Genomic DNA, 72,089 nt, shown 5'->3' with positions numbered 1-72,089 from the left:
ATGGAAAATGTGTTGAGAGGGTTATCTTGGAAAACATGCCTGGTTTATTTAGATGACATAATCGTCTTGGGGGAGAAATTTGAAGATCATTTGAGGAATTTAGAAAACGTTTTTAATCGACTTAAAGCTGCCCAATTGATGCTAAACCCCAAGAAGTGCCAGCTATTTCAAGGTAAAGTCAATTATCTGGGTCATATAGTCAGTAAAGAAGGAGTGGCCGTGGATAAGGGAAAAATCGATTCCATTAAGGAATGGCCAAAACCATCTGACAAACACCAAGTGAGAAGTTTTCTGGGACTATGTACTTACTACCTGAGGTTTATTAAGAAGTTTGCAGATATCGCTAAGCCATTAACGCGACTTACGGGAGAAAGCAAGAGATTACCGCTGGAATACAGACTGCCAAAATGCCTTTGAGACCTTGAAAAAGCATTCAATAACAGCACCAATTTTAGGGTATCCACTGCCAGAAGGAGAGTTCATCTTAGATACAGATGCAAGTAATGTGGGAATTGGAGGAGTGCTGTCTCAGATTCAAGGAGGACAGGAACGAGTCCTCGGATATTTTAGTAAAGTTCTTTCAAAAACTGAGCGGAATTATTGTGTCACGAGAAGAGAACTTCTAGCAGTAGTGAAATCAGTAGAGCACTTCTATCAATACCTTTATGGTAGGAAGTTTCTAATCCGAACCGACCATGCCGCCCTTAAATGGTTGATGCAGTTTAAGAATCCAGAGGGTCAGATAGCCAGGTGGATCGAACGACTCCAATACGATTTTAAGATTGAGCACCGGGCCGGAGTTAACCACAGAAACACTGATTCTCTTTCCAGAAGGCCATGCCCAGCAGAGTGTTCCCACTGCAACAAAACGGAATCCAAGGAAGCAGCAGTGCTAAGAACGACGATTGTCAACGACGACTAGACGCCTACTAAGATAAGGGAAGAACAAGAGAGAGATCCAGTTATACAGAAAATCCGAAAATGGAAAGAGGAAAACCGTCGACCACCTTGGCAGGAAATATCAAACCTATGCTCAGTAGTTAAGACGTATTGGGCCCAGTGGCACTCATTTATCATCGACGATGGCTTGCTCAAACGAGTCCTGGAAAATGATGATTGTTCAGAAAAGAGAAGACAGTTGGTGATCCCAAAGAGCAGAATAGTCGAAGTTTTTCGTCAGTTACACGACAGTCCATCAGGAGGGCATTTTGGTGTAAAGAAAACCCTCCAGCGAATTCGGGAACGGTTTTATTGGATGAACAGTTCCGACGATGTAAAAGACTGGTGTAAGAAATGTACTATTTGTGCTACGAGTAACGGGCCTTATCGAAAAAGGAGAGCCCCTATGAGACAATATAATGTTGGAAGCCCGTTTGAAAGAATAGCTTTGGACATCGCTGGGCCATTTCCAGAAAGTGAAAATGGAGGCAAGTACATGTTGGTAGTAATGGATTACTTTACTAAGTGGGTCGAGATTTACGCACTTCCAGACCAGAAGGCCGCCACCGTTGCAGATAAGTTGATCCAAGAATATATCAGCCGATTTGGAGTGCCTTTGGAGATACATAGTGACCAAGGCAGGAACTTTGAAAGCGATCTATTCCAAGGAATATGTGATAGACTAGGCATGAAGAAAACAAGAACTACAGCATATCATCCGCAATCTGATGGTATGGTAGAACGGATGAATAGGACAGTTGCCAAGTATTTGACAAAGATGGTGTCCGATCATCAGCGAGACTGGGACCAATATCTTCCGTTCTTCACAATGGCCTACAGATCTGCTGTTAACGAATCAACAGGCCAGATACCAGCCAGAGTCCTATTCGGACGCGAAATGCGACTACCTTGTGATCTAGAGTTTGGGTGTCGACCTGGAGAAGATTATGTGATCGAATTACGAAGAAGAATGGACGATGTACATGAGTTGGTCCGCTCCCACCTTCAGATCGCTAGCGACCGAATGAAGAAACGGTACGATACACAAGCCGAAAAGGGATGCTTTAAGAAGAACGACAAAGTCTAGCTCTATAATCCCAAGAGGCGAAAAGGTTGTTCTCCCAAATTGCAGCAGTTTTGGGAAGGCCCATACTTAATTATGGAGAAGATCAACGATGTCATCTACCGAATAAGCAAGATTCCGAGGGGAAAGCAGATGATAGTACACCATAACCGGCTGGCGTCTTTCGAGAGTGACCACGACGTAGATGAAGAAGTGGATGTAAACCAAGTCCAAGATGTGTCTGAGCTCACGTTTGAGGAATTCATGGGTGCCTATGGAGGTACCGGTAAAGCAAGACATGGTGTTACCACTGAAGAAAAGCAAGATCTACTCGCGCTCCCCGATGACTACTCGCTGGCCCTTACCATCCCGGCCAGTATCAAAGACGCACTAGGGTTGGCATCCGTCTTTCGAAGGGAGTTTGGTCGAGTTGCAGAACTTCAATGCCAAGTGCCAGCTCCCGGTAAAACCTTGAAACTCCAAGATGCATCACGTTACCTTTTCTACCTGGTGACAAAAGACACTGCCCGTGACAGCACGTACTAGAGTCCAACGTGCAAAAGTTAGCCATGCCAAAGTTGGAGTGCCGCCAATTAGATTGGAGGATTATCCGAAATATGGTGGAGATCTTTAAAGACACCGAAGTCCAGGTGTTAGTCTGTTGCAATCTGCATAGTTACTGGTGCGGAAAGAAAACCGTCCCTTGTCATTTTTATACAACTGGAAGTTGTAAAAGAGGGTCCAGTTGCCGATACCAGCATACCGTTCCGGTTCCAGTCCCGACAAGGTTCCAGGAGGAACCATCTTTTAAGAGGGGGGCAATGTTACGATAAACTCTGACCCAAAACTGTAAATATATTATGATAAATTCTTTTCTGTTGTAGTTATTTGAGAGTGCGGCGATCTCTCATCGAAGACCCCAGACTGGTTTTTGTCCTGCTTGGAAGTTTCGAGTAGTGGAGATGACTCATCATAGGCTTTTCGCCGAAATAGCAGTCTATTCGATGGATTTCGAGAAACAGCTGTTTTCGTATATAATAACGGATTTTTCATTGAGAGAGGAGAGTCAAAAGAAGATTCGCGCCGCGTGTAAATTGTATCGTTCGTATAGATAAATTATTCGATGAAACGTCTCAAATTATTAAAGAAGTAGCTAGACAAAACGACGAGAAACTCGAAAATGTTTCTAGAAGATTCGACGAAATATTTAGTCAGAACAATGAGAAATTTGAGAAAGTTTCTAGAACATGTAAATTCTTCTACAGAAAAATGTAAACAACGTAGAAGAGAAGATCAAACAATTAGAGACCATGTAATATGAAAGTGCTACCACCAGTTAATGCAGTAGTTTTAGATCCGGTAGTGAAAGAAGAATCACCTAGAGACGAATCATATCAGATTCAAATTGCCACCATTTGATGGAAAGTCTTCTTGGTCCATATACCTTAGACAATTTGAAGCTATTGCGACAGCCAATAATTGGAAAGAACAAGAAAAGGCTGTTCCCTTGACTGCTGCTTTACGAGGTGATGCTGCGGATAACCCAAGATCGATTCCTAAGGGTCAAGAAAAATGTTATCAGACCTTGTTCACTCGACTAGATAAACGTTACGGAGATGCCCATCTACAAGTCAACAAAGTACAAATAAGAAGTAAAATTCAACGATCAAGTGAGAGTTTGCAAGAATTTGAAGCAGATGTTGCTCGTATAACGCTGTTGGCTTATCCAGAGGCACCAGACAACATATTGGAAGAAATTGCTGTAGATACCTTCATCAATGCGTTCAGAGACAGTGAACCACAGAAAGGTTTACGACTAGCAAGACCGAAAGTTTTAGATGAAGCGCTAGCCTTGGAACATGAGACAGCTATTCGAGCTTCACGGAGCTATCGAGTACGAACCTCTGAAGAGAGCGACGAACAAAACGATAAACGTCTGGAGGAAATCGTACGGAAAATAGTTCGTAACACGATACCAAAGAGACGTGAACCCAGATGTTGGAATGGTGGCGACGTAAGTCACATTCCCGTAAATTTCAGGAAAATAATACAACAGTCAAAAAGGTAGAACACATCGAACACCGGGCTGGAAAAAGTCATTCAAATGCTTATGCTCAGTCAAGACGGTCATGCAGTGCAAATTCTAATCACTGTCTTAAATTAGGAGAACGACTTTGCCCCGTGAGACGAACCACCGTCATTAATGATCAATGGCAGCCTCAACAGCTACAAGACGCTCAAGCAGATGATCCATGTATAAAAAGAGTATTGGATTGGATCTGTCGAATTAAAAGACCTTCTTGGCAAGACATTAGTGCATGTAGTCCAGAAGTCAAGTGTTACTGGAGCCAATGGAATTGCCTAGTGCTAAAAGATGATCTTCTGTATAGAACATTTGAGAACGATGATGATACAGAATCTAAGCTTCAGTTGATTGTACCTAAAAGTAAAGTGTCAGAAGTATTGCGTCAGTTGCATGATGGTGCATTAGGTGGACACTTTGGTATTACGAAGACTCTGCAAAAAGTTCGAGAACGGTTCTATTGGGTGAACTGTAAAGATGATGTAGATGGTGCCGGAAATGTGAACTGTGTGCAACCAGTAATGGTCCAGTTGGTAAAAAGAGGGCACCCATGAAACAGTACAATGTTGGTAGTCCTATGGAAAGAGTAGCAATCGACATTGCAGGTCCACTTCCAGAGACGAATGATGGAAATAAATATATCCTGGTAGCCATGGATTATTGAAGTTATACTTCTATACGCGCGTTCGACGTTGCAAATTTTTACGGGAGTGAATCGGCAAAATCATTACATATGTAAGATATAGATAGACAAAAGATATATTTTCTCTCTCGAGAATGTATGAGAATGTCAATTTTGAAATACATTACTGTTATGTCTAATTGGCAAATTGTTTGCGTGTTTTGTTCATACGCTGGTATATGTAAGTTCGAATCTCAATACGAATTACCTTTTTTACTTTTGAAATATTTAAAAACCCCATGTTAATCTTATTAAATATATGTAATATACGCAAAATGCGAAATTTTAAAATAAAATGAAAATTTTACAACATAATCTGAGTTGTTGGTTTTTTATTTTTATCTTCCACAAACATTTTTTGAAGTTATACTTCTATACGCGCGTTCGACGTTGGAAATTTGTACGGGAGTGAATCGGCAAGATCATTACATATGTAAGATAGAGGCAGAAGATATTTTCTCTCTTTCTCTCTCGAGAATAAAAATGTTCCTGTTGTAAATATTTTTAATATTTATTAATCTTATTATTTTTTTATTAATATTATTATCATGGTAAATTAAACATATGCGTAAGTAAGTTATAAATATTGCATTTTAATTTGTATTGTATTATTATATTGAATTATGTTGCAGTGTATTGTATTTTTATATTATTAACAAAATAAACAATGAATTTTGCTGCAGAGTATGTGTAAAATTTTTTTTGCATTCAACTCCTTTCATACATATATGAAAATAAAAATATACATTTTCATCAAAATATTGACTAAATCCTTCATTTACTACACCCCTATTAGAGGTCGAATGTTGTTTATATACAGCAAACGATGCACCATATATCTATATACCTAATTCTGTTTCTCTTTCTGCTCTCTCTTACCTATAACCGTTTTTTTACGAAATGGACTGAGGCTTATGCGATACCAAATCAAGAAGCTGCTACCGTTGCAGAGGTACTTGTTAAAGATTCTTTAGCCGATTTGGTGTTCCCTTGGAGATCTACTCCGACCAAGGGCAAAACTTCGAGTCAACCCTTTTCCAAAACGTTTGTAAATTCATTGGTGTCAATAAAACCACAACGACACCCATGCATCCTCAATAAGATGGAATGACCGAGAGGATGAACAGAACGACGGGCAAACATCTGTCCAAAGTTGTATCAGAACATCAAAGAGATTGGGACCAGCACATTCATTTATTCTTAATGGCCTACCGCTCGGCCGTGAATGAAACTACAGGCCAGACTCCAACCTGCCTGATGTTAGATCGTGAAGTTCGTTTGACTTGCAACCTAGAGTTTGGCTGTAGACCTTCCGAAGAACATGTTGCAAGCGAATATTATGTCGTAGTTGACATAAATCGTCGTGCATCTTATGCTGGCTCAAATGAAACAGAAGAAGCACGAACCCTTCAACATGAGATCAAAGATGAGCGGCGACCAAGCTTTAATGAATTTATGTTAAATTACGCAGAGAGAAAGAGTGCTAGATTCGGTGTGACCACAGAAGTTCAGCAGGATCTTTTTAGTGTTCCGCATAATGTCTCTCTAGCCCACTGTGTTGCCCAAGATCTTGAGACGACTGAAGGAATCTCATCCGTATTTTATAAGAAGTTTGGTCGTTTGGACGAGTTAAAAAATTAGCAGCCTAAAGTTGGAAGAGTATTGAGATTAGAGGATGGTCCTCGATCTTTGCTGTATGTGGTGATCAGGGAGTCGTATACAGACAGGGCAAGCTACGAGGATATATGGCGTTCTCTAACTAATTTGAAGAAAATCGTGTGCAATTATGACATCAAGAATTTGGCCTTGGAAAATCTGGATTGGAAGATTGTCAGAAGCATGCTTGAAGTGATCTTCCGAGAAACCGGTGTACGAATTACTGTGTGTTACATTAACCCGAAGAGATTGTGTCCTTCAAAGACAGTAGACTGTTATTTCTTTCTGAGCAGTTCATGCAGAGCTGGAGAGTCCTATACATTACGCCATACTGGGCCTTCATGTAAAGTTGCTGATCGGGACGTTCAAATCTAAGAGGGGAGCAGTGTAACGAAATAGCCCATCACCGATGCGGTTACGTGTCACAGTTCTTAGAAGTATGGATCTGGAATATTCGATCGTTGGCATTCTCGATGCGGTTTTAACGTGAAGGATAGAGGTGGACTACTCCAGAATATTCTATTAGATAATAACTATATATATATATATATATATATATATATATATATATATATATATATATATATTGTTATGATGTGTTTTTTTTTTGTTTGAATGATGAGCAATGAGTATTTTTAATAATATAGGGTTTTTATCGCGGTTCTCAAAGAATTAGTTTGTAAGTACTTTTTTAAATTATCTTTATTATAACTATTATGAAACACACATATATATATATATATATATATATATATATATATATATATATATATATATATATCTAACCTAGCCAATGTAAATTTAAAATAAACTATCTTGAAATTGATATTCTTATAAAACTAATTAAATTCTATAGACAATGTAAAATTTAAACAAACTATCTTCAAAATTGAAACTGTTATGACACTAACTAAATTATATTAACAAAATTTTGTACCTTTCTTTCACTGAATGCCTAAATGAACTGTTTTCAACTATATAGATTCTAATCACCACTGAATGTCTTCGTACTTCGGTTATCCTTGTTTTTGTGAAATTACTTTTTTCAATTATCAGCTTCTACCAATTTAAGATATACTTTTCTTCACCAGCATTTATAAACCACCAAGCAAACCAGCAAACAGCATTTATTCTTCTTTTCAATATACCAATATCCAATTATTATAAGTTGATTTATACTAATCTCCAATCATAATATAATTTTAATTCCTTCCAATATCCATCCAATATTCTTCTAATATACTTTTATAATCTTCAATAATTATTTGTGTATAATTATAAATGTGCATTAAAATATATGCATAATTTTTAATCTTCATTTAACTCACTATATTAAACAATTGGACTATTTGTAACTGAATGGACTGGACCTACTTTCTTACTAAAACTTTTCTGACTGCACTATCTTGAAAATTCTGAACAATTGACTTCACTAAATGAGTCTATCTTCTACTAACTTTCATAATAAACTGGCCATCTTGAATCCAAATCACGGGTATTTATATCTTTTCAATCTTCCAGAACCATCTGGTAAGAAGTCATGTTCGATTTAGTTCTATTTCTTCTATATGGATGTTCTCGAAAAAAAATATATGTTGGATCCACAGACATCACCATTATTTCCAGAATGTTCGACCGTCAACAAAGGTCAAATTCTGCATTCTGGAGAATTCTTTAATTTTCTATTGATAATTTTTTTCAGATCAGAATATATAATTAAATTAGTAACTTAACATTCTAATTTAATAAACTACACATTTTAAACAACTATAACCCCACTTATATTCGTAAAAATTTTTAAACGTCACTTCAGAGTATGTATATCTGTCTATCATTCACATGTATAGTTGGTTGTCTAGTCACATGGCTCACTTAAATATATCTACCACATTATAATTACTAAAATACAACTTTTTACAATTATTATATGCTAATTTCTTAAAAATGCCCTCACATAAATAATTTTTATTAAATTCTCTAGTATATAACTTCTTAAAATAACCAAATACTTGTTATATCTAAAATTATCTAGTATATAACTTATAAATTATTTTCTTTAAATATTTTTATTTCTCCCATATCATATCAATATATATATATATATATATATATATATATATATATATATATATTCATATATATATATATATATATATATATATATATATATATATATATATATATATATGTATATATATATAGTTATATTTATATTCCACTATGCATCAACAATTTACCCATTGGTAAATTGTTGATGCATAGTGGAATATAAATATTCCCAGCATCGCTCTGAATGGCTTGATTAAGCTTGGGTATACAATTTACTTTAATTGCCATCGACACATTTAACTTCATATTTCCTCACTAGAGGTCTCTAGTAGCATACTTTGGTAATTGTTTTTCCTATAATTGCCAGAGTAGTCGGTGCGTTTTGATTTAGTTTAAGTTTTCTTACAAACTCTCTCTGATGACGGGTAGACCCAGAAACACGTGTTAGGGAGTGGTAAGAGACTTAAATTAAAAAATTAAATCGAAACGCAACCGTCTTCGTATATATATATATATATACATATATATATATATATATATATATATATATATATATATATATATATATATATATATATATATATATATATCACAAAGAAAACAAATATACCAACAAACATACATTTGGGAAATGTACCGATAGAAAGGCTTGATAAATACAAATACTTAGGAACCTGGATTTCAGACAATAATGATCAAACAACCGAAATAAGAGCAAGGATAGAAATAGCAAGAAATGCGTTTGTAAAAATCAAAACATTTCTCTGCAACAAAGACCTTAGATTAGAACTGAGAGTAAGAGCACTGAGATGCTACGTGTTTTCGATACTGCAATATGGGCTTGAAAGCTGGACATTAAAGCAAGAACACATAAATAAGTTACAGTCCTTTGAAATGTGGTGTTACAGAAGGATGCTTAGAATAGCATGGACACAGAAGAAAACTAACACGGAAGTATTGCGAGAAATGGGCAAAGAATGCGAAATAATAAACACAATAAAAATAAGAAAGTTACAATATCTGAGACACGTAATGAGGGGACATCGATATGAACTGCTAAAGCTGATAATACAGGGAAAGATAAGAGGAGGAAGGAGTATAGGAAGAAGGAGTATAGGAAGAAGGAGAGTGTCATGGTTAAAGAATTTAAGGGACTGGTTTAAATGCAGTTCTATATAACTCTTCAGAGCAGCAGTAGATAGAGTAAAGATAGTGATAATGATATCCAACCTCCGATCGAGAGACGGCACTTAAAGAAGAATAAATATATATATATATATATATATATATATATATATATATATATATATATATATATATATATATATATATATGTATATATATATATATATATATATAAATATATATATATATATATATATATATAAATATATATATATATATATATATAAATATATATATATATATATATATATATATATATATATATATATGTATATATATATATATATAAATATATATATATATATATATATATATATATATAAATATATATATATATATATAAATATATATATATATATATATATATATATATATATATATATATATATATATATATATATATATCTTTAAGGTATATGACCGTTTAATTTAATATAAAAAAATGTGCACTCGTAAGTGAATGGGATGTTATCGGTCTGGAGATAAAAAAGACAAGAGTTGTGCTACTTTATCTATTTATTGAAGACGTTTCGCCTATTGTTCAATAAGCATCATCAGTTCATCTAAAAGAGTGTTATTAGCGATACATCTAATATGAAAAAACAATTAAGTAAATGATCTTACCTTTAAAAGATCTGTAGCATTACAATGTTGTTATTGCAAAGAAACATCAAAAAATTAATATAATAAATATAACAGCAAAAAATATAGAAACACAGAACGCTGGAAGATTCCCAATTTAACTAATTTGTTTTAAATTTCACTTTTGAAAACATTGATTAAATCTATCAAAAAATATAATTGTCAATTTTGAATTGTTATATAAACAACGGCACGGCTAGGGTTCTTGACTGTTATGATCATATCATGAAAATGAAGTATTTGAAAGCTCGACTGTCAGAAATGACAATCAGCTGGTGAGATTGAAGGAAAAGTTTTATAGATGTCAACATAAATGTTATGATATAATAAAAGAAGTTGAAGAAGAAAACAATAATTAAATGTAGAATACGGAAGAATCAATTTTGTAGTATTAGTGCATGGTAAATTTGGCTTAAGTTGCTGATATCAGTTCTCTTATTTAATGCATTAGGTTGTTTCAAAATATGACACATCTCCATAAATTGTCTCTTATTAAGGTTACGTTCTCTACAGAGAATTCTAACATCATCAAAATTAACAGTATGTTTGGTGTTGATTGCATGTTCTGCAAGGGCACAAGTATGTTTAGAAAGTTTAATGTCACTACGATGTGAAGTAAGGCGTCCTTTAAGGGAACGGCCAGTCTGACCAATATAACATGCATCACATTCAGAACAGGGTATGTGATAGACTACATTCACTTGTTCCAAAAAGGAAAGAGGTGTTTTAATTTTAGAAAACAAGTTCCTGACAGTCTTAGCATTATTGATAGCAATCTTAACCGGGATATTGTTCTGTTTGTACAATTTAATAAGCTTTTCAGTAACATATGGGAAATAGGGTAGTGAAGAGTAATGGGTGGTGGAAGTTGCAATGTTAGGAGAAAGTAGAGTACTGTTGTTCATAATATTATTAGAAATTATTCTTAGTTGATCACCATCAGGTAAATCATCAATAGAAGACCCAAAACTTGTTGAAAAAAGGTATTTATTTATGAGAGATGTAGGGTAAGAATTGTCAGATAGTATATTTCTGAGTAACAAAAGAGAATCCCTTTTGTTATCAGGATGGGTTAACCTATGTAGCCTACAGCTGAGTGCTTTTATGAGATTTATTTTGTATTTGAACGGATGGCAAGAATGATAGTTAAGAAACCTATTACTAGCCATAGGTTTCCTGTACCAACTTGTAGTTAGTGTATTGTCACTATTTCTAAAGACACGCATGTCTAAGAAAGGAATACTATTGTTAGAAGGATCCTCAAGTTCATAAGTAAACTGTAAGTGAGGATCAAAACCATTAAAAATCGATAAGGTAGACTCTACTTTGTCAGGGGGTAAGGCTAACAAAAGGTCATCAACGTACCGTTTAACAAAAGGGATATGGAAATCTATAAGACCCAAACATTCAGATATCAAGTCATCAAGGACAAAGTTAACAAGGATGGGAGATATGGATGAACCCATTGGTGTACCAAAAATTTGTAAGTAATATTTATCATTGAAAACCAAAAAATTAGTGTCAAACACCAATTGCAAAAGCTCTGCAAACACGTCCCAGGAAATGGGGGAATTTAGTTGGATAGTGTTCCAATGATTACTTAAAGAAGTGAGAACACTAGAAAAAGGAAGGTTAGTGAAAAGTGATACTACATCAAAGCTCACCAAAATGTAATTAACTGGTAGTTTGAAATTGTTAATAAATGCACTAAATTGAAAAGAATCAAAAATATTATAAGAATTGTGATAATCATAGGATTTAGATAGAATATCAGTTAGAAATTTAGCAATGTGTATATTTGGTGAATTGATAGAAGAAACAATAGGTCTCATACTAAGAGTTGGTTTATGTATTTTAGGTAAACAGTAAAATCTCGGTGAATAACCATCATAGTTATGCAGAGATTTAGCTATGGTTTGGTTTATGACCTTAATATTCTTCAAATGCGTAATAAACTTATTTATTCTATTAGTAAACTTAGAGCAAGGGTTAGAGGGAAGGAGTTGATAATAACGACTATCGTCCAACAAGGACTGGCTGAGAGATATGTATTGATCTCTATCCATGAGAACTGTGGAATTACCCTTGTCGCTAGTGAGGACCAAAAGGTTTGGGTGATTTTTTAAAAAAGTTACTGTTTCCCTATATACATTATCAATGATCGATATGGAATGCTTAGGACGTTTGGTATAATTCAATAAAATGTTATTAGAAGAAGACCTAAGGGATAAAAGGTCTGAGTCATCTGCATATGACAAAATATTTTCAACATCAGCAAGAATCCTATTAACGGAATAATCCCTGAAAGATGGTTGAAGGCCAAATTTTGGTCCCAAAGATAAAAGTTTAAGAATGTCTTGAGGAACATCAACATTGGAAAGATTTTTAATCCATTTAGGATTGAAAGGAATTTTATGAAACTCCGGGGTATCTAAATTATCTAACTTCTTTTGAAGGCGTAAGATTGATTTTTGGTAATAGAAATTGAATTTTCTGTGTAAAGAAATCTCAAAAGTGTCCAATAAAGGGACAGGAAGAACCTGGTCTAAAAACTCAGTGATATTTTTAATTTGATTAGTAATGAATTTAATGTCTGAATGAACCATTGAAATATGAAAATTAAGCAATCGTGCCCTCACCTGCCTGTTAAGTGATTGACTCAGGTGTTGGATAGTGGGACTAATGGTCCCCGTAGTAGAAGAAAGAATTGTAGACGTACAATCAATGATAAATCTGGGAATCTTCCGTGTTCTCCTACATTCTAATAAGAAAGTTCTTCTTGCTTCCGCTGTAGCTAACTTTTCAACTAAATTTGTCCATCTCTTGAGTTTCTTCACTGTAGTTTCTCCATAGATGCGCTTAGTCTTAGCATAGAATCCCTCTGTACATGAAGACATCTTTAAGGTATATGACCGTTTAATTTAATATAAAAAAATGTGCACTCGTAAGTGAATGGGATGTTATCGGTCTGGAGATAAAAAAGACAAGAGTTGTGCTACTTTATCTATTTATTGAAGACGTTTCGCCTATTGTTCAATAAGCATCATCAGTTCATCTAAAAGAGTGTTATTAGCGATACATCTAATATGAAAAAACAATTAAGTAAATGATCTTACCTTTAAAAGATCTATTGATGATTTACCTGATGGTGATCAACTAAGAATAATTTCTAATAATATTATGAACAACAGTACTCTACTTTCTCCTAACATTGCAACTTCCACCACCCATTACTCTTCACTACCCTATTTCCCATATGTTACTGAAAAGTTTATTAAATTGTACAAACAGAACAATATCCCGGTTAAGATTGCTATCAATAATGCTAAGACTGTCAGGAACTTGTTTTCTAAAATTAAAACACCTCTTTCCTTTTTGGAACAAGTGAATGTAGTCTATCACATACCCTGTTCTGAATGTGATGCATGTTATATTGGTCAGACTGGCCGTTCCCTTAAAGGACGCCTTACTTCACATCGTAGTGACATTAAACTTTCTAAACATACTTGTGCCCTTGCAGAACATGCAATCAACACCAAACATACTGTTAATTTTGATGATGTTAGAATTCTCTGTAGAGAACGTAACCTTAATAAGAGACAATTTATGGAGATGTGTCATATTTTGAAACAACCTAATGCATTAAATAAGAGAACTGATATCAGCAACTTAAGCCAAATTTACCATGCACTAATACTACAAAATTGATTCTTCCGTATTCTACTTTTAATTATTGTTTTCTTCTTCAACTTCTTTTATTATATCATAACATTTATGTTGACATCTATAAAACTTTTCCTTCAATCTCACCAGCTGATTGTCATTTCTGACAGTCGAGCTTTCAAATACTTCATTTTCATGATATGATCATAACAGTCAAGAACCCTAGCCGTGCCGTTGTTTATATAACAATTCAAAATTGACAATTATATTTTTTGATAGATTTAATCAATCAATGTTTTCAAAAGTGAAATTTAAAACAAATTAGTTAAATTGGGAATCTTCCAGCGTTCTGTGTTTCTATATTTTTTGCTGTTATATTTATTATATTAATTTTTTGATGTTTCTTTGCAATAACAACATTGTAATGCTACAGATCTTTTAAAGGTAAGATCATTTACTTAATTGTTTTTTCATATTAGATGTATCGCTAATAACACTCTTTTAGATGAACTGATGATGCTTATTGAACAATAGGCGAAACGTCTTCAATAAATAGATAAAGTAGCACAACTCTTGTCTTTTTTATCTCCAGACCGATAACATCCCATTCACTTACGAGTGCACATTTATATATATATATATATATATATATATATATATATATATATATATATATATATATATATATATATATATAGAGAGAGAGAGAGAGAGAGAGTCTCGGTATTGACCAACGTATGCAACAACATAACATAATAAAGTGAGTTATCGTGCACTACTGAATCTAGTAGACGCCGTTAAATGTAAGTAAATTTTCTGTAAAACATTTTATGTTCAATTTACTTCGAAATAAACCAACTTCATGAAAAATTAACAAAAAAATAAAAAAAAACGGCAATTTTAAAATCATATTTATCTTTTCTTATACAAACATGGAAGTAAACTTAAAGTAGGCAATTTATTTTTGTGTTTAACGTTTCTTTCCTTTTTAAAATCTAAAAAGTAAAATAGATTGTGCGATTGATCCTTCCAAGTGTTCTTGAATCCGAAATAGCTAACACCTTTAATGAAGTCTTCGATATTTTCAAATCTGCTTTCAACTTCGGCTATCTTTAACACGCCCCTTAAAAATAAAAACCAAAGGTTTAACAACGAAATATAAATTAAAGAGTGCTTATGTACATTTTATACAGTATATAGAAATGTAGCCATAAGCTCCCCTACTATTAAGAATCAGCAAATTCCGATGTCCGATGTTATAAATAGGAAGAAATCAATATTTTTTTATTATTGTAATTATTATGTTTCAATAGTCAAGTTTAAATCATTAAATGTAGTAGTTTGTAGTATTTCTCAAAATTGTAACTTTTATTTCGAAGTAAAGATTTTTTTTGGGAAACTCAACGTTGAAGAAACATTTCTGGCGCTGCGAACCACAGGATATTTCATACAGAAACATAGTCGTTCCTGGTCTACATTAGTTTGATGCAATCCTGAAGAACCTGGTAAAAGAGAAAAATGTATTGGAAATCAAACACGATCATCCTTGCGTAAGTTTTTCCTTTCTTTACCATTGTTTATGAGCATTTATTATTTTTATTGAATTCTCAAACATTTACATTAAATTTATTATTTATTGTTTATTGAATTTATATTATTTATAACATTTTTACTTCAACGAATTCTTTTATATATATTTGCATTTATATTTTTACATTTTTGCATATATTTTATGAGTACATTGAATGATATTTCCCAAAATAGTATCAAAAATTTAAGTTTACTATTCGATAATTTGAATTTAAAAATAAAAAGAAATCTACAAACCTCTAAATCTAAGCCTGCATCTAAATTACATTCCAAAATGCCGATGACCAATAGCGATATTGCTAGCCTTTGCTCAACTCTGCCCGAATTCTCTTCTAGAGACAACCTATCCACCTTTATTAGAGCAGTAGATAATTTAATAGTTTTCTTAGGCACTCAAGATTTAAATCCGTCCCAAGAATTTATCTTAAATTCCCATATCGTATCTCGAATTAAAGGAGAACCTAGAAATTTCTTAAACTATTCTAATAAAACCAATTGGACAGAAATTCGTCCAGCCTTATTAACTAAATACGGAGACAGACGTTCTGAAGACATATTAGTAACACAATTATCCACCACCGTCCAAAAACATAGTGAATCCTACGACAATTGAAGAGCTTTTTTACAAAACTGCATAAATCCATTTCCGGCTAAAATACATTTTTTGTTGAATTTCGAGAGTTTGATCTGCCTTAGATCTTGTGTATAAGTCTCATGTGTTAAAAGTTAATATTTCCCATTTAAAAGGAGTCTCAAAATCACGTTTCTTCCACAAAACTTAATTAATCCACTCAAAAACCTTTACCCCATGTTCACTCTTTTTTTATACAAAACTTAACATCTCCTTCTTTAGCCAACCATTAAAATTAATTTTTATTTTACAAAACTGCATAAATCCTCCGGCCTGCAGATCTATCCCTCTACTATTTTTGTTTGGATTTAAAAGCATCCTCTAGAATTAGATGTTGATTCGTGAAACAAAATATAATATTCGTTAGTTCTAAAACTACCCACGGGTCGCACTGACAGTGTGTAGCGTAGCCAGGCCATGCCACGCGTGGCCACGCTGTATGAGATTATCAGTACTTTTCCGTTCGATGAGACGGGATGTTGTGAATTCGTTGTATGTCAACGTTGTTTTCTGTGTTTTGCGTGTTATTTTGAGATGGATACTGTTACTAATTTATCGGTGGGATCTAAAAAAAGACGATCCATCAAAACAAGTGAGAGAGGGCGTTCAAAAATTATGAAGTACAACGATAGTGATCCTCATTTAGTGTTTCTAAAACAGAAGACCAGACCATGTGCCCATAATTCGAAAAATCTTCGTTGTGCTACGGTATCCTACGATGATATAAAACTTAATCGACAAGCAGTCTACATGGCAGAGGGTAAAGAGAAACAAGATCTTGTTTTGATGAAATATATCTCTGCTTTCGAGCCCCAAAGAAGAAGGGGAAGTGGTACGCCTGTCTCTGCAACTCACACAAGAACGGTTTCTGTGAAATTTTTTCTCAATAGTCAGAAACAGAAACGCATGATTCCTGTGTGTAAAAAGTTTTTTGCTTTTTCAATGAGTGTACCTGCCTCTCGACTACTGCGGATTGGAAAGGTCGTCAATCAAGGTCTGCTGCCCAAAGAAAATAGAGGTGGTTATCGACGAGAAGCTTTTTTCAGAGCCAAAAAGGAAGCAGTCCATCAATTTCTTGGTAAACTAAATTGTGTCGAATCTCATTATGGAAGAGGAAAAAGTAAAAGAGTTTACCTTTCAGCAGAGTTAAGTGTAAATAAGTTATATAAAATGTTTAAGGATGCTTACACTGCCGATTTTCACGTGAGTTATTCATGTTTTCACCGTATTTTTGTAACCGATTTTAACATTGGATTTTCCTCTCCAGCTACAGACGCATGCGCTACGTGCACTCGTCTTAAATTTCTTATTCAACAAAACGCTCGCGGTTCAGTTGAAAGAATTAGTCCAATGACTGAACTTCGTATTCACAAGCTGAGAGCGGATGCGTTTTACAAACTAATGAAGGAAGTTCCCAGTGATACTTATAGTTTTGTTTTTGATTTGCAACAAGTGCATCCACTCCCTAAAACTCCAATCGGCGATGCCTTTTATCGCCGACAAATTGCATTCTATGCATTTTGCTGTGTGCCTATTGACTCAAAGGCACCAACATTTTATACGTGGAATGAAACGCAGGGAAGCAGAGGAGCAAATGAAATCGGATCTGCACTCATCCATCACTTAAGAAGGCAAGATCTTTCGTCTTTTTCTGCAGTATCGTTGTTTTGTGATGGTTGCGCTGGCCAAAATAAAAATGCGCATATTGTTCATCTTTTGTGCCATTGGCTTAAAAATGAGGCTCCAGAGAATGTACAGAAAATTCATGTCACCTTTCAGACTCGTGGCCACAGTTTTCTTCCAGCTGATCGAGCTTTTGGCCGTGTGGAGAAGCGCTTGAAAAAAACTGATACCATCATCTCGAGCGAAGAGTATGCTTCTATTTACGAGGAGTTTGGTTCTGTACAGAAACTGGGACAAGACTGGGTGATATACGATATCAAAAGCCTTGAAATGATTTATCAAAAAATAAAAGGAATCAGCCAAACCAAACGCCTCATTATTAAGAAAATCAAAACAAGGGACCGGCATACTTCAACCAAAATAAAATGCTGCGCCAACTATAGGTTCGATAGTGGAACAGAACCTTTTAGAAGCATTGTAAAAAAAAATAAAAATGATTTTCTTCAGGCTCTTCCCCAAATCCCATTATCTCATTCCGTGACTGAAGAGAAAAAAAAAAGATGTCCTTCACTTATTGCAAACCCACTTTGGACAAAATTGGAAAGAGATCCCTGATCTTCATTGGTATATTAATGCTCTTCAACACAAAGTTACTAGTGATCCAAATCCAGAAACCCACAACTACCATGATGGCGAGTGTGATTGCTTGGAAGATGAGCCAAAAAATGTTCACATCTAAATTGTTTGTACTCCTCATTTTTTTTTGTTTTAGTGGGTGCCGTTTAATATTTTGTATTTCTAAGATATTGTTAATTTGACAAAAGTTAATATCTCCCATCTTTTTTTACAAAACGCGATATCTCCAACAGACACATGGCTATATTTTGTTAATGCAAATCAATAAAAATAATGTTAATTAACGTTTTATTTCTCTAAGTCTAACCTCAATTTGATTATGTTCTCTGAAATTTCGAAAATTTTAGTACAACAGCTGCAGCACGTTTTTACGTCTCCTGAAAATTTTTGAAAAGTGGATTTATGCAGTTTTGTAAAAAAGCTCCTCAATTATCATCAAAGAATAACTACAAATCTGAATGATTTACTCCAACACATCACCCTAAACGACAATCCCGCAACAGTAACCTTCAAAACCCCATACTTTAAAAACATTGCCCTCAAAACTTTCTGTACCGAAATCAATGAGCCTTATTGCGAATACTTATCGCATTTTGAACTAAATTCCCTAGAAGAAGCACTTCAAAAGTGTATTGCATACGATAACCACAAAAATCAGCAACAATACATGAACTTCCTTAAGAGCCAACAAAACAAAAAGCCCCCAATGAAAAATAAACCCTATCAATCTTCGAATAATCAAAGATCCACAAACTTCCAACCCACACACTCAAACTTCCAACCCATGCATTCAAATTATGTGAGACCTTCTACTCACAACACACCTTTCCACAACACAGAGCCCAACTTTAATTTCACTCCACCACAGAATTACATTTTTCCTCAGAGACAAAATTTCAGTTCTTACGAACAAAACCAATCCTTCCAACGAAACAATGTTCCGAAAAATAACCAACAAATATTAAATAAATATGAAGCTCCTCGACCCCAACCAAATTATGCCACTCCAATGAGCGGTGTTTAAAGCCCATGACAATTACAACTAATAGAAGCCACAATTCAAATGATTTCGAAAATTATGAATCCGAACAAGAGCCCGATTTGCATGATGAAAATCATCCGGATTTTCAAGTCATCCCGTTAGACGATCATCCACCCCCTCTATAAACCTACATAATATCGAAAGTTCCCCTGCGTTACCCTGCTTCGTCACACCCAAAACACATCTACGAGTTTTAATCGATACCGGCGGTTCCCATTCAATTTTAAATCCGCGAGCTCTCAAACTATTTGATAAAAAACATATTTATCGAAAACCTTTTTCGTTAACGTCAATGAAAATTACTTCGAAGCGCGAATTAAATATTAAGACGCCACTATTCCTAGAATATGGAATTCCACAAACATTCGACGTAAAAATCGCCGACTTTAGTCAGCACTTTGATATCCTCCTTGGAAATTACGACTTTACGACTACGCAACTTTTGCGCGAAAGACACTTTCAAGGTATCAAAATTCCCCATTCTATTCACGTTGCAAAAAACGGATTTATAGACACTATCCACTTACCTATGCCTGTGAAATTTAATAAGAGAATTGAAGTTGAGAACTTCTGTAATTATGAGATAGCGGAAATTCCGACGCATTTTAATGAAGATAAAATCCGTACTTCGCACTTAAACAACGAAGAAAAGTATAAAATTATAAATCTTTGCAAGAAATATAAAGATGTATTTTACGATGAAAACAAAAATTTAACTTTCACGTCAGCTGTTAGACACGAAATTAAAACGAAGGATGAAAATCCGATTTATGTAAAGGGATTTCGGCATCGCAAAGCAATGCAAGAAGAAATAAAAAACAAATAAATAATTTATTAGATAATAAGATAATTCGACCGTCAATTTCACCGTACTCAGCTCCAGTTTGGATAGTACCAAAAAAAGCTGATGCCTCAGGTCAGAAAAAAATTAGATTAGTAATTGACTACAGGAAGCTCAATGATCATACTGAAAGTGATCGCTACCCAATTCCTCAGATAGATGAGATACTGGTTAACTTAGAAAAAGCCAGTTATTTCACAACATTAGATTTAGCTCAAGGTTACCATCAGATTGAAGTTCATCCGGATTCTATTCGGAAAACAGCTTTTTCAGTTCCGCATGGTCACTTTGAATTTTTACGTATGCCCTTTGGTTTAAAGAATAGCCCAGCAACATTCGAAAGGTTAATGGACAATATTCTTAGGCCCTTTATTCATAAGTTTTGCTTCGTCTACATGGACGATGTCATTATTTTTTCCAAGTCACTGCAAGAACACTTAGTTCATATTGCTACTATTTTTGACACTTTCAGAAAAAATAATTTAAAAATTCAGTTGGACAAATCCGAGTTTCTCACGAAAGAAGTTTCTTTCTTAGGTCACGTAGTGACAACCGAAGGAATCAAACCTAACCCAGCAAAAATCGAAGCTATACCAAAATATCCTCTACCAAAAACATTAAAAGAAATTAAATCATTTCTTGGTTTAATCGGTTACTACCGAAGATTCATACCCAACTTTGCAAAAATAACATCCCCATTTTCGAGGTGTACTCGAAAAGGAGCAACTATTGACCCTACTAATCCAAATTATTTAGAATGTTTTGCAAAATGCAAACAATTGTTAACTAATTCCCCAGTTTTACAATACCCAGACTTCGAAAAGCCCTTTGTACTGACTACAGACGCCTCTAATATAGCTATAGGATCAGTATTATATCAAAACAATCACCCTATTGCCTACTATTCTCGAACTCTAAATTCCGCAGAACAAAACTACTACACTATCGAAAAAGAACTTTTAGCCATACTAGATTCTTGTAAACACTTCCGTATGTATTTATACAACCAAAAATTCACTGTAGAATCAGATCACAATCCTCTCGTATGGATCTACAAAATTAAAGACCCCACTTCTAGATTAGCCCGATGGAGACTTAAACTAGAAGAGTATGATTTTGAAGTTAAATATAAAAAAGGCAAAGAGAATCAAGTTGCTGATGCTCTTAGCCGAGTCCAAATAAATGCCCTAAGCTCGAGTTCAGAATGTGCTGAACCACCCGACAATTTCGACATTGACGATTTCCTTGCCGACTTTGATAACTTACAAAACAGTACTAACAGACAACATACATCAGTTAAAAACCCTATCACTGGAATAGAGATTTCACCTGAACCAATTAATTTATCCTCAAACCAAATTATTTTCAAACCAGAGTCAAATAATTTTGAAATTAAATACAAAAGAATTTTTAGCAAACACCGTTACACTGTCACTTTGACAAATAATTGGAAAACAGAAATAGCAAATACCTTCCAAAATATCCTTAGACCAAACCAAAAATTTGCAATAACAATCCCTCACGAATTTAGACCTTTTATCTGTAACTACTTTAAAGAAAAAATAAATTCCACAGTCAAAGCAATATTTTGTAATATACTACTTCAGGACATAGAAGAAGAAAACCAACAAATAGAATGCATAAAGAAATATCACGTAGAAAACCACAACGGAATAATTGAAACTTACAAACACAAAATTTTTATTGGCCCTCAATGCAGACAACTATTTCTAATTTTATCAATAAATGCGAAATTTGCCTAAAAAATAAATACGAACGACGTCCTTATAAACTCCCCCAATTAGGACCGTTGTTAGGTCAAAAACCTTTTGATATATTACATATCGATCTATTCCACTGCAATAAAAACCTGTATCTCACAATAATAGATTCTTTTTCCAAATACGGTCAATGCTATAAGCTCACCGACAAAACTTCCATTTCCATACTAAATAAATTAAGACACTACTTTTCGCACCACAATTATCCAAAAAAGATTGTATGCGACAGCGGCACCGAATTCAATTCCGCAGTCATTAAAGAATTCCTAAATATCCACAAAATCGAAATACATTTTACAACAGTAAATAATTCTTCCTCAAACTCTCCAGTAGAGCGCTTTCATTCAACTCTTATTGAAAAACTTAGGACCTTACAAGCCCAAAATACAAATGATTCGTTAGATGACATTCTAACACATGCCATTCTCATTTACAACCAATCAATCCACATTTCCACAGATTATTCCCCTTTCTCAATTCTGTACAGACCCTATGCAGAAGAAATACATTTCGACTTTGATCTTCCGATATACGAAACATATAATCAAAGACATAAAGAAGAACTCCAACCCTTTATTGCAGAACTATATAATAAACAAAAACAAAAAAGACAACAACTTTTAGATAGACAAAACGAAAATGCCAAAGATATTCCGGAAATAGACCTCACAAAATCCCTATATGTTTCTAAGAAAAAACATAAGTCCAAATTACAAGCCCCTTTTTCTACTATTCATCCCGAAACACAAAACAAAACAAAAATTATCGGTAAAACAGATAAACAAAATTTAACAAGCACTCACCTTAAATATGTAAAACGAATACGAAAACATATAGACAAACCTACTCAAGACCCAAATTTTTCACAGGACAATCCTCGCCCTGGTACATCCACTCAGTATTCAGATTCCAAATAAAGGTTCAAATCCAGACGACTTTGATTTAGACTTATTAAAATTTCACATAATCTCTTTAGAAAATAAACAAAACGAAATTATTAAAAAATTTAATAACCAAATATCTTATGGAAACTCTTTTAACACGAGATTCGATAAACTTTTAGAAAAACTAAATTCTGATAATTCAATTCTCATATCTGCACTCAACAAATTATCAGCTGATTTCGACAGCTATATCATTCTACACAATGAGATAATAAATCTCCAAAATATAAACGAATGTCTAATGAAACTTATTAGAACCATTACTTTATCTGAACTTAATATCTCTAATATAGAATTATTCACTCTAAAGGAAATAATAGACCTTAAAGAAAACCTCAAAATTTATCCCAGAAATTCAATCCCCAATAATAATGAATACCCTTATGAACTTATAGAGTCAACAAAAACTTTAGTTTGTGTAACTTCAAATACAATGCTCATAATAATTAAAATCCCTATACTCCATGAAACTCCTTACACTACCTATAAAATCTATCCCATTCCAAACAAAGATCATGTTATGATTCTGTCACCTGCAAGCTACTATAGAAATAATAAATAGTTCGACACTTGTATAGGACAAGGCGATAACATAGTTTGTTCCAACTATGTACAATCCAAATGTAACATACCCAATGTAGATAATTGCACAAAAACATCAATCACAGAGAACTTTTTCCAAGAAACCAGCAAAGTCATATTGCTAGGAATAGTTCACCCGATGAGAATCCAGCAGATAGAAATTAATTCAACCAGCCTCTTGACGACAGATGTACCAATAACGATTGAAGGTATCCAATTTAATAAAAAGACGTCACAAGACATTTCCATTCCAAAAATTGTTCCAATAAAATTAATACCAAACCATGAGATAAAAATCCCAGAAAAATTAATAATCCCAGAGACACATGGACAAATTCAACCACTAGATACCATAGAAGTACTACCCCGATTATCAATAAGACTGAGCACCACTTCTGTTATAATATTTTTAACTATTTTAGCTTTCCTAACAATCTTCCTAATTAGGAAAAGAAAACGAATTTCCAAAATCCTATTTGGAGAAAAATTGCATCCTGCCCAGATCCAGATTTTAGACGAGCTGATAGCCGAAGTAACCAAAACTTCGAGGACGAAGTCCCAACCAATGGAGGGAGGAGAAATGTAGCCACAAGCTCCCCTACTATTAAGAATCAGCAGATTCCGATGTCCGATGTTATAAATAGGAAGAAATCAATATTTTTATTATTATTGTAATTATTATATTTCAATAGTCAAGTTTAAATAATTAAATGTAGTAGTTTGTAGTATTTCTTAAAATTGTAACTTTTATTTCGAAATAAAGATTTTTTTTGGGAAACTCAACGTTGAAGAAACATTTCTATATATTATAAAATATATGTGTAATGTCATCTATAGGATTTCTAAATGTAGTTGCTAATGAAATCAAGCGATGATTTTAAACTGAACTTAATATCAGTTGATTGACTCCATAAAGAATGTAGCAATCGCCTATTAGGAAGAATCAACGCTGTCATTTACAATATTTTGCAATTTACGCTAGAAACCATTGATTGTTGATATTCTTAAAAAACTAAATAGTATCGAGCGGCCACTATATTACTCGCGAATTTGATCGAAGTTCAGCTAGTACGAGAGTGTAGACAGGTACTTCATGCGACTTCGCTTCACCTCGTTCTACTTCCGTTCTGTGTCGGTTTTTCGCATTAAGTCAAAGGATCCGAAGTTCGAATACGAAGTATTCGAACTCGACTTCACGAGTATGTAGAGAGTCACCTCGTGTCGGTTAACTACACTTCGACACTGCGTCCGAAGCACTTCGATCGAGAGTGTAGACGGCGTTTAATAATAGTAAATAATCTTAAAAAAGTGTCGTGTCATGATTGGTATCAAAACCGTTCAGTTGGCGAACAGTACTAAACTAAGAATCATCGCTACTTTCTCTTTTTTTCTCTTGAAGCCTATACTAAAGTTTCAAAATTCTAGGCAGTAGCTTCTCAGAAATGTGAATGCGATGACATCGTTGCCAGTTTGTGATGATAGATATTCTAGCAATTTATAATTCATTGACATCAGCAAAATTATCATAGATTAATGATTGTTTTGTATTTGTTAAGGTATCTTAACAAATATTAAAATAAATTTAATAACATCAATATTTATGTATAATATAGAAAACATCTAAAATGCGATAATATTCTTTGTAAAAGTCATACAAGACAACGTTGTGTACTAGGACCAGTAGAAACGAATAGAAGATCAACGTTGCCATTAGATAGAGCACCCAGTAGCGTATCGTTCACACTGTTGCTATTATATTTATATATTATTTGTAAAATATACCAATTTACATAATTAGGAAAGTCAAAATTCACAATAATTCAGTTTTTGTTTCTGAACTTGCAAATTACATGAATTTAACTTTTACTTAACATATAAACATACATATAATTATATATATATATATATATATATATATATATATAAATATATATATATATATATATATATATATATATAAATATATATATATATATATATATATATATATATATATATATATATATATATATATATACACTCAGGTGCAAAAAAATCGATCCATTCCTTATTTCTTATTTATTTGAAGTTATATAATGTTAGAGACATTAAATTACGTATGTAAATTTAGGTGTACCCTCGTATATAGGTAAATATTATTAAAAATAATATTTTTAATATTACTTTTTATATTTCTTAAAACAAATTGGTATTTCAGGTTTTTTGTCAAAAAGGGTCTGAAGCAAGTAGATATTTATTGAATGTTGTTAATTAATGAATGTTTTTAATTTAACAACCCTACTAGTGTAGTGATTTTATTTTCAAAACGTGTTATATTTTTATTTAATTATCCTTCCTAAATGTCTCTAACTCCAACAGATGCTGCAAGGGCGGTGACTTTAGTTCAAGATGGTCGTAGCCAATATTATGCAGCTGAAATGTTGAGTGTTAGTCGATCTTCGGTTCAAAGAGCAGTTCGGCGTTTTAGCGACACTGGTAACTTCACAAGAAGACCAGGATCAGGTCGTAGAAGGGTAACATCCGAAGGAGATGATCGATTTCTGGTCTCATCATGTTTGAAAAATCGGCACCTAACTTCAGTTGAACTGGCAAATCGTCTGAGCGTAGTGAGAAATGTGGATGTAAGCAGATGGACAGTTTGTCGACGACTTGTAGAAGGTAATTTATTATCCAGAAGGCCAGCCCTATCTCCAATACTATCCATAGAACATTGCAGAGCTCGCCTTGCTTTTGCAAGAGAACATGAAAACTGGAGTGATGCAGATTGGGGCAATGTATTTTCTCAGATGAGTCTAGATTTTATCTAAGGTCACCAGATGGCCGAAAAAGAGTTTGGAGAAGACACGGAGAGCGGTATTTTCAATGTAATATTGCGGAAAGAATAAGTTATCGGGGGGGCTCTGTTATGGTTTGGTCTGGTATCAGTTCAGAAGCCCATACTGATTTAGTTATTGTAGATAGAGGTTCTATGACTGCTGCAAGATACATAACAAGTATTTTAGATCAGCATGTGGTACCTTTTGCTCCTTTCATTGGACCTAATTTTATTTTTATGGACGACAACGCGCGTCCTCACCGTGCTAGAATCGTCAACCAATATATAGAGGAGGTGGGAATTGTCCGTATGAACTGGCCAGCCTGCAGTCCCGATCTTAATCTCATAGAACACCTATGGGATATGATGGGAAGACGTCTTCGAGCACGAGTACCCCGTCCAAACAACTTGGCTGAACTTACAGCGGCTCTTCAAGAAATATGGGACCAATTGGATCAATTTGATATCCAGAGGTTAATTACCTCAATGCCTAGACGTGTACAGGCTGTTATAAGGGCCCAAGGGGGAAACACTAGATATTGATTTATTATCAATGTTTTTCTTAATTTCAGAAAGTTTTGAATACTATTGTATTTTTGAGTTTTGGCGTATGTCTCTATAAATAAATGATTTTTTTGGATAATCTGTAAAAATTATTTTAATCTAACATATACTTTTACATATATACCTGATTTAAAACTAATATCTTCAAACGTTTTCTTTTTTCAGAAATATTACCCATGGATCGATTTTTTTGCACCTGAGTGTATATATATATATATATATATATATATATATATATATATATATATATATATACAGTGATGAGTGCCTTAAGAACCGGCAAAATAACGCAAAAGATAGAAAATATAATACGTTGTGAAATAAAAAGAGATGAAAGAAGTAGATGTGGGAAATAATCGGTAGAAACCTATAATTAACATTATAAATCGATAGTCTCACACCTTTAGACGTTAGCTTCGAGCTAAATCACCTCGGTCATAATTATTATGTGTAACGTATGTGTGACGTATTTCCATTTTTTAATTTCACATAAAGTAAAAACTGATTGACCACAATAAAGCAAAAATGTGAATAAAATAATTTAATGAATAGTAATTATTTAATCTAAAGTTTATTAAATTATTAACCTGGTTAAATTATTAACCAAGAATAATTTCTATTATGATGTGAGGAGTTTCATACACTCTTGTCACGGAATAATCACTATCCTTCGTGGATTAGTGGTAAGAAGTGGACAAAGACGTCGCAGACGATTAGAGTTCACAACCCACATGTGGTTTTTTTTTTTTTTTTTTTTTTTTTAATAATTTGAAATTATGCAGAGATCGTTTTGCTTTGAATGTTGTAGATAAAGTATTGTCCACAACATCCCAATCGAAACAATGACTAATATTTGCTGAGCATATTGTAAGGTCTATTGCCGATTTATTAATACTGCTAGGTCTACGCAGCAAAGTTTCTTCGCCATTATTTAAAAGTACGAGATTACAGTCCTCAATAGCTTCTAACAGATTTTTTCCTATAGTGTCTACAGTACTACAACCCCAAACATAATTGTGGCTATTAAAATCACCACCAATTATAAAAGGCTTCTCCATACTATTAAAAAACTTTTTCCATTCATTTACTGTAATTTTGAGATTTGGTTTTACATAAATAGAATAAATGTTAATCTTTTTACCGTTTTTAATTTTAATCGATATGCTATTACACATTACGTCATTGATTGGATGAAAAGTAGGACTATTATAAAAATTAATTTTTTTTTTCAATAGTATGGCCACACCACCATATCCATCATCCCTATCGTTCCTAAAGATATTATAACCCGTAAAGTTAATAAAGTTACTTTTTTTTAACCATGTTTCTGATATAAGTCCTATATCTATTTTATTGTCATACAAAAATTTTTCTAAATAACCCTTATTTGTTTTAATTGACCGCGCATTCCATTGAAGAAATGATATGTTAGCCATCACGATTTAATAATAATTGTGAAATATTGTTTTTCAGTAATAGCAACGTTTTTTCATCTAAATTGTGATTAATCTGATTTAAAGTTGTTGAAATAAAGTTTACTATAATTTCTCCTATATTACTTTGATTATCGTTTTGTATCTGTGTTTTATTATAATAAATAGGGTTGTTAAAATTATAACAAGGCTGACTTTGTACTTTTGGTGATTGCAAGATTTTTCTGTGCGCTTCCATTATTTCTTTGTCTACATTACTAGAATCAATACTACTTGATCGTTTTCTTTTATAGATTGTATATTTATTGGAAGTACTTTCTTGTTCTTTACTTACTGTTGAATAATATTTTCTATATTTATTATTAGCTTCGTAATATGTTATATTTTCAGTATTCATAATCTTTTTAATATACTCCTGTTTTTCTCTTTCCGTATAATTTGCTCCCTTGTCAGTAGGGCTATGTTTTCCTTTGCACAATACACAAAATAAATTGTTCGGATTGGTACAATTTGATTTATTATGTTCTTCACCGCATCTTTCACACCTATCTTTTCCCCTACATTGAGCACGTATATGCCCAAATCTCAAGCACTTTAAACATTGTAACATTCTGGGTGTGTAATTTTCAACCTCGTATATCATTTTTTCTATTACTACGGTTGTAGGTATAGACTGACCTTTAAACGTTACTATTACAGTTCCAGTTTTTACATAAATGGTAGATCCATTTTCTTGTACCACTTTCCGCATTATTCTTTTTACATGTAAGACTTCAAACCTCATTCCAAACCTAGGTTGAATTAATGATAACAAATCATCCTCTTCTATCTCTTTATCTACAGATTTTATAACTCCTTTCCTTTGTGTAAAAAACGTTGGAATATATGCCTCGTACTGTTTGCTTTTTAAATTTTCAGATTCAATTAGTTTATTAGCACTAGCAAAATTATTGAGTTCTACCTTAATTTTATTCCTACCAACTATCGTAATTTGTGTGATATTATTTTCAATTTCAGGTACTGAACGTAAAATTAATCGGGCCGTGCCTATTCTGTGTAATTTGCCGATATTACCGTTTTTATTTTCTATATGCACTATATATGGTGCATTATCTCCTAATTTATATCTATTATTTAATCTTAAATTTATAACTTTATTTAAATTTGGATTACCTGATCTATCTATTTTATTAAATTGGGTCAAAGTTGCATCGTTATTAAAATCAAATTGGTTACCTACCTCGTTAGTGCTAGTTGTTTGGCTTTTTTCGTTTGTTACCTTATCATTTACCCTAATACTTCTATTCTTTTTTAATTCTTCAAATTCCATCATCCTATCTTCTCCTAATTCTATATAAAATTTCCCTCTATCTGGAGGCTTCGGCGGAATTTCTTCCATGTCGATTTTTTACTGATTTCTCTTCCTACACACGAAATATACACTTTCTTACAGACCACTAGTTTAATGTGTCTTTACCACTACAAGAGATACCGTAAAAGTGAAGAAAAAACCTTTAAAATTGATATTTTTTTGTAAGAGATTCAAATATGCGCCTTTTGATTTGACGTCTATTTGACAGTTGAGAGTTCAAGTCACGATGTTCTCATGCAGGCGCTCAGGGTTCAAATCCCACATGAAGGTTTTACATTTTTAAAAGTTTGAAATTATGCAGACATTATATCGTTTTGCTTTAAACCACTAGACATTTATTTCAGTTTTTATTAGAAGTGTTTATAGTAAAACATGAAAATCTTATTGAAAAAACAATGTCGTACTTTCGAAAATAAAGTAATAATTCTTCAAACATAAAAGAACGTTCTAAATAAATGTACTTCCAAAAATATTTAAATAGGTAGAAATTCTATAAAAATAAAAAAAAATTATTCTAATGAAATGTATTTACAATAAATGTTCGAATAAGCCTCCATTAGCAGCAGAACAATAACCCAATCTATTATAAAAGTTTCGTCTAACATTAGTTAATGTTTCTGGACTAATACCTCTCATTGAATCAGAGATCTTTTCTCTTAATTCTTGGAGAGAATTAGGCCTATCGTCTTCAATTCCATATAGCTTGGACTTGATATATCCCCACATAAAAAAATCACAAGGTGCAAGATCAGGTGATCTTGCAGGCCAAAAAATATCTCCGTGGCCACTAATCAATCGATTAGGAAAAGTCGCACTGAGATATTCACTGACGATGCGAGAATTATGTGCGGGACAACCATCGTGTTGAAACCATATGGAATCGAAAGGTATTGGTAAATTACGAAGGGCTGGGACAATTTGATTTTGCAGAAGTTCTAAGTATTTCCGCCCAGTCAACATACCGTCTATAAAAATGGACCAATGACATGATTCCCTATTATGCCTCCCCAAACATTTACTTTTCGAGGACGCTGGGTACGAGCGACATAAATCTGACGAGGATTTCCTTGAGACCAATACCGAGCATTCATTGAATTGTGACGGCCCTGCAATGAAAACGTACATTCATCGGTGAACAAAACGTTCTCTAAAAAATGTTCATCTTGATGTGACATTTCCATTGCAGTTTGACAAAATTCTAAACGTCTATATTGATCCCCAGGGAATTGTTCGTTGGATTTATGAAGTTTATAGGGACGGTATCCATGTCTTTTCAAAATTGTACCTACTCTAAATCTTGAAATTCCATATTTTTCTCCGAGACGAGATGTTAATTGGGTAGGATTTTGCTCAATACTTACTCAAATCAAAGTGTCCCTTAGTTCCAAATCTGGATTTACCTCCCTTCGTCTACGAACTCCTCTTGGAGTGAACACGGATCCATAAGTAAAAAAATTACGTATAATAGACTGAATTGTTGATCGTGCTGGAGCCGGCCTATTTGGAAACATATTTACAAATTGTTGTCTAATCATGTTGTCTGATAATCCATTCACATGCCAGACAACAATTTGCACTTTTTCCTCGACCGTTAAAACCATTTTCACGAATTGTTTTTTCAATAAAAAGTTTCTGTTTACCGTGCAAAAACACTTCTCGGTATGTTATTATTTTTGATGGCTTGATGATTTGGTTAGCTGTAAAGCAGGCAGCTGTTCGCGCGCATCCATTACAATGTTGTTAATTGTTTTGAAAATCATTACCTGTACAGAGGAATTGATATTAACACTGAGAATTTAGTGATGGATTTGGCATTAAACAGTCTTAACCGGATCATTTTGCAATCACAACTGAAGACTGTAAAACTGAAATTGAATTATTTTGTATTTCTATTTTTTAACATTGGAATAAGAATAAATTGTAAATAATGAGTTTTCCGAAAACTTTTTACCTAATATGTATCATATTTTCTATTATTTTTTGATTGACTAAAACAAAAATTTTATCCTTGGTGTGAATTGAACCTCCAATCTTCTTGTCACTAGACCACGTCTCTAACTATTACGCCAATTCCACACACAATTGTTTTAGGATAAAACATCCCTACCTTTAGTTTAATCAAATATTTCAGTTAAGTTATTTTTATTATTAAATAAACTTAAAAATTAATAATTGAAAATCGCTAATAATTAATGTTTTTTACTATAATATATCTTAATTTATTCAATCATTTATTCTAACATCAGAAATTATTAAAATAAAATATTTTCGAGGTCATCCGTATAATTATCACTGAAGTGAAATAGCCACGTCAAGAACTAGCTTTATCTCATACTATCTCACAACTTAATCTGTCTTCTATCCTTTCCGCTATTTTGCCGGGTGGTAAAAAGGTATATTAGGTCCGCCCTTTATATCGAAAATACATTAGTGGAAATAAGAAATTCAACCGAAGAGAGGAAGTTTAACGTTGCCAAACTTATTGGTTTTGTTTGACCTGTTGTCTTTTTAGCATTTGTACAATGTTCTAAGATAATCAAATTTGGGCGAATTGATTTATATGGCAGCTTACTGTTTTTTATTGAGAATACGCCACAATTTTACTTTACAATAAGTTTAATTTAACATTTTGATTTCCACTTCGGAAATCGTTTTATATAAATAAAATTTATTAATGTTTCGAATTTTAAGTACGATTTCCGAATTGGAAATATAAACATCAAAATAAGTTTATTTTAAAGTCACATTGTGCCTTATTCCCAATAAAAATTATTAACTGCATTATGACGCCACAATAAAAAAGCTTCATACAAAATTATTTTACAACGCCGCGTCTTCAAAGTAACGACACTTTGATTTTAATACTGTGGTAACGAGTAGAACAGAACTAGTTTGGTATGCCATGCCTATTGCATGGGTTCGTGGGTTAGCATTTCATAAAGCATAATAAATAAAGACAGTACTAGTAAAGCATTAGGAAGGACTAGGTGTAATTTATTAAATTTAAACTGGACGAAAAATTACGTCTTTTAATTAAAAATAAGATATTAGTATTTTCCAAATAATATCTTTAAAACCATATTTTCGTTTAGATTTTTTGGAGGTAGTAGGTGTGAAAATAAAAATTAGTTCTATAAAAATGAAGCAAAAAAAATAAAATTAGTATAAAATTTGTTCTATATTGTTGCGATCACTACTATTTACATTGATAATTAATGGTTCAACCGAAATATCCACCCTTGTGTCTAAGTCCCATATTCTATCTTCTTTTATAGTGTGTCTTATACAATTTTTCTAGCTAACAAGCTTTTCACCTCCTCCATTTTAAAACTCAAGTTTTCTCTTTTCACTTGGTTTTTTATTTGAGCCCATATAAGCTCGATAGGAGGGAGGCGATGTACAATGCGGCATAATATGTATCCTCGCGAGGTTTAATAATTGTACTTTCAACATGTCATAGAATGGTATTTTTTTTTGAGAGAGCCAGTTGATGATTCCACCCTTTCGTCAGACAGTCGTTGGTGTTGGCTCCAACCTACCAGTCGACTGTGGTATGACGCATTTTGGTTTGGTAGAATATTTGAAAACCAACCTTCGAATCTTTGAGCGTTCATTTCCTCATGGTAATCGTTGGTTTTCTTGGATTTGAATAGTAACAAGACGTCCAAAAAACCCAAATCGCTGCCTATATGTGTGTTATTATCAGCCTCCGTCTTTTACCCACGAAAGTTTTCAAACCTGTTGAAAACCCTTCAATGAAAGGTTGTCAACGACTTTTTTCAACCGTTTTGAAGATATTTAAACTAAAAATAACTATCCCCCAAATCGTATTTACAACGTGGATGAATCTGGCCTTAGAGTAATATACCACAAAACATCTGTCACAGAGGGAAACGCTAGATAGCTGCACTTACTTATTTACTTACTAAAAAATATGAGTGCTCAGCTAATGAGAGGCTGTCCGCCAGGATCAGGTGGATTCAAATGAATATCTTCAAAGAGTGGTTCAAGCACTTCATTCAACACACCAACCCGACTCCCGAGTCGAAGATTTTACCGATTCTATATGGACACTATAGTAACGCTCGTAACATCGATATAATAGACATCTTTAGGGAAAAAAACGTGGACATCGTTTCTTTACCTCCACATAAAACTCGCAAACGGCAGCTGTTAGACAAGACTTTTATGGGGCCGTTAAAAACATACTACAGTGAGGAAATACGCATGTCGATTAGAAAAAATAATAACAGACCTCTAACTCCATATGATATCGCGGAGCTGTTTGGAAAATCCTATTTGAAAGTACAAACAGGCGAGATTGCAGCCACCTGTTTTAAGGTCACTGCATTATGGCCTTTAAATAAAGATGTGTTCAGTGATGTGGACTTTATTTCTGTGCAAGATAATGCTGTAAGAGACGGTTGTGCAACCAACATCACTGCACTGGAATGAGGAGCTGAACCTGCTCAAACCCTGACACAAATACCTGTATCGAAAACAAGTGCTAATGTACAACCTGAACCTGTATCTTCGACTTCAGGGATTAATCGGAACACTCTACTGCAAAATAAATTAGCTAAGACAAAAAAGAAACAGAAAACTGCGAAGAGAAACAAAAGAATAAAGAAAAATAAGTCTGATTATAAAGAAGAAAACTTTGAGAAACAGGACGTTATCCAGTTTGTTTCAGACAGTGAGCCTGATCAGTTGTTGGGCCAAGAATCTCCTGACACTGCTGATGCTGAATGTATGTTTTGCCAAAGACTTTTTTCTACGGATAACAGTGGAGAAAACTGGATTGAGTGCATGATGGGTTCAGTTTGATTGTGCTGGTCCAGAGTTTGATACATGGATCTGCGACTTCTGTAAGTTAATTAAGCTACTTCTTTAATTTTTCACAATTTTCTTATTTAAATTTATTTGATGTAATATACATTTATGTCTATTTTTGTTATTGATATGTTGGTTTATGCTTGTATTCCATATATGGGTACCTATTCCATTATCATCATCAACCTGTATGCGTCCACTGCTGGACATAGGTCTCCCTCAGCTCTTTCCATCTGTCTCTGTCTTGTGCGGCTTGCATTCAGTTATTGCTAACACGCTTCAGGTCGTCAGACCATCTAGTTAGTGGGCATCCTCTGCTCCGTATTGCTTCTTGCCTTGGTTTCCACTCTAAAATACGTTTGGTCCATCGGTTGTCTGGGGACAAAGAAGTAGGATGCGAAAATATGAAGTTGATTCCAGTTTGCTCCACTTAGCCTCTTCTACTCAAATCCAACTCTCACCTTCACATTGGTGTCCCTTTTAAACCGAGCAACCCAACTGGAGATCCGGTATCCAACCCGGGTGGAAGGTTGGGTCGGCAACTGACAAGAGCGGGTAAACTGGTCCTCCAGGTTGGGGGCTGGGCAGTGGGTTAACACCCCCCTCCTGTAAAAATTCTTCTGTTACGGAAACTTCAAAAATGTCGACGACTTGGCAAACGAAATAAGGTTAATGATATTGGTTTATTTACTTTGAATGTGCGTACGCTGTATAGTGCAGGTAAACTAAGAAGTCTGTCCAATACACTTAATGAATATTCAGCAGACATTGTAGCACTTCAAGAAATCAGGTGGACAGGTAATGCTAGCCTAGAAAAAAAAGACTACACGGTCTACTACAGCGGAAATAAAAATAATCATATTTTTGGTGTGGGATTCATACTGAATAAACGATTGAAATCAGAATTCATAGCTTTCGATCCAATAAGTCCAAGGATATGTAGAATCCGAACTAAAGGTAGGTTCTTTAATTACAGCATTATCAATATCCATGCTCCCACTGAAGATAAAGAAGACGAGGAGAAGGACATATTTACACTTACAGACAATGTCAGAACGACATAAAAATTATTATTGGTGATTTTAATGCTAAAGTCAGCCAAGAGACTATTTACCGACCCACGATCGGTGAGCATAGTCTTCATGCTGTCAGCAACTAAAATGGTTTACGCCTGATTGAACTCGCAGCATCATTGGGAATGGTGGTAGTAAGTACATGTTTTCCTCACAAAAATATCCACAAAGCCATATGGCAATCACCAGACGGTCAAACAAATTGACCATATATTAATTGATAATCGACATTTCTCGGACAAAATAGATGTAAGAGCATCTAGAGGTGCTAATATAGACTCCGACCACTACCTTGTAAGAACAAAACTCAGGGCTCGTATATCAAACGCTAAGAAGGGCCAGAGCACAAAATCTACTAAATATAATACTGATGTGCTAAAATCTGAAGACGCTAGGGATAACTACAGGAAAATTTTAAATGAAGAGCTGACAAGAATCGATGAACATATAAGTACAGAAGAACACTGGACCAAATGCAAGGAAGCTATCCATACAGCGGCTTAAGGCTTTTTAAAACCTAACAAGGTTAAAATAAACGAAGATTGGTCCACGAAGAATGTAGATCCATTAACCAACAGAAAAATGAAGCATATAAGAGACTTCAGCAGCGTAGAACGAATCAAACCTGGAAGACTATGAAAATCTTAGACGAGAAGAAAAAAGGAAGTTTAGAAGGAAAAAGAAAGAGCCATACGAAAACGCTCTAAACGAGATTGTTAACCACCACAATAGAAAAGACTCGCGAAAACAGATAATAAACAGGTGGACGAATCATTTTGAAGAACTGCTTAGCGATAGTCGTGAAGAAGACCAAATAGAAATTACTTTGCCTGAAATGGATGAAAACGCCCAAGAGCCGCCCCCCACCGAAGAAGAAATTAGAGAAGCCATTGCAAAACTGAAAAATAACAAAGCTCCCGGTTTGGACAATCTTCCTGTCGAACTCTTTAAGAATGGTGGTGACACCCTTGCTAAACACTAAACACATGCATAAATTAGTAACCAAAATCTGGCAACGGAAGGAAACGCCCGCGGACTGGAAATTAGGTGTAATGCACCCTCAAAAAGGGAGATATTATGGTGTGTGATAATTATAGGGGCATCACCCTACTTAACGTGGCATATAAAGTATTGTGCAATGTATTGTACAGAAGATTGATCCCCTATGCTGAACAAATAGTCGGGAACTACCAGTGCGGTTTCCGACCCAATAAATCAACAATGGATCAAATCTTCACAGTCAGGCAGATTCTCGAGAAAACGGTTGAATTCGGAGTCGACACCCACCACATATTCGTGGATTTCAAAGCCGCATACGACTCAGTCAACAGACAAAAATTTCTACAGGCTATGGTGGAATTTCAAATGCTGCTTCATCTTGTTCAACTAACGGAACTTACACTTAAAGGCGTAGAGAGTGTAGTCAGAATCCAAAACGACTTTTCCAGACCCTTCCATCGTCGAAATGGACTGAGACAGGGAGATGGACTGTCGTGTCTCTTATTTAACCTTGCACTAGAAAAAGTAATTCGAGAGTGTCATATTAATACGAATGGCACCATTTTAATAAATATGTACAAGTGGTCGGATATGCAGATGACATAGACTTATTGCTAGGTCCACAGAATCTCTGATCGAAGCATTACGATCACTAAGGGCGTCTACACTTAGAATGGGATTAAAAATAAACACACAGAAAACTAAGTATATGTATTGTACTAGATCAGGCAACCAGATACATAGACTATTAAATTAATGATCTGGAACTGGAAGGTGTGGACACCTTCGTCTACTTGGACTCGCTGCTGACCAAAGACAACAATGTCAGCGAAGAAATTAAAAGAAGAATAGTGCTTGCCAATAAGTGCTATTATGGCTTGAGGAAACATATGGCCCCAAAACTACCCAGAAAAATTAAAGTTTCCATATATAAAACACTAATAAGGCCAGTGTTAACATACGGGTCTGAAACGTGGTCACTTACACAGGACGACCAAGAATTGCTTAAACGTTTCAAGAGAAAAATTCTAAGAAAAGTCTATGGAGGAATCCGAGAACAGGGTTTGTGGCGTAGGCGCTACAACTTTGAGTTATATAGAAGTTTTGAGGAACCTGACGTTGTAAAATGTATTAAATTAGCACGCCTTCGATGGATAGGACATATAATTAGGCGAGATGAAGATGCAACGATCAGAAAAATTTTCGACCGAAGAGGACCAGTGAGAAGACCAAAACTTAGGTATCAAGATAACATAGAGGATGATCTAAAATCCATCGGAGTTAAAGCATGAAGAAGAGTTGCCATAGACATTGCTATGCTTTGTGCCCTCCAATTTTTAAAACTGGCAGGACCCTGGTCTTCCTGGCCTTTCGGCTATACGACCGTTAGCGCCTCCACTGCCCCTACGAGTCCGACACCAAAATGAAGGTGCCACGCCACGTACGCCAGGCAATCGGTATCCACTCCCACAGGCGGATAGGTGACGCAGACAGCGCCACTCTTAAATCTCCTGGCGGGTACGTGACGGGACACCAACACCACGCTTGACGCAAGGCCAAGAGAGGTGTGTACGGGCCCAGCCCGTTCAACCTCGCCTGGTTCTCTTGGAATGAGAGTAGAGTGGTCCCACGAGAGTCTCGTCTCGGATACTAGGAGTGTAGACCGGTGACCGGACACCTCAAGTGACGGCTCTCCACCTCACAATTCCTACCCATTAGTCGGCTCTTACGACAGGCAGGGCCTTCTGACATCGGAGCGAGCCAAACGGAGAGTTGCCAGAGACAGGGGCGAATAAAAGATTGTTCTGAAGAAGGTATGTTCATAACGATTAATGCCACTAATGATGATCGGTTGTCTGATAATCTGGCGACGTGTCCTGCCCAATTCCATTTCGACGCGATTTTTTCGATACCGTCTGTTGTTTTTGTTTCTGCTGCATAAGTGAGTACAGGTAACACACATTGATCAAATATTTTCCTTTTGAGGTATATGGGTAGATCCGATTTATATTGTATGTAGACCTATTCCATATTTGGTTACTAATTTGTGATTTTGCTTTTGTGTTCGATTTTATTTTATTAATTAAGATATTTGATAGAAGGCTGTTAATTACTACATAAAAATGTATGACTGAATTGTAATACCATTAAACTGTTTTAATTTTTATAAAGTTATTTTTTTGTGTCCCCAAAACAAAATGGTAGTCCATAATTGGCGACTTTCCTCTACTATTCTGGAGTTAGTGTCAATGAAAGGATGAAGGAAGAAGTTGGATTGATACTGACAAAGGAAATAGATCGTAGGGAGACTATAAATGAACCGATATTTTCAAGAATAATACATATAAGAATAGAGCTAGAAAATATAAAGTTAGATATAATCCAGATAATACGCACCTATAGATGGAACAGAACAAAGAAAAATCGAAGAGTTCTATGATCTATTACAAAATACAACCGACAAGATAAGAGAAACAAAAACGAACGTAGGAAGATATATAAACAGAGATGCTGGCTGTATACGAGGAGATGGAGAGGATATAATGAACAGAACTGGGGAAAGAAAATAATGAATTAAGAAAACTTAACACCGACGCCTCTCAGGGGGCATAAGGTCCCACCTGCTGCAAGAAGAAAAGAAGACAAATCAAGCATAACGGTTTTCCATTAAACTAGATAAAAAAATATAAATATGTTCATTTTCTTCTACAATATTCTGTTTTTTGAAGCCATGTTTAGCTTGTTGTAAAAAAACTCGGTATAACGTCGAGTACTATTCCCGGCCCCACAATATTTATAATTTAATTCCGAAGGATAGGAGAGAAGGATATACGTAAGAACGATAAAAGCAACCGATAGATAAATAGTAATAAATACAAATTCAAAGGGTGTAGCAAATAAACATTCAACCTTGCTCGGGCCATACCTATAGCGGTCTGTAGGCCACTAGTTGACGACTCCTGATTTATAGGACAATAAGAACAACATTTCATGTATTAATTTGCTCAAAGATTTGGAATTGCAATTTTCAGTAGAAATATAGGCCGCCATTTCGAATTGGTCATCCCTTCAGGCATCCCCCGAACACCAAGGTATTACACCTCGGGATTAGGGAAGTAATTGCAGAACAAATGTGGCTATATGTGTGAAAAATATAATATTTCTCAAAATATAAATATAAGATTCACACACATACACACACACATATATATATATATATATATATATATATATATATATATATATATATATATATAAGAAAAAAAAAAGAAGTACTTGTGACTCGTTTGGAAAAAATATATAAATGTTTTGACTCCAACCCATCCAAAACATTTATATATATATATATATATATATATATATATATATATATATATATATATATATATATATATATATATATATATATATATATATATATATATATATATATATATATATATATATGAAAATTACTGAGTTCTCGGGAAGAACCGCGTTGAGAATTTAAAACTCGACGTTTCGGCACCCATTTTGGAGCCATTATCAAGAGGGATACGGTTCGGTTCGAGTTCGGGGTCTCAATCTGCCTACTCCCCTCACTCGAGACGTACCAGTATCGTGTTCTATATTGCAAGAACTGTCTCTCGGCAATGAGGTCTCAATCTGCCTACTCCCCAGTGTCGAGTGACAACCGGTCTTACCCTGTGTGGCTGCTTTTATACTCGCTGTATGCGCGGGAACGGTATGCGCTGACGTGGTCTGAACTGACGTGGCCTGAGCGGTGTGGGCGGGAGGTCGCTGAAGAAGGGGTCGCCATGTTGCCGGCAATCGTTTCGCGTCATCGCGCGTGTTCAAGCTGTGAGGCCGTTTTTCGATTTCGATAGCTTCACGAATGATTCTCGCTTTTAATGAGCGGATGGGAGCGATGGTTTTTGCTTTTTCGAAATCTATTTTGTGGCCTGTCTGAATATGATGTTGGGCTAGGGCTGAAGTGGTATCGGAATGTTTGACTGATAGAGAATGTTCGTAAATACGGTTATGGATTCGTCGGTTTGTCTGTCCTACGTATGTACGTGGGCAACTGGAACAAGGTATCTCGTAGACACCATGGTCTTCATTGGGGATTTGGTCTTTTACGGATCTAACGAGATTGGACAATTTGGAGTGAGTGGTGAAGATGGTTTTGATATTAAGAGGGATAAGAGTTCTACTGATCTTGTCAGTGACACCTTTAATAAAAGGTAGAAAGATTTTGGGTTGATCCGGCGGCAAGGTTTCTTTTTTGGATGGAATGGGGTTTAGAAGTTTTTGAATGCTTCTATTGATTTGGGTTTTGTGGTAGCCGTTTTGTAGGAGTGTTTGTCTTATTGAATTGATTTCGGATGACCTGTGATTGTTGTCGCTAAGTCTTATGGAACGGGAAATAAGAGTGTTGATGACTGAATTAAGTTGGGCGGGGTGATGATGTGACTGGGCATTGAGATAGCGGTTTGTATGAGTGGGTTTCCGGTACACGGAATAGGAAAAACTGTGAGGTGGATTTTTCTGAATAAGAACATCAAGGAATGGCAAAGACGCTTCAGACTCAACTTCCATCGTGAATTGAATGCTGGGATGTATTCCATTCAGGTGGGAGAGAAAGAGATCTAATGTGTCTTTACCATGGGGCCAAATGACAAAGGTGTCATCAACGTACCGTAACCAGCAGGTGGGTTTGAGATTTGACGAGGACAAGGCTACTGCTTCGAAATGCTCCATGTATATATCTGCTATTACGGGAGAGAGGGGCGATCCCATTGGGGCACCTTTGATTTGACGATAGAAACGATTTTGGAACGTGAAATATGTATTAGACATGCAGTGTTTTATAAGAGATAATGTGTCTTGGGGAATTTGATGTTTAGAGTCCAAGATGGAAATGGTTTCATCGATGGGAATGTTGGTGAATAAAGAAACAATGTCAAAACTGACTAGTATGTCTGAGGGCGAAATAGAAAAGTTTTTCAGAAGATCAATGAAATGAAAAGAGTTTTTGACAAAGGACGAGGCGTTTTCGGCTAATGGTTGTAAGGATGAAGCGAGATGTTTTGCCAATTTCTGAGTGGGACAGTTGTATGCACTGACGATGGGTCTTAGGGGAACATTGGGCTTATGGATTTTTGGAAGGCCGTATATCTTTGGAATTCGGGATGATTTTTCTCTGGGTATAAGAGATTTTTTGAGGTCTGGAGATAGAGTAGACTTATTTATAATGGATTTGGTCGTTTTTTCTAGATATGTGGTTGGATCATTTGGGACATGTTTGTATTCTGTGGAATTCAGAAGTTCGGACATTTTGTCGAAATAGTTAGAAGAGTTGAGAATGACGGTGGCATTACCTTTGTCGGCCGGAAGGATGACGATGTCAGGGTTGTTGTAAAGTTCTTTGAGGGCACGTCTTTCTGAAAGACTGATATTTGAAGGTGGGGGTTTGGAAGTACGGAGAATTCTGGCGACATCTTGTCTGGCAACTTCGGCTTGGTCGGAAGGAAGATGGGAAATAGCTTCTTCAGTTTGACAAATAATTTTCTCAGTTGGAATGGAAAGAGGAGTGACAGAGAAATTGAAGCCTTTTGACAGAGCTTTGGTAGCTGAATCGGATATGTGAATATCTGAGAAATTATGGACAACAGTAGAAGGTTGTTGATTTGAAACGGACGGTGGATTTTGCTGAGAGATACCTTGTTCCAGTTGCCCACGTACATACGTAGGACAGACAAACCGACGAATCCATAACCGTATTTACGAACATTCTCTATCAGTCAAACATTCCGATACCACTTCAGCCCTAGCCCAACATCATATTCAGACAGGCCACAAAATAGATTTCGAAAAAGCAAAAACCATCGCTCCCATCCGCTCATTAAAAGCGAGAATCATTCGTGAAGCTATCGAAATCGAAAAACGGCCTCACAGCTTGAACACGCGCGATGACGCGAAACGATTGCCGGCAACATGGCGACCCCTTCTTCAGCGACCTCCCGCCCACACCGCTCAGGCCACGTCAGTTCAGACCACGTCAGCGCATACCGTTCCCGCGCATACAGCGAGTATAAAAGCAGCCACACAGGGTAAGACCGGTTGTCACTCGACACTGGGGAGTAGGCAGATTGAGACCTCATTGCCGAGAGACAGTTCTTGCAATATAGAACACGATACTGGTACGTCTCGAGTGAGGGGAGTAGGCAGATTGAGACCCCGAACTCGAACCGAACCGTATCCCTCTTGATAATGGCTCCAAAATGGGTGCCGAAACGTCGAGTTTTAAATTCTCAACGCGGTTCTTCCCGAGAACTCAGTAATTTTCATTTATCTGACCGCGGAAACTTATCCGAACATATATATATATATATATATATATATATATATATATATATATATATATATATATATATATATATATACATACATATATATATATATACATATATATATATATATATATATATATATATATATATATATACGTAGCATATTTGATAAAAAATATTAATGGATAAATAATTTTGTACATCAGAGGATATTTCCAATTGTTAATGGATTTATTCGAAAAAAGAAAGCGCTATTGTATTTTTACTTATTTAGCGGTAGTTGAAAAGATAAATGGAAATAATAACTATGAGTTTACAAACATAAATTTGATTGAGAAGGAGATTAGAAATTTGTGTTTCATAGAAGGTTAGTGAATAAAATAAAAATGGGAATTTTGGTGTGGCATAAAATTCAAAGACATTGAGATGCAGTTAATGACAATGTAAATTAAATTATAATTGGACCAGAAGGGGAATGCAGAAGGAAATGTAAGTTCAGTTTAGTTTAGAAATTGGCGGAGATAAAATAAGAGCAGTTGATCCTGAGTCTTTGAAGAGGGAGGCTGTCCACTATTACTACAGAAAAGTGATTTGGAGTGTTTTCAAAAGAAGTTACTAGTAAAAGTTAATAGGCATAAAATAACAAAATTTAAGAGTGATGATAATGAGTACTCAGCAGAGATTATTCCCGTTAAGAATAGTTTGCAACATTTGAGAGTACAAAGAAATTGGTTCTTGATAACACATCGTAAGAAACGTCGACAAGGGATTGGTCCAAATACTTGACAAATATATTAAAAGATTATAATTGTAATAGTTGAAACGAATCATAAAATATAGTTGAAATTGTAAAAAAAGGAAATGATCAAAATGCTGATTTTAATTTTCAGATGCTGGAATGTAAATACAAGTGGCACTGATTGACATTAAATATGTCTGTTGACGGTTCCGATTGATGCCCCAAACAGGCAGCAAATTAGGTTTGTTATGTTATTCTAAAACTTATATTATGTATGTGATTTTAATATTCCATGAACAATTTCCTTACCCTACTTTTAACACTCTATTTGCTTCTGTCAAATAATCACGTAAATTTGTACCCATAAGTGAGAGACAGTAGACAGCAACATCTACTGAATTATTTTCAAGTGGTACATTTGCCATATCACAGGCTACTACTGACTCATCGACAGCCACAAGGTCAAAAGAGTGAACTTTTTGAATTACCGACTTTGACAGCCGGGCATCTCCACATCCAAAATCTGCTACAACATGTGTTCTTGGCCTGTAAGATAATATTGAATTATATATATATATATATATATATATATATATATATATATATATATATATATATATATATATATATATACAGATAACGACATTGTTTTGTTGACCATAGGAATTAAGATTTATTGCAATCCCATCTCTAGAGTATATTTATTATAATGCTCTAAAACTAATTTTTTGGTTATTTTTTAGCCGTAATAGCAATACAAATAAATAAGTAAGTAAATAAGTAATATGCTTTATTGTCATTGAAAATGGTACAAATTTTATGGACAAAGCTGATAACAATAAAACAAGAAAGAAGAAAAAAAATCAGAATAAGTACCGTTTGTACTTTTAAATAACAAAAAAACAACAAAATTCTTCCAACTTAAACATAAAAAATGCTACCTAATTAAGAACCTACAAACTTCGTAAAATGTACCTAACAAAAAATAAAAATTAGGAAAGCAGATCAATGAATTAAGTGCTCAAATATTCCACCTCCTTGTGCTAAACAGTAACCAAATCTGTCATACAGATTTCTCCTCATATTTTGCAGTAGGGCTGGTGTAATGCTTGCAGAGAGATGAAGTATTTTTGCCCTTAATTCGACTAGGTTTGTGGCCTTTTCAAACTGATGCCTATAAATGTTTCCTTTGAGAAAACCCCAAAAAAAGAAATCGTTAGGCGGTAAATCACAGGATCTAGCGGGCCATTTAAATGTACCACGTGTACTTATCAGTCGATCAGGAAACGTTTGATTGAGGAAGTCAATAGTTGCTCTAGAGTTGTGAGCTGAACATCCATCCTGTTGGAAATATACCTGAAAATTAACGGGAAAGCGTCGAACTGCCGGAATGATCTCATTCTGTAAAAATTGTAAATATTTGGGTCCGTTTAGGTTTCCATCGGTAAAAAATGGACCGACAATATGGTCGCCTAACATCCCAGTCCAAACATTTAACTTTTGCGGATGCTGCGGTCGCACTGCAACACTGACGTGCTTTTTCCGAGAATAATACCTTGCAACGGATGGATTGTGTTTTTTATGTAATGAAAATGAAGATTTGTCAGAAAATAAAATATTTTTTAAAAAGTGTACATTTTCATTCTGTTTATCTTCCGGAAACAGTTCTTGTGTTGGTTGCATCTTAAAACAGTGATGCTCATTCCTTTTGAGAACTCGCTGGACAGTTCGAGCATTCACGTTAACTTCACTAGCAATTTTTACACTATTGCAAGGTTCACTAGCTTCCACAAAAGCACAAATATCAATATCCCTGTTTTGACGCTCCTCATCGACAGGTCTAACACGGGGTTCATTACCTTTATGACACTTTTTGCAACTGTTTACACATCCCGAAGTTTGAAAACGGTTAATGTTATTTTTAACTGTTGTAACACTTGGCGAGGGGCGAGGGTCTATTTTCGAAGGCAACAATAAATAAATCAATTACTTCGCGTATCGAATGACCCTGAAAGTACCATGTTACAAGTTGCATTTTTTCTTGGATGGTATACAATGTAATAGGCATTTTATTAATTATTTGTTTATTCTTTCAGAACTTCGTTTGAAAATTTTTAATCTCAATGTGACAATTACGAAAATTCGTACTTACTGTGAAATAAATATAGAGGTGGAAACGTGTAACATGTCACAGCGATTGCCATTGTGTTGTATGGTCAATAAAACAATGTCGTGATCTGTATATGTACAGTATACTCCCTCTATAACGAACACGGTTATTACGAGGTTTCGCTTATAACGAGATACATTAGATGTCCCGTGAAATTTCTATTGAACTATAACCGTCTATAGCGAGGCAAATTTGGTTATAACGAGAGATATATTATAAATAAGATCCAAAAACGTGTTTTTTACGTTTTTAGTCCGGTCGTGGCTATAAATAAATACCTTTTCAAACAGCCCCTCAATAAACTTAACTGCAGCCCGCAATAAACTTCTTTACAATGAATAAATACAACTGTTTCACATCTTTAGAAAATATATGATAGAATAATACTGGACCATTTAAAGCAGTTAAAAATAACAGAGTTCTTAAAATTGCAGAAGCAATAGTTTATGTTATCCTTGAAAATACGATTTATACATTATGTAGTTGGAAAAAAATTTAAGTACAGCTTTTTTGTTCTAACGTATATCATTGATAATAAAAGTAAACAACTCTTTTATGTTTTAATATATTTCATTGACAATAAAAGTAAATTTTCAAAAACGCCATTCAAACAATATTTATTAGCATCTTATATTGCTCCGAATGGCTTCACTATAGGAGGTTAATGGTTTAGAAAACTACAGATTCATATGTATGCACAGTATTATGATTGTCTGATATAACGAGATCGGCTTATAACGAGGTAATTAGTCTGTCATTTTAGTTCTCGTTATAGAGGGAGTCTACTGTATTTATATAATTTGTCTTTTATGGACTATCAGTAACAAGATAAAAAAATTGTTAGAAATATTTTGCATGGAAAGTGATTGCAATTGAATGTGATGTGGCTACTGTTATGACTGGTAGCAACGGAACTATTTTTCACACCGAGATACATATTACTAAGGTGTATACACACCTATGACAGATACCTAGATATATTATTTGTCAATTAAGTACAATGAACTCCATTATGTAATGTGTTTGAGCAGATGCAGAGAGAATCTAGGACGACTCTAAAATCCATATGTTGCTCATATAATTGCCGCACCAGCTCAATTTGATACACCAAACCTAATTAATGTTTTAGGAATAAAAATAAAAACAGTAAGGTTTAAATAAAAGGTAACCACAGAAACGTAAAAACTAATTTACAAATCTACTAACTAAATCAGTAGACGGCAAATTCGCAAAATGCCATCTTCAATCAGTTAGAAATGGGGCGATATAAAAGCGCTGCAATCTCTGTCAACACATAGGATATACAGTATGCTGAAAACCAACACATACTAACAAATAGCTACATGTTGATTCATATCAATATTTACACAATTACATTCAGTGGTTAAAACCCTGATTAAACGATCTGAAAGAGTAAAAGATGAAGAACATCAAAGTGAAGAAATGAATAATGTGAAAACAGACAGACTAATCAAAGAATCCATGAGAAGAGAACATCGAAATGCCATCAAAAGAAGAGAAAAAATATTATTCTTGCACAACATGTCTCAAATACATGATATAAAACCAAACGACGATACTAGCTAACATTGAAATTAAAAGAAAACATAAAATCAGAGAATCAATAGAAATAGGAACAAATTGCAATAGACTAAACCAAAGAGATGATGCTCAAAGGCTCCAATAACATGGAAAACCTTATTTAATAAGAAGACAAAAATAAATCAGGCAATAAGACTCATATGTACGACCCCTCCTACCTATACATGTACAGGGCCAATCACAAAAACTGTCCCAAGAGAAACACGCAAAGATTCTCTGTATAAGTAACTGCTTCAACCAGGAGAGTCATTTTACTCCAAGCACCAGCAAGACGCATTACTACCACACTTAACAATGGCAAGAATGACCTTGCCATAACGTCAAATCAGCAAATATATTATATATATATATATATATATATATATATATATATATATATATATATATATATATAGATATATATATATGTATATATATATATATATATATATATGTATATATATATATATATATATATATATATATATATATATATATATATGGCAAAAGTATATAGAAAGTTCCGGTGAAGTTAGCTACCAATGAATGAAAGTTTTGTATTTGGCAGTGTTGCCATGTCATTTTAATATATCGCAAAAGAGCATGCGATATAATGTTAATTAATTTTATTAAAAATTCTTTTTAGTTTTTAAATTAAGTTTAATTTAAGCAACAACAGAGGAAGAAATTACAAGATTAGGACAAACAAGAACAGCAATCCCACAACTTAACTCAGCATGGTGGGACATACACATAAAATATGAAGACAAAAACACAGATTTATAAAACATTAGTGCGAAGTATTATGACATATGGGGCTGAAAATTGGATCATAAACAACAAAAACAGCAGTAAGATAGTAGCAACAGAGATGGAATGCCTGCGAAGATGCTACAGAGTAACAAGAATGGATAGGAGAAGTAATGACGAATTAAAGCAAAGAACATCAATAGAAACAGACATACTAACATATATAGAACAAAAAAGACTAAAGTGGTATGGGCATCTAAGAAGAACTAGCGACAGCAGATGGATAAAGAAAATAACCGAATGGAGCCCCATAGGAAGGAGGAAAAGAGGATGACCCCGAAAATCCTGGAGGAACGAAGTAGACGACGCCATGAGTAAGAGAGGCCAAAACGATGGAGAATGAGACAACAGAGAGAGATGGAAACGGTTGAGCGAGGGAAGGCAGTGAATACTGTAGAATCCCTGAATATATCTCTACATATAATTCTCTACAAGCATAAAACGCAACAATACACCACAACTGAAAGAATGCTCAGAAGATCTGTAGAAACCTATGCGACTATAAGAAGGTAAAAATTGTGAAATCTACAACAATGAACCAGTAGTGCTACAAGTTTATTGTTGTCTTGTTATCTCTGTAAAGATATTTACCAGTTAAAAATTAATTACTTTTAAACAAACTCTGTCATAATCTTAGTAACACATATTATTTTACTTACATTTTCTTTATAGTGTTGACAATAATGTCTAAAGGATTTAGTGGCCATGTTTTAACTTGTTTTCTGTATCCATCATGGTATGCATTAAATGCTTGAGGATCACTTTGAAATATTTGCTGTGCTTCTTTACTGTCTGCTGTATATATCTGTTCATTTATAAAACGAAATCTAGCTGCTTTCAATTTCTCCATCATTTTTTGTCTGAGAGTAGGTACTGGTCTTTTTAACTTTTTGTTGCCTGATGCTAATACAGCCTCCTTCAATTTTGCAAGTTTTTGTATGTTTTTGTTTTCTATAGATCCATGTGTTTTTGATACACTATTTTCAAAAGTTTCTTGCACCTCAGCACAATTGTCTGGATGTTTATTATCCTTGTTTGTGGATTTTGATTTATTTTTTAAATTTTCTGCTACACAATTATTATGCTTGCTTTTGTATATTTTTTCTTTCTGATATTTTTTATTCTCCTTAGGTCTCTGTTTAATTGTATTATTTTCTGTACTTACTGTATTATTTGATATGTTAAGACTACTATTTGATTTCTGTAATGTTTTAAGTTTTTTATTTTTGGTTGGTGTGTCCACTAAAGTAACTAAATCATCTGATTTGAAATTCATTTTGTTTAAGTTTTTCATATTTTTTTGAATCTTTTTCAATTTTTGTTTATTGTTTTTAATGGTGTTTGCAATTTTGCCTTCTTTATACCTAGATTTCTTATCTTCATTTACTTTTTTGTGTAGATTATTACCTTTGATTTTCTTGTTCTTCTCTTGTTTGGTAGTATCTGCAAGATCTTTACTTTTTTCATGTTTTTTCTTTTTGCTTTTACCAAAGGCTTGCTGAGGTAAACAAGCATCAACTAAATTTACATGATCATAGTTTACGATTTTATTTTTGTTCACATTGTTTAAAACTTTGTTTTTGATTTTAGACTGAATTTTTTTCTTTGTAGATTTCATAATATTAACCGCCTTAAGTTTAGTTTTCTTCTTATTCTAAAAGAAAGCATAGGTATATTAAAAAATATTTTACATTAGGGTATTATTATACATTATTACACTATTATACCAAAGAATATAGACGCATATGCGTCTATATTCTTTGATAATACACATGTAGTTGATTATATGTACTTTAAATAGTTCTTGAGATATATTGTTTTCTGCGTCCGCGTCCCATTTTGCACTTTCAAATACCTTCATCCTGATTTACAATTTTTAACAATTATATAAACTATACAATGTACACGGGAATGGTAGCTTTGTAAATATATGTCTTTAATATGACAAAATATACTGGCCGTCTATATTCGTTGAGCACAATATCATTACAAATATATGTAATAAAATTCATAGAAATTTATAATCACAATACATTATTTACTGTGTTCATAATTTTGGTTAATGGTTAGGTTATGGTTTGTGGTTATATTAGGTTATGGTACGCGAGAAGCACAGAACACAAACAATCTATGCAAACCTCCCATTCTATCATATTCTACATAAAGTTCATCCCAAACCCTTCTTTCAGTGCGTCATAGTTGATCGAATTCTCTCTAACCCATTAAGCTAGAAGTGACAGAAAAAAACGTGAGTCTGTGATTATTATACATAGAACTTAGAAAATGATTTATGGTAAAGCTAATTCTACTTACGGATGTATAATTGGTTGGAGTTTAGAATACGCTAAATAGATATCCAATCAACGATGCGCATAAATATAATTTGTCTCTATCGTGACAGTACTTTCACAATGTCAACTGATAAAATGATAATTGTCATTCCAGGTTAGTATTATTAGAGATTTTACAGTGAAAATTTTGCATTTATTGTCATAAAAATATTTTAAATATACCGAAATATATCGAGAAAGAACAAAGACTAATATTAAAATTATTAATCAATTAGAAAAAGAGAGGTTACGATCCTACAACTGTCAAATTTAACTAAAATGTCATGCAATAATTCTCGACATTCTTAAAATCCTATATGACGTCAAAATTAGTGACGCACTGAAAGAAGGGTTTGGGACAGACTTTAATATCACAGTTTAACCACCAACTTCTTCTTTTTTATACTATGGTAATATGGGTCCTGATTCTATTTCATTTCGATGTCGAAATTTAAAAGCGACTACGCCATGACAGTCGCAATCGCTAGCGATTCTCATTCATTTCGATTGTAGTTAAAACTGGGGATATTTACTTTATCATTTTGACACTGCTGAAAATTTGGGTTGGCCCTGTTGTTTATTGGCTGCACGTTGCAGTACGCTTGTTGAATGTTTGTTTTGTTTACGTTACGTGACGTCTTTTTTTTTGTTTGAGTTGTTAAATCATAAATAGTGGCCATTCTCAATTATATTTTGAATTGAAAGAAAAGATGGCAAGAAAAAAAAGGCGATGTGGAAGATTCTTAAGTTATAACCACTAAGATTTGATTTAGTGGTTATATTCTAATATATTTTTAAATTTACTGCAGCTTAGTAATACTAACTCTAAACATTTTGGGTATCCTAGAGGCATAAACACCTTCTTCCAAATATGGTTCTAATACTCTTATTAAATAATTTGTAGCTTGTTTATTAAGCCGGAATTGCTGCCTAAATTGAGCATCACTTAGTGAAAAAGAATTTTGAGTATCCCGTAACATTCTTCTTATCCTCTGTTGTGAGCATCGGATATCTATCCTCTCTAATTCCTCCAAAACTAGCAAATGTCCGTAAAACATAGCCATATTAATACTTTGTGCCTCAGTTTTCCTTGCAAGGATCAAAACACAACACCGCCTACCTAAACTGAACCTAAGTTCATTTCTCCGTTCTCCCAGTCCAGCCAGTCATGTCAGATTAATTTCGACTCGAAATGAAATTTCAACCACTTTCTTGAAGTTGAAATTAATTTCGATAAATCGAAAATTGGTGACGTCGTTTGGTTAGTTCAACTGAAATCCACAAGGTTCGCAAAGTCGCATTTCGACGTCGCCATATTAATTTCGACATGTTTTGAGTCGAAATCTCAATTAGAATCAGGGCCATGTTGTCATACTGTGAAACAAATATGGCAGTGTTCGGATATCACCTATGGCAGAGTATATACCCCCAGAGTCTCTGATACCCCCTAGTAAGGTAAGTGCCGGAGAAAAAGTGGGGAGACAGTTTCTAGCGCCAAATAAGTTCGGAATCGGGAACTAAAATATTTAGCGGCAAATTCAAAATGTAGGTTCTGAATTTAAGGCGGGAAATTCAAAAAGGATATACTGAATTTTAGGCGGGAAATTCAAAATATTCCGAATTTTATATGGAAAATAAATATAGTCATAAAATAATAAATAAAAACTTATTCTATGCCAAAATATATTCTCTGTCCAAAAATGTAGTATACACTAATGCAATTTTATATACCATAAAACATCAACATAAAAAACAGTAATTCTTAAAAATTTATTTATTTCTATAATTTATAAAATTTGAGGAATCACAGAGGTATAATATATAATATATAGATCTAAGTCATCACTGCCATAGTGGTGGTCTTCACCTATATCCCTGTATTGGAATCTGTGTCTACGAAACTAGGTTCCATTCTGAACTTAACCATCTATTCACTGCAAACTACAAAATGATATATGGAATTACACACAAGCAAGCAACCAAAATAAGTAAGCCCTACCTGCGGAGACTTGCATACCCATATGGACATTCAGGCATACAATTCATTGAGGTGAGAAGGAGTGGTCCTAGTAAATTAGGGACCACTCCTTCGGGCCCCAATGCTCCCCAGTGTATATGTTCTAGCTTTATTATTTATCTAATGTATTTTATACACAAAGATATATAAATAAAAAATAAACTATTTTTATGTGTAAAATAAAAGTAAAATATGTAACTATGTACAATAAAAGGAAAATATGTGACTATGTATAATTAAAGTGAAATATGTAACTATTTAAATAAAAGTAAAACAATGGAATAACAAGGGTATAAACATCATTTCTATAAACTTAACAGCACAAGGTAAATACAGATGGAAGCAATTGTGAGAGAGGAGCAGATGGAAAATGTTTGATGATGAAGATATACCCAAAACAATCAAAAGAATTTTAAAGATTCCATATGAGTCCAGTAAATAGAAAACACAATTTTATTTGTTTACAACAAAATGGAAATATGAGACTGTAAACAGAAATTATTTACAAAAAAAAGCAGACACATTTTTTGTAAAACATGTATACAATATAAAAAGCATAGGATATTATATTATTAATGAAGAAGCTTTTCAAAATAGATTGAAGAGAACTATAACATACAAATTGTAGTTTTATACATAGCACACTACCACCTAGCATTGAAACTTCCGTGTTAACGAATAAAACAATGATTGGCGCATCACCTAGTGACCGGGAGCGTAACTATATATAAATACATCCCGCTAAATTCAAAAGTTTAGTAATATTACCTACGATTGTGAACTCATTTTAAAGTAAAAGAAAATCGATATAATCCTAAAATAACAAGAAAAATCCTTATCATATACCATAATAAATATTTTTTGTACACTTTTTGGGTTTTCTTGTTATGTTGAGACTATATTTATTTTCCATTACATTAAAATGTCAAAGTGATTAAAAAAATTAAAGAGTAAAATATAAAATAAAACCTTTATTTATAAAAATGTTACAAGAAATATTATATGTGTTTACAAGAAATATTAATAATACAAGCCAAGTGTAGTATAATTTAGTTTTCTTACAGCCGGTTTCCGAAAGGCTGATCATTATCAAAATTAGGTAATCTACTGTTAACAGTCGATTAAATGCATTTTGAGTTGCAGAAACATCGATCAAACTTCAATCACATAACACACATTAACTAATCTAACAAGCAAATAATCGATGATTAACAGCCTGTCAGAAGTATTTTGGGTTTCCGAAACGCTAATTATCGTTTTATCTATGTCAAACTTCTGTCATACTAGCTTGTCAGGTAATCTGAGATTTTTGGACGATTAATCTCATAATCTTTGGTTATGTACCAATGGTTGTAAGTAAATAAAATAAAATCTTTGGTTACGTTGTAAGATACATAAACCTAAGGTGTTTTATAAAAAGCTGTTGTTTAGAAAGAACCCAAAAATATTGTTACAAACGTTCATTTTAAGAATTAAAGATGATAAATGACAAATTGGTAAACATTAACGAACGACACAAAATTCTTAGTTAGTTAGGTTATGTTTGTTTGTTGATTTTCAGAATGCAGATTACACATAAACAGGAATGATGGTAAAGTGAAACAGCAACATTACTTTCTTAATTTAGAGCAAGATAAAGAACAATTCGTACAGAAATAATAAACGATTACAATCGATTCTACTGTTTCCATGTAAAATCGTATGTCAAATAATCTATAATCGGTGATCACGTAATTTTACCATCATTTTCGTTTCGGAAACCTGTCGCTTGTTAACATTTGATCAAATTTGATACTTGATTACATGATTGGAGATTTGAATAACGTTTCGGAAACCGGCCGTTAATATTGTGACAACAACTGGTCAGTATTTAAATAATTGTTTTGTCATTCTTATGTCAAGTTTTATGTGAATAAAAATTGGTATAAATACTTTCCGTTGCAGCATTCTCGAATTTAGGGCTCTTAACAGCACCCACCTATTTATCAACCATATCCATATAATTTCGTGGACTTGGAAAACGGTAATGCTTGCTAGTAGTATCGATGCAATCTTGAACACAACATCTTCTTTGTTCATTTCTTCGTTTTTCCATTGGTATTACATATAATGTGTTCGATGCCATAATAAAAAATTGTCTAAAATTGTACCTTTTTGCACGACTTATATAAAATTTTTTAAATTATAAAAAATAAAACAAATACAAATATGGCGCCGTATTTGTCTAAACTCAACCACAGTATAGATAACAACCAGTATTCTCACTCTACCGCGGTACCTTTGATCTTTTTAGACAAAATTCGGTGACCTTGACGCCATATTTTCTGGACGAAAACCGTGGACTGGCCCTGCACATATGGACGCGACAGAGACGGCTTTGATTTATTTAACAAAATTGATTTTAATTTCAACCAATTTCAAAACTCTTCTTGCTACTCTTTCATTCTTCGAGAAATTAAAAAAAAAAAAAAACCTAAAATTGTTTTGCGTTGTATTTATGATTTTGTTTTCTAAAGTTTCACAACTATTTGTTACAGAACTGTCTTATACACTATCAAAAAAAAATCAAATGGAGAGTTATGCAACAGTTTTTAATAAATATGCTAGTTTTAAAGCTGTATGGTTATAAAGTAGAATAAAATGCAAAGTTTCATTTCAAAATTCAAATACAGAGTTTGAAATCAGTTAATATATTTTAATTATATCTCACTAAAAACACAAGAGGATGTGAACAAAACTCCTAAATATGTATATTGATTAGTGATTGATCTTACCTGTTCATTGTAATAGACTATTTTGACTTGTTATTTCGATATAAACGATTAAATAATGTGATGATGTTGATGTTTCCAAATAATCATTTTATTATTTTTTCTTTTAGTTTTGTTTTCATATTTTTGAGTAGGGAAATTTCTGTTATTGAATTTTAATAAATAGTACAAACGTACACGGCTAAATAAAGTTGTACAATATTTGAGTGGACTTTGTTTAAAAGGTGACTAAAAGTTATGGTACTAAGTCGAGAAACATGTTTTAATAATATTCGGCTTTACAGCTAATATGTCAAAATTCTTTTGAAAGAGAATGTCAAGTATACCTACTTATAAAGTCAGCAGAATCACCAGTAGGGATTTTTAGATTACCAAATGTGTCACCGGTTCTATTTTTATATACATTAACATATTGATATACAGTTTTAGCCGACAAATTAGTTACACTTTTTGAGTAGCTGTCTGGTATATTATTTTTAAATAATATATTAGGGCTGGGTAAACAAAATTTGCTACACAAAACATTTTTGTAAAACTTTTGGCCCCTTGAAGTACATTAAGAGACATCCTGTTTAAACTGATTACTGAATCTTCTACCTCTTGCCTTTTTTCTAGACTGTAAAATTTGAAAATTTATGAAATTAGCTAAATTTAACGAAGGACAAAATTTAGATGTAAGTGCCATGTAGTCTTCAATTGTCACATTATCGACACATTTCTTTTCTGTAGAATGTACAGAATGTTTTCTGAATTTTTTATTTAAATAATGGTTTTCCTTCCATAATTTTATAACTGTACTTCATAGCACAATTTTTCTTTGAGTTTTTTCTTACAATCCTTGTTGATGTACATTAGACGTCTAACGGAATTGTACAAAGTGCTAAAAGTAGCGTCATCCTGTTAATGGTAAGAATGTATTTGTGGAAATAAAAAATAAATTTTTAAATGAACTTCATTTATTATTACATGTTGCATTAGATATTACATTTATTTGTTTATTTAATAATAACAAAGGTGACAGACCCACTGTCAAAATTAGACAAAAATACATTGTAGATAAATACAATTACAGATAAAAATCAAATATACATGTATAAAACAAGTACACATTAAGTTTACAAAGTATCATTTTGTAGTTTAAAATTTCAGAAGTTAAACAAATTATATCTCATGAGCACTGGTTTGCATGTATGAGAAGTCAGATCATACCTATATTTGAACCATAATTAGTTCTGCGATGAGATATATGGAAATGTAAATTCTGAAGAAGTGGATTATTCTATAATTAATTGCTTTTGTTCAAATGTGATTTTGAATGATATTTTACATTTTTGTTTACTTGATCTTGATTAATGTCAATATAATTAATTATTAATTAATTAGAAGAAACACTCTAATACATTTTTATGGAATATGATCAGATATTTTAGTTATATCTCACTAAAAACATAAGATAATGTGAAGAAAACCCCTAAATGGGTATATTAATTATTGATTGATATTATCTGTTCATTGTAATAAAAAAGAGTATTTTGACTTATTATATTGTTATAAACAAGTAAATAATGTTTTATTGATGTTTCCAAATAATCAATTTATTATTTTTTCTTTTGGTTATATTTTCATGTTTTTCAGTCTTGAAATTTCTCTTCATGAATTGTAATGAATATTATAAACATACACAGCTAAATAAAGTTATACAATATTTTATTTTAATAATATTCGGCTTTGCAATTAATATGCCAAAGGAATATGAAAAGAAATTAGCTAAAGGAATTTAGGAGTATGGATTATTCTATAAACAATTGCTTTTGTTCAAATGTGATTTTGAATGATATTTTACATTGTTGTTTACTTGATCTTGATTAATGTCAATATAATTAATTAATACTCAATACATTTTTATGGAATATGATCAGATATTTTAGTTACATCTCACTAAAAACATAAGATAATGTGAAGAAAACCCCTAAATAGGTATATTAATTATTAATCGATATTATCTGATCACTGTAATAAAAAAAGAGTATTTTGACTTTTTATATTGTTATAAATAAGTAAATAATGCTTTATTGATGTTTCCAAATAATCAATTTATTATTTTTTCTTTTGGTTATATTTTCATGTTTTTCAGTTTCAAATTTCTCTTCATGAATTTTAATGAATAGTACAAACATACACAGCTAAATAAAGTTCTACAATATTTTAGTGGAAATTGTTCACAAGGGTGGCTAAAATTTATTGTACTAAATAGAGAAACATATGTTTTAATAATATTCGGCTGTACAGCTAATATGTCAAAATTCTTGTGAAAGAGACAGTCAAGTATACTAATAAAGTTAATAAAATCACCAGTAGGCATTTTTAGATTACCATATGTCTCACCAGTTCTATTTTCATATCCGTTAAATATGAATATACAATAGTATCTCACAAATTGGTTACACTTTTTGAGTATATGCCACATATTTCACAACTATGGAATTCTTAAACATTTTTTTATTAAATATCCACACAAATAGGTTATAAAATTTCAATTTTTCAATTGTCAATATACTTCTTTTCTGTAGACTGTAACTTCTGAAGTTTATTTTTTAAATAATGGTTTTTCTTCCTTAATTGTATAACTGTACTTCATAATACATTTTTTCGGGGAGTATTTATTGATAATTGTTGTGACACTTGAGTTGAACTTGGTGTTACTGGAAGTGTAGTTACATGTTCAGGTTCTCCATGGAATATGTTGTTTTTACCAGGAGTAATAGTAATATCCTGAAGTACAGTTATAGTGGATGGTTTATGTTTAATACTAACATTTTTCTCTATATCCATAGCTGAACTTTTCACTACTTCTAAAAGAAAAAGAGAAAGCTTACATATGTGTTACATCTTAATTATTTATTTTATTTACCTTCATTAATAGGACATCTTGGAAGACATGTTTTGGACTACTGCAGAATAAGTATGATCAAAAGTTGATGAGCCCTCTGTTAAAGGAAAGTTTGTGAGAACTGCAGAAGGTTGTAATCGATTTCTCATATCATTCAGAAACATCTTATTGTCGAAATGAGTACCATAAAGACGATGACTTCTATGTAAACGTTCTGCCTTATTCAATAAATCTTCTCGTCCACATGCCATTAACCAAATTTTTGCCTAAATACAAACATTTTTTTAATACACGATGAAACGTTAATAAATAATATAACATCTTAACATCTGTAATACACAATTTTAATCCTAATTTAACACTCACCTATTAACATCTTTTGGAAAGAAAACAATACTTTTCCTAGAATTATTACAACACTTTGTAGCTGCACAAGTGTGGCAAGGCTTTTTGTTTTTATTTTTGTACATATCGACGTACTTATACAACGTAATTGCGAAATAAAAAATGTATAAAGTTTATTTGTATCTATAAATACACAAAAAGTAAACAAATACAATGGCCTCTATATTATTAGATTCTAACTCGATGATATTATCAAAGAATATAGACGCTTATAGAAGAATCATTCACTGTTATTTTTGAAAGTGAGCAAAAAGTGGGATATAGATAAGGAAAAGTGGGACGAGTGGAACGCACGTGTTGCACGTGGTACCACTAAGGAGCGGTCATGTCAGCTGCGGCTCTACCATTGCTTCTAAAATATGAAAGAGTGGGGCAATAAATGCAACTTTAGATATTTTTATATGTAGATGCCGCGTGGTCGTAGAATAGGATTAAATTTTTGCGTTTTATAAAATTTTTTAAAGAAAATAATATTATTTTACCTTTTATTAATAATTTAATCTTTTTAGAAAAATTATTATGATTCAAAGTTTTAATTGAAATATGTACAAATCTTAAGTATAAATCAGTTTAAGACTATTTTGTAATAATTTCACCAATATTCATTCATTGTGAAAATTATGTTTTAGATACTACTAGTTGTTATTTTAAAACAAGATTAAATAGTACCCATACAGCGTAAAAACTTTCACATATAGGTACTATTCATTAAAATGTACTGTTAAAGTTTATTTTGTTATTTCAAAAATAAATCAGGAATGCTTTTTGTTGTTATTGAAAAATTATGGATGAAATGGAAGTTTGGAAGTTTTGGCGAAATGGAAAATTTCATAATTTAGTAAAAAGTTTCATTGAATACTTTTTTTTTTAAATTGAAATTTTTTAAAAATGTTTCGTTAATTTCTGGGCAGAAAAACAGTATAATAAAAAGTTATGTGACGGTTTTTCGTTGTGTTGGAACAAACCAATTTTTAATTCAAAGTTATACAATTAAAAAAATAAATACTTTGAATATTGTAAACATCATACATTTTTAAGTTTTAAAATTAAAAATTTAAATTGACAATAAATATTTTATTGTGAAAAAACAAAAAAAAGACAACAAAAAAAAAGTTTGCAAATCAATGACATCGAAATTTGTTTCGGCGTAGATGCAAAGTTACCCGTTCGCACTCCTTTCCCACTTCCCCCTAACTACATATTTCATTATGAAATTTTCATGATAGATTTAAGCCGACGGCCACGGCACCACGCTGTGAGTTTATGCAGCCACCCTCTTAAACCGTAACCAAATCGCCCATTTGAACTGCGCTTCTATAAGCGTCTATATTCTTTGATATTATTTATCTATGACAAATGACAATGGCCAATGACCAATGAGAGCCGTCAAATTTTTCGGAGTCCAGAGAAAATGGCGTCGCTGTCTGCGCGAGTAAAATGCGCGAACTTTCGCGCCAAAGCGCAGTGGGAATACTGGTTGTTGTCTATACTGTGACTCAACTTTGAATTGACCACAGCACACTCCCTCCGCGCAGGAACGAGACTAGCAGCGCCACCAAACAAATGGGAGCGAAATCCGAACGTGATTTGATCTTGGCTATCCCTGTTACCAATCTAGGTGTAATTTTATTTATGGTTTTATACTGGAAATAATTTAATTACATTTATCACCTGTACTTACAAAAAATTGTTTTCTCTTACTTTCATATTTTCTATGAGCAACACTATTTTCTATTTACACTTTTACACCACATAATATACAAACATGGTACAATGAACAAGTCCTATAAATTTACCTATTTCCCTCTTACTACACTATCATAAAACCCTTTTATTTTGTTCCATATGTTTAAAACTTTTTTTACAATTCAAGATGATTACAAAAAGACAAAACAAAATTAAATTTGTAATGGCGTACCAACTACTACCAACACCATTATTCATTCATTTTTCATTAGAGAGTTTTTGTGCAAGCAAATACGTATACGTAACGTATCTTTTTGACATATAAGCATGCGCATTAATGGTTGAACTAACGTATCTAGATACGTATTACCTAACGTAACGGGCTGGTACGTTACGTTCATACGCATCCCTATCGAGCCGAAGGTAACCGAATGCACAAGGGAATCTTACACGATTACCAAAATTTCAACATCCACATTTCATAAGCACACTGGTATGTGTATTTTTACATTTGTGGTTACGTATATTTGTTTTGATTTTTATAAATAATGGAAAGCAGTAGAAAACGACTTCACTTAATTCAAAAGCGAAAAATATTTTTAATGGTATCAAAATTAAAGCGGCAGTATAGTCGTGCAAGATGTGGAGAAGAAGGGCATCTTCTATGTCTTCGTCTTCTTCATCATCAATAAAGGCACCTACATTTAATATCGCGTCCATATTAAAAATTAAAAATTCAAGTTTTTATAGAAAACAACACCAAAATTTCAACACAAAAATATAAAGTAAACTGAGATATTTAAGAAACGATAAATAATAAAGCAAATAATAAACTGAAAGATCATTACCACGAACAAACTGTGATAATAAATGGGTTTTGTATTCTTGTGTACTCTGGTGACGTAACTCAAGCATCCCCACCCCAGTCGGAAGAGGCAACCGTAGTAAGTCTACGAACCGTGACCATAGTCATGAATTCTATACCACTATCCGTTCACTCAGCTTACTCAGAATCCTAGCTTTAAGTGAGAGCCTCTCACTATTAAGAGATTAAATACTTTGCTGATTTTTTAATTGAAAAAAGAAGAATAATCATAAATAATGGGTGTACATTCATTAAAACTTTTCATTTGTAAATATTATTCTCTTTTTGAAGTTAGACTTCTATACGCGCGGTCGACGTTGGAAATTTGCAAGAGAGTGAATCGGTGAAATCATTACATATATGTAAGATATGAGTAAGAAAGAGACAGAAGATATATTTTCTCTCTCTTTCTCTATCGGGAATAAAAATGTTCATTTTGTATAATATTTAATATTTTATATATATATATATATATATATATATATATATATATATATATATATATATATATATATATATATATTTATATATATATATATATATATATATATATATATATATATATATATATATATATATATATATATATATATATATATATATATATATATATATATAAGTGCACTCGTAAGTGAATGGGATGTTTTCGGTCAATTTGGAGATAAAAAAGACAAGAGTTGTGCTGCTTTATCTATTTTTTGAAGACGTTTCGCCCACTGTTCAATGAGCATCATCAGTTCATCTAAAAGAGTGTTATTAGCGATACATCTAATATGAAAAACAATTAAGTAAATGATCTTAACTTTAAAAGATCTGTAGCTTTAAAATGTTATTATTGTGAAGAAACATCAAAAATTAATCTACTAAATACATCAGCAAAAACACAGAAACACAGAACGCCCGAAGATTCCCAATTTAAGTAATTTTATATTAATTTTTTTTTAATTTAACTTTTGAAAACATTGATTGATTATAAAATCTATCAAAAAATGTAATTGTCAATTTTGAAATGTTATATTAAGGGCCGGTTCTACAATGCGAGTATATACTGAGAATAAAGTTATACTTGGAATAACTTCATAAATGGTGTTCTACAAACAAAGAATAAACAAGGAATAAGATAATCAGAGTATATCTATAGAATAACTTTATCCCTCCAAAGTGAAGCAGATATACCAAGTATAAATTTATACTGCATTTCCATTGGTCGGTCAGGGGTTGTCAAATCTGAGATATTTTAACCTCACTTTATGCCATTCGATCTTTGAACTGCGGTTTTGTTTGTTTTTATATATAAATTAAAAAATTTTGATATAGATCCAGTTAACATTAATATTTTTGAATCTGATGATGAAGATTTTGAAGAAAGAATACCTAGGCTAAAGCATCCAAAAACTTTTAGAATTCGGTATGAATTAGATATATATTTATGTAGCATTTGAAGTTTTAAAGAAATTAAACTTTTAAGGACTAATTATTTTGAAGAGTTTGACGAATAAAAATTCTTCTAGGCGCAATAGACTGCACCCACATCCGTATCCAATCACCAGGTGGAGATCAAGCTGAATGTTATAGAAACCAAAAAGGATATTTTTCATGGAATGTTCAGACTGTATGCGATGCAGAATTGAGAATAATGGACATAGTGGTGCAGTGGCCAGGATCAACACATGATCAAACAATTTTTAATAACTCTAGATTGAAAGCTCGCTTAGTAGAAAGAAAATTTGGTACAAATTCTGTTCTGCTGGGCGACAGTGGATATGGTATTAACAATTATTTGATAACACCTCTAGCAGCTTCAAGTCAACCTGCAGAAATTTTATTTAACGAGTCAAATCAGAACTAGAAACTGTAGAAAGATCTTATGGAGTGTGGAAATGTAGATTCCCTATTTTATTTTCAGGTATCCGAGTATCCCTTGAAACTTCCCAGGCTATTATCGTAGCAACTTCAATTTTGCATAACTTAGCAATGAATGAAAAAGATGGTGAACCGCCAAATGAGGTGCATATTAATGAAGAATTGCATGAAAATAATGTGTTAGAAAATAGTGACATCATCATCATAAATAATCATTTTGTGGATTTGTTATAAAGAAATATGAATAAAATTCTTTTGGAAAAAAATTTTTAATTTCGATACATTATTAGTAGCCCGATCAATGAATATAACATTTTGCCAAAAACAAAAAAAATAAATCAAGGACGAAAATTTGGGAATAGATAGCTGAAACTGTCTATTACTAAATAAATAAAAGTTTACAATCCTAAAGTACCTTTATTTTGAAAAAAAAAATCAACATGGTTGATTGAATATAATAATGGTTGAAAAATATTGATATGTTTTAATACAACACAGCGCAAATTTTATATGCTTACAAGTAATATAAAATTTTAAATATGAATATTGCACAAACATTTTAGATTGTAAATGCAAAGAAAATTTTAATTTAAATGACGAAATATGACGAAAAATATTTGTTGCTCTTAAAAACTGTATGTGTTTAGTTTTAAATATATTTTTCTAAATTAAATCAATTATAATTTACACTACACCACACCAACAATAGCCAGCACCCTATTACTAACACCCCATACTTTTATGTCGGATTCTTCGGGACTCCCACTTTGTGGTTTTCTTCCAAAGCATTTTAGCTGTCCTTCCTGTACCACAATTAGAATTAAATTTTATTGACAATTTCAACCACTCCTTATCTTTCATGGCACTTGTTGTTGTGTCAGTTTTCTTTTTCTTACATTCTAAAAACAAAATTAAAATTTCTGTATATGTAAAGTTGTTACATCTTTTTTTTATCCATTTTATATTAATTTTGCAAAATATAATAATATAAACGTAGAATAAAACCAGATAAAGCGAATCAATTTCTTTAAATTTTAAACAAATTTTACAGTAGTGATGGCTGCCTAATACTGGAACTGATTACCTGGAACTGATCTTTACGGTTGGAACCGTGGAACAACCGATCCACTAGAAAACATATAGGTCCAAGTACGAGTACGAGTCCGACTGCACGAACACCGAACACAAACTCAGCGTTTACAGTTATGACAACCGCCAAATGTCACTGTCAATAACAGTTTGAACTAATTTTGAGAATATCAGATCTACTATTTCATTTTTCATTAGTGTTCTGTGGTTTTACCCAGAATAACTATTCCGCTGTCGATTTCACAATGTAGAACCAGTATTCCATAGCACACTACCACCTAGCATTGAAACTTCCGTGTTAAGGAATAAAACAATGATTGGCGCATCACCTAGTGATCGGGCGCGTAACTATATATACATGGCGCTAAATTCAAAAGTTTAGTAATATTACCTAGGATTGTGAACTCATTTTAAAGTAAAGGAAAATCGATATAATCCTAAAATAACAAGAAAAATCCTTATCCTATAGGATAATAAATATTTTTCGTATACTTTTTGGGTTTTCTTGTTATGTTGGGACTATATTTATTTTCCATTACATTAAAATGCCAAAGTGGTTAAAAAAATTAAAGAATAAAATATAGAATAAAATCTTTATTTATAAAAATGTTACAAGAAATGTTATATGTGTTACAAGAAATATTAATAATACAAGCCACGTGTAGTATAATTTAGTTTTCTTAATGTTGTGACAAGAACTGGTCAGTATTTAAATAATTGTTTTGTCATTCTTATCAAGTTTTATGTGAATAAAAGACATTTTACTACAATTTTATTCGCATAAATTTACAATGGGGAAGTACTTTAGACCAGATAAACTAGAGGCTGATCCAAACTGTCAAACTTCCACCAAAGAATTCAAACATTGGTAAGTATATAACATTCAAGAATTTTTTAGAAAGCAATGAATCTAAAGATAAATCCCTAGAAGATAAAGATAAGTACATGCTTTTAAAAAATTAATCTACGATTACATAAGCGAAGCAATCAATCTGGAAAACCAATTGCTTTTTTCACACATACCCTCACAGAATGAAAACATTATGCAATTGAAAAAAAAGCAAATGAGTTGAAGTATTAAAAAAAATGCAGACATTATCTGGTAGAAAAGCAATTCTAACCAATTACAGATTAAATCACTATTTGGTTTATATAGAATGACGGTATATATCAAATCTAACAAGGAGAACTAGCTTTACTTCTAAAAAACAAAGGATAAAAACAATGGATGAAAAAAACGAACAATGGATAAGGTAAATAATTTATTTCTAAGGTATGCTTAAAGTTTTCACCCAGAATGTAAGCTTTGCTAAAACCTGATATAGTAACTTTATTTGCTCAGTATAAACTCCAAACAACAGAGGATAATAATGTTTTTATGCCTGAAATGACAAACACAATTACAATCAACAGATTTTTTCACCAGTATGTCACCTTAAGATCAGTCATCCCATCCCTATCATCAACAGAATAGGAAAGATCCCTGTCGACACATTCAAATTTATTTATTCATAACTCTGAACGCCTTACCACTGTCTGTGTGGATGCAGGCTAATATACGGGACAAGCCGATTAAATGTTACAACTTACAATATACAAAATAGTGGTTAAGTACACAGTGTTTTACGATAATAAAATTAAATAATGTGAAATAAAAATATATTATGTACACAAACACATGCATGTACACACACACACACACACACACACACACACACACACACACACACACACACACACACACACATATATATATAAAATTAAACATGTAATTACATTTTAAAACCTATAAACCCAACAGTTAGTTCTATGATTCTAAAATCCAGCACAATAAAGGTGGAAAAATAACATAACAAAAATAAAAATATATGTAAAGTATTACCTAGTTACAATAAAAACATGAAGTATTTTACACAGTTAAGTTTCCAAACTCTATGGTACCAGTAACTCTTCTACTAATATTTATATATTTATTGAGGGACATATTAAATATTTACATTTAGGTTGTTTAACAAAGATAAGTATCTATTCACTGGGCTATTAGCACCATAGGTTGTTCTACAAAATGGAACATTAAAAGTACATAGATGAGGCAAACCATGGTAATATGGTACTCTAAGACCAATCTCACTCACAAGAGAGGGACAGATCCCTCCTCACACTTAAAGCAGGCAAGCTCATATACCTCTCCATGATAGTGTAGTCATGGTCTGCTAATCTAATCCAACTTTGAAAGGCGCACACCTGTAGAAATTTATGCCGAACCCTCTCTAAGGTGATCCTTTTTAAGATAGTTGTTGAACCACTACCTACAAATAATTCAAATACTAAGCTAAGTAAGACTGGTTTTATAATATATAATTTTAGGTTAAATTTATAAACTAATTTGTAAAAGGTCAGATATAATGTGAATAAAAATATAGGTCAGTGGTATAATAGTTCTTACCTGGTCCTGGTAAAAACAAACTCGGAACGGCTGGTCTCGTAATACCGCTATTTCCAACATTGACTATATCTTCCTCTTTAAAACGACTAGCGCATACACGAAATTTGTTATAAATAGTTTCTTTTGCAGCATTCTCTAATTAGGGCTCTTAACAGCATTCACCCATTTATCAAACATATCCATATAATGTCCTGGACTTAAAAAACGGTATCGCTTGCCAGTAGTATCCATGCAATCTGGAACACATCTTTTTTTGTTCCTGTTCTTCGTCTCTACATTGTTATTCCATGTAATGTGTTCGATTCCATAATAAAAAATCGTCGAAAATTGTACGATTTTGCACTATTTATATAAAAAAAATTTAAATTATAAAATAAATTATAAGAAATAAAACAAATACAAATATGGCGCCGTATTTGTCTAAACTCAACTTTGACTTGATCACAGCACAGCACACTCCCTCCGCGCAGGAACGAGACTAGCAGCGCCACCAAACGAATGGGCGCCTAATCCGAACATGATTTGACCTTGGCTATCCCTGTTACCAATCTAGGTGTAATTTTATCTATGCAGTATTCCCACTCCGCTTTGGCGCGAAAGTTCGCGCATTTTACTCGCGCAGACAGCGACGCCATTTTCTCTGGACTCCGAAAAATTTGACGGCTCTCATTGGTCATTGGCCATTGTCATTTGTCATAGATAAATAATATAGAGGCCATTGTATTTGTTTACTTTTTGTGTATTTATAGATACAAATAAACTTTATACATTTTTTATTTCGCAATTACGTTGTATAAGTACGTCGATATGTACAAAAATAAAAACAAAAAGCCTTGCCACACTTGTGCAGCTACAAAGTGTTGTAATAATTCTAGGAAAAGTATTGTTTTCTTTCCAAAAGATGTTAATAGGTGAGTGTTAAATTAGGATTAAAATTGTGTATTACAGATGTTAAGATGTTATATTATTTATTAACGTTTCATCGTGTATTAAAAAAATGTTTGTATTTAGGCAAAAATTTGGTTAATGGCATGTGGACGAGAAGATTTATTGAATAAGGCAGAACGTTTACATAGAAGTCATCGTCTTTATGGTACTCATTTCGACAATAAGATGTTTCTGAATGATATGAGAAATCGATTACAACCTTCTGCAGTTCTCACAAACTTTCCTTTAACAGAGGGCTCATCAACTTTTGATCATACTTATTCTGCAGTAGTCCAAAACATGTCTTCCAAGATGTCCTATTAATGAAGGTAAATAAAATAAATAATTAAGATGTAACACATATGTAAGCTTTCTCTTTTTCTTTTAGAAGTAGTGAAAAGTTCAGCTATGGATATAGAGAAAAATGTTAGTATTAAACATAAACCATCCACTATAACTACTTCAGGATATTACTATTACTCCTGGTAAAAACAACATATTCCATGGAGAACCTGAACATGTAACTACACTTCCAGTAACACCAAGTTCAACTCAAGTGTCACAACAATTATCAATAAATACTCCCCGAAAAAATGTATTATGAAGTACAGTTATACAATTAAGGAAGAAAAACCATTATTTAAAAAATAAACTTCAGAAGTTACAGTCTACAGAAAAGAAGTATATTGACAATTGAAAAATTGAAATTTTATAACCTATTTGTGTGGATATTTAATAAAAAAATGTTTAAGAATTCCATAGTTGTGAAATATGTGGCATATACTCAAAAAGTGTAACCAATTTGTGAGATACTATTGTATATTCATATTTAACGGATATGAAAATAGAACTGGTGAGACATATGGTAATCTAAAAATGCCTACTGGTGATTTTATTAACTTTATTAGTATACTTGACTGTCTCTTTCACAAGAATTTTGACATATTAGCTGTACAGCCGAATATTATTAAAACATATGTTTCTCTATTTAGTACAATAAATTTTAGCCACCCTTGTGAACAATTTCCACTAAAATATTGTAGAACTTTATTTAGCTGTGTACGTTTGTACTATTCATTAAAATTCATGAAGAGAAATTTGAAACTGAAAAACATGAAAATATAACCAAAAGAAAAAATAATAAATTGATTATTTGGAAACATCAATAAAACATTATTTACTTGTTTATAACAATATAATAAGTCAAAATACTCTTTTTTATTACAATGAACAGATAATATCAATCAATAATTAATATACCCATTTAGGGGTTTTCTTCACATTATCTTATGTTTTTAGTGAGATATAACTAAAATATCTGATCATATTCCATAAAAATGTATTAGAGTGTTTCTTCTAATTAATTAATAATTAATTATATTGACATTAATCAAGATCAAGTAAACAAAAATGTAAAATATCATTCAAAATCACATTTGAACAAAAGCAATTAATTATAGAATAATCCATACTCCTAAATTGCTTTAGCTAATTTCTTTTCATATTCCTTCCCGTTCACTTCTTCAGAATTTACATTTCCATATATCTCATCGCAGAACTAATTATGGTTCAAATATAGGTATGATCTGACTTCTCATACATGCAAACCAGTGCTCATGAGATATAATTTGTTTAACTTCTGAAATTTTAAACTACAAAATGATACTTTGTAAACTTAATGTGTACTTGTTTTATACATGTATATTTGATTTTTATCTGTAATTGTATTTATCTACAATGTATTTTTGTCTAATTTTGACAGTGGGTCTGTCACCTTTGTTATTATTAAATAAACAAATAAATGTAATATCTAATGCAACATGTAATAATAAATGAAGTTCATTTAAAAATTTATTTTTTATTTCCACAAATACATTCTAACCATTAACAGGATGACGCTACTTTTAGCACTTTGTATGATTCCGTTAGACGTCTAATGTACATCAACAAGGATTGTAAGAAAAAACTCAAAGAAAAATTGTCCTATGAAGTACAGTTATAAAATTATGGAAGGAAAACCATTATTTAAATAAAAAATTCAGAAAACATTCTGTACATTCTACAGAAAAGAAATGTGTCGATAATGTGACAATTGAAGACTACATGGCACTTACATCTAAATTTTGTCCTTCGTTAAATTTAGCTAATTTCACAAATGTTCAAATTTTACAGTCTAGAAAAAAGGCAAGAGGTAGAAGATTCAGTAATCAGTTTAAACAGGATGTCTCTTAATGTACTTCAAGGGGCCAAAAGTTTTACAAAAATGTTTTGTGTAGCAAATTTTGTTTACCCAGCCCTAATATATTATTTAAAAATAATATACCAGACAGCTACTCAAAAAGTGTAACTAATTTGTCGGCTAAAACTGTATATCAATATGTTAATGTATATAAAAATAGAACCGGTGACACATTTGGTAATCTAAAAATCCCTACTGGTGATTCTGCTGACTTTATAAGTAGGTATACTTGACATTCTCTTTCAAAAGAATTTTGACATATTAGCTGTAAAGCCGAATATTATTAAAACATGTTTCTCGACTTAGTACCATAACTTTTAGTCGCCTTTTAAACAAAGTCCACTCAAATATTGTACAACTTTATTTAGCCGTGTACGTTTGTACTATTTATTAAAATTCAATAACAAATTTCCCTACTCAAAAATATGAAAACAAAACTAAAAGAAAAAATAATAAAATGATTATTTGGAAACATCAATAACACATTATTTAATCGTTTATATCGAAATAACAAGTCAAAATAGTCTATTACAATGAACAGGTAAGATCAATCACTAATCAATATACATATTTAGGAGTTTTGTTCACATCCTCTTGTGTTTTTAGTGAGATATAATTAAAATATATTAACTGATTTCAAACTCTGTATTTGAATTTTGAAATGAAACTTTGCATTTTATTCTACTTTATAACCATACAGCTTTAAAACTAGCATATTTATTAAAAACTGTTGCATAACTCTCCATTTGATTTTTTTTTTGATAGTGTATAAGACAGTTCTGTAACAAATAGTTGTGAAACTTTAGAAAACAAAATCATAAATACAACGCAAAACAATTTTAGGTTTTTTTTTTTAATTTCTCGAAGAATGAAAGAGTAGCAAGAAGAGTTTTGAAATTGGTTGAAATTAAAATCAATTTTGTTAAATAAATCAAAGTCGGCTCTGTCGCGTCCATATGTGCAGGGCCAGTCCTCGGTTTTCGTCCAGAAAATATGGCGTCAAGGTCACCGAATTTTGTCTAAAAAGATCAAAGGTACCGCGGTAGAGTGAGAATACTGGTTGTTATCTATACTGTGGTAGAACGCTCGGAAGGTTATACTTGGAATAAACTCAAGTATAAGTTATACTCAGAATAGTTATTCTCCAATTTATACTTGGATTGTAGAACGAAATTTTGAAATGTTATATTAACAACGGCACGGCTAGGGTTCTTGACTGTTACGATCATATCATGCAAAATGAAGTATTTGAAAGCTCGAATGCCAGAACTGACAATCAGCTGGTGAGATTGAAGGAAAAGTTTTGTAGATGCCAACATAAATGTTATGATATAATAAAAGAAGTTGAAGAAGAAACCAATAATTAAAAGTAGAATACGGAAGAATCAATTTTGTAGTATTAGTGCATGGTAAATTTGGCTTAAGTTGCTGATATTAGTTCTCTTATTTAATCCATTAGGTTGTTTCAAAATATGACACATCTCCATAAACTGTCTCTTATAAGATTACGTTCTCTACAGAGAATTCTAACATCATCGAAATTCAAAGTATGTTTGGTGTTGATTGCATGTTCTGCAAGGGCACAAGTATGTTTAGAAAGTTTAATGTCACTACGATGTGAAGTAAGGCATTAAATGCAAAATTTTAAAATAAAATAAAAATTTACAACATAATCCGAGTTGTTGCTTTTTTATTTTTATCTTCCACAAACATTTTTTGAAGTAATACTTCTATACGCGCGTTCGACGTTGGAAATTTGTGTGTAGTCGTATATAGCATTTTTCATATAAAAATGCTTGCACGTCACAATAATATAAATTTTATGAAATAACTCTTTAAGTCTAATATTTCACAAAATAATAGTTTTAATTAAATATGTTAGACAATTGTACGCAACTGATACGGAAATACTTCAATTTTTTTGACAGTTCAGCGTGTGGTAAAATTGTTTAAAGTGTTGCCGCTTTTTTAGAGTAAGAATTTTGTTTATGTTTTGATTTCTTACACAATTTGATCATAATATATTATATATTATAAAATTGTGTTTATAAAAACATATTAAATTTGGATTAATAGCTTTAAAAACTAATTATTGTTGTGTATTGTGATTGTGCTATGCCAAAACAACTAAATAGTCTGTAGAATGCTGATAAGCTTTCATATAGGATAGATTATTTTGAACAAGAAATAATGGCGGGACGTTTTTAT

General features: G+C 32.8%; 1 protein-coding gene and 2 long non-coding RNA genes across 3 annotated transcripts; 1 reads left to right on the top strand and 2 right to left on the bottom strand.

Moving 5' to 3' along the window:
* Window positions 1-14,858: 14,858 nt before the first annotated feature.
* LOC140443542 (uncharacterized) lies at window positions 14,859-50,476 on the bottom strand. The gene is made up of 4 exons (XM_072534855.1): window positions 50,146-50,476; window positions 49,013-50,007; window positions 44,102-44,338; window positions 14,859-15,085 (listed from the first exon to the last, which is right to left on the bottom strand). The coding sequence occupies exons 1-4, from the start codon at window positions 50,212-50,214 to the stop codon at window positions 14,875-14,877; spliced, it is 1,512 nt and encodes a 503-aa protein (XP_072390956.1). The 5' UTR covers window positions 50,215-50,476; the 3' UTR covers window positions 14,859-14,874.
* Window positions 50,477-56,121: 5,645 nt separating this feature from the next.
* On the bottom strand, window positions 56,122-59,092 carry LOC140443541 (uncharacterized). The gene is made up of 3 exons (XR_011951231.1): window positions 58,728-59,092; window positions 58,383-58,627; window positions 56,122-58,323 (listed from the first exon to the last, which is right to left on the bottom strand). It is a non-coding gene; the product is annotated as an uncharacterized lncRNA (long non-coding RNA).
* Window positions 59,093-67,304: 8,212 nt separating this feature from the next.
* On the top strand, window positions 67,305-70,950 carry LOC140443540 (uncharacterized). Its single transcript, XR_011951230.1, has 3 exons — window positions 67,305-67,626; window positions 67,727-67,971; window positions 68,031-70,950. It is a non-coding gene; the product is annotated as an uncharacterized lncRNA (long non-coding RNA).
* The last annotated feature ends 1,139 nt before the right edge of the window (window positions 70,951-72,089 follow it).

The sequence above is a fragment of the Diabrotica undecimpunctata genome, chromosome 6, assembly GCF_040954645.1.
Source record: "Diabrotica undecimpunctata isolate CICGRU chromosome 6, icDiaUnde3, whole genome shotgun sequence".
Taxonomy (NCBI): Eukaryota; Metazoa; Arthropoda; class Insecta; order Coleoptera; family Chrysomelidae; genus Diabrotica; species Diabrotica undecimpunctata.
Note: the sequence above shows the minus strand (reverse complement) of the source record. Positions and strands in the feature narration are given on the sequence as shown.

Coding starts and splice junctions, on each gene's coding strand:
- LOC140443542 (XM_072534855.1), bottom strand. CDS start 50,214: ATGAAGGTATTTGAAAGTGCAAAATGGGACGCGGACGCAGAAAACAAT. Junction 50,008..50,145: donor TATCTCAAGAACTATTTAAA/GTACATATAATC, acceptor GCTTTCTTTTAG/AATAAGAAGAAAACTAAACT. Junction 44,339..49,012: donor GTCAACACTATAAAGAAAAT/GTAAGTAAAATA, acceptor ATTATCTTACAG/GCCAAGAACACATGTTGTAG.